The 66,011-nt window shown below is 41.6% G+C and overlaps 1 pseudogene; it reads right to left on the reverse strand.

Annotated features, from left to right (window-relative positions):
* Positions 1 to 646: 646 nt before the first annotated feature.
* On the reverse strand, positions 647 to 39,626 carry LOC120058694 (annotated as a pseudogene).
* Between the last annotated feature and the right edge of the window lie 26,385 nt (positions 39,627 to 66,011).

Genomic DNA, 66,011 nt, shown 5'->3' on the forward strand with positions numbered 1-66,011 from the left:
GCTGATTGTCTGACAGCCGTGGAATATCAGGCCGTATTCCACGGGTATGACAAATCATTTATTTTACAGCTTCAATTACGTTGGTAATCAGTTTATAATAGCAATAAGGAACCTCGGGGGTTTGTGGTATATGGCCAATATACCACGGCTAAGGGCTGTATATCCAGGCACTTGCTAAGAACAGTTCTTAGCATGGTATATTGGCCGTATACCACACCTCCTCGTGCTTTATTGCTTAATTATAATGTTCTATAATAAGGTTGCATGATCACCTTCCGGTGTAAAAACCATGGAAATTAAAAACAAAAAAAATGTTTAAAGTGCAAACAGGCATTGATCTGAAGCCGGAAAATGAAGGATATTCACATGAGAGTCTCAAATAAACCCCTAAACAACCATGCACGGGTGTTCAAAATCTTGTTTTATTCAAATTCAGCAGTCCACATGAGTTTGTCAATTCACATACCGTTCATAAAATGGGTACAGTTTCCATAAAAGCTATGATCATTTTTCATATTTATTATTGCATAAAATCATCAGTTTTCAAAGACATAACTGTACTTGTAATAATTTGTATTTTCTACTTATTTCTTATAATTATTAAGAATTTCCAATAAAGCTTCAATGGCTCAGTGCAGGCGTAGAATCAACATATCCGGAAACACTTCTGTTCCTCGGGCACTGGCCATCTTTGTAACAGTACTCGGCACACATGTAGGTCCCCTTGGGCAGGACACAGCGACCGGGCTTCACTATGGTAACAGAGAAAAAGCGGTCAGTTATACAGTAGAAACATACGTGTAATAGGAATTTCCAGGTTAACAATTGAGAAAAGCGGTCGCAGGTAAAGTCAATTAAATCTATCCATAATACATTGATACATGCAAAATGTATATGTACAATGTATGTGCATGTATATGTAGCAGAAAAGCTGTAAAACCCCCCCCAAAAGATATTTGACCTCCAAAGAGGTGGAGGACACAGTTTATTACAATTTGCAACAGGGAGACACTTCCAGCACAGAGGCAGAGAAAATGTCTAACTGGCATCTTGGAGCCATGCCCTTTACATTCTAATCAGACAGCACCAAATGTTCTGTAAACACCAGCTCTAGAGGCTTGTAGGAAGTCAAAACAAACAGGCTGTCAGCTGCTACAGAATCACACAGTGTTCACAGAATGTCATCAATACAATATAACAGTGAATAATCAGTGTGTCCTCGGCCCTTGTACCTCAAGTCCGGCGTTAATCTCTATCAACAGATGTGAGAACAATCCATAACATTCAGCATCAAGTCCAGTGACCATCAACTCACACCTTGAGTGTCACAAGTAGAACACTGGAAATCATCCGTACACTGATTCTTTCCATTGAGGTCTTAATATTACAATGAGTTGGAATTCTGTTGGTGGCCCTTGACAAATTGTCAGCTTAATTAATGTTCTGTGTACAGTAATAAAGTATGTTGCTACTCCTCTGAAGTCTCAGCCTGATATTCCCAAATTCCCCTTCCCTTAGATATGCATTTGTATCACCTTATCAACAACAACGTGTTATACACTGACTGTACAAAACATTATGAACACCTGCTCGTTTTATGACATAGAATGAGCCTATATAATCCAAGATGGCGTAGCAGTCAGACGTCTTTGTCTTGTCTTGTCTCGTCCAGTGTATATATCATTTTCTTCGTATATATTTTGTATATATTTTTTATCTCAATTTCAATATACTCTTCTCACCCAATGTAGTATGGATCTGCTATTTTTTATACTTTAGAACCGGAACCCTCATCAGGAGCTAGCCAGCTAACTAGCTACTAGCTAGTAGTCAGTTAGCCACTGCTAGCGGTCATCACCATTAACTAGGGCATCAGCCAGCCTCAGCCTGTTCAATTCCTGCCAGTCTGCACAGCGTGATATCAACCCAGAGCATATCGGACAGTTTTTTCTCCGGATTCCTACCGCAAGTTCTGAACCTTTACATCGGATCATCGCAGCTAGCTAGCTGCTACCCGAGTGGCTACTCCTGGCTAACATCTCTGTCACGAAGCAAGCACCAGTTAGCCTGGAGCTAGCCTCGAGCTAGGCCCATCTCCCTGCTAGCCGAAGAGATCCCTCAGACAATTCCTGGGTTTCAAAACCTCTTTTGCCAATTGGCCTGGATTCCTTGCTGCTGACACGGAGCCCCACCAATCCATCACGACTGGTCTGCCGACGTAGCCGTTCGAGGAGGTTTCAACAGGCTCTCCCTTTGCGATGTCCCCCTGAGGCTCATCTGCTAGCCTGCCAGCCCCGGCCTGCTAGCTGTCTGAATCGCTGTGTCTCCAGCTTGCCTAGCTACTCACTGGACCCTATGATCACTCGGCTACACATGCCTCTCCCTAATGTCAACATGCCTTGTCTATTGCTGTTTTGGTTGGTGATTATTGTCTTATTTCACTGTAGAGTCTCCAGCCCTGCTCAATATGCCTTAGCTAGCCCTTTTGTTCCACCCCCCACTCATGCGGTGACTTCACCTGGCTTAAATGGTGCCTCTAGAGACAAAACCTCTCTCATCGTCACTCAATGCTAGGTTTTACCTCCACTGTACTCACATCCTGCCATACCCTTGTCTGTACATTATGCCTTGAATATATTCTTCCTTGCCCAGAAATCTGCTCCTTTTACTCTCTGTTCCGAACGCACTAGACGACCAGTTTTTATAGCCTTTAGCCGTACCCTTATCATACTCCTCCTCTGTTCCTCTGGTGATGTAGAGGTTAACCCAGGCCCTGCAGCCCCCAGCATCACTCCCATTCCCCAGGCGCTCTCATTTGTTGACTTCTGTAACTGTAAAAGCCTTGGTTTCAGGCATGTTAACATTAGAAGCCTCCTCCCTAAGTTTGTTTTATTCACTGCTTTAGCACACTCTGTCAACCCAGATGTCCTAGCCATGTCTGAATCCTGGCTTAGGAAGGCCACCAAAAATCCTGACATTTCCATCCCTAACTATCACATTTTCCGACAAGATAGAACTGCCAAAGGGGGAGGAGTTGCAATCTACTGCAGAGATAGCCTGCAGAGTTCTGTCATACTATCTAGGTCTGTGCCCAAACAATTCGAGCTTCTACTTAAAAATCAACCTTTTCAAAAACAAGTCTCTCACCGTTGCCGCTTGCTATAGACCCCCCTCAGCCCCCAGCTGTGCCCTGGACACCATACGTGAATTGATCGCCCCCCATCTATCTTCAGAGTTCGTACTGTTAGGTGACCTAAACTGGGACATGCTTAAAACTTCTTCTGGCTGCAGGGGCAGTATTGAGTAGCTCTGATAAAAGGTGCCCATTTCAAACGGCCTCGTACTCAATTCTTGCTCGTACAATATGCATATTATTATTACTATTGGATAGAAAACACTCTCTAGTTTCTAAAACCGTTTGAATTATATCTGTGAGTAAAACAGAACTCATTTGGCACAAACTTCCTGACCAGGAAGTGGAAAGTCTGAAAACTATGCTCTGTTCTAGGTCCTGCCTATAAATGTGCATGATACGTATTAGTATACATGCACGTCATACACCTTCCCCTAGATGTCAAGAGGCAGTGAGAGAAGAAATGGAGTGTTTATCTTGGTCTGAGGTGGAATAAATCCTCTTGGAATGACGTGTCACCCATTTCCTGTTTTCTGGAAAGCGCGAGGATGGATCTGGAATTGCCTTCTGAAAAGCTGTCGTTATAGGCGACTACTATCTCCGGCTTTGATTTTATTTGATACATGTGACAATATCATCGTAAAGTATGTTTTTTCAATATAGTTTTATTAGATTATTGAAATTTATTCGGGACGTTAGGCGTGTTGCGTTGTGTGCCTTTGTTCAGGAAGGAGAGCTTCGCGCCACTTGGCTAGTGCGCTTGCTAATTCAAGAGGGAAAAAGGACGTTCTAAATCCAAACAACGATTGTTCTTGACAAAGGACCTCTTGTACAACATTCTGATGGAAGCTCATCAAAAGTAGGACCCATTTTATGATGCTATTTCATATATCTGTCGAACTGTGTACTATTAGTTTTGCGCCCAGGTTTTGGGCACTCGCTCGCCATAACGTAAGCCTTATGTCGTAATGAAGTTATTTTTAGAATTCTAACACTGCGATTGCATTAAGAACTAGTGTATCTATCATTTCCTATACAACATGTATTTTTTAGTAATGTTTATGAATAGTTATTTGGTCAGAATATGTGAGAGTCAGAAAAATATCCGGATGTTCTGGGAAAAAGATGCTACCTTAGCACAATGTGTAACCACTGATTTCAGCTCTAAATATGCACATTTTCGAACAAAACATAGATTTATTGTATAACATGTTATAAGACTGTCATCTGATGAAGTTGTTTCTTGGTTAGTTTGGTTGGTTCTTGGTTAGTTAGGTTGGCTTTGTGCATGCTACCTGTGCTGTGAAAAATGTCTGTCCTTTTTTGTATTTGGTGGTGAGCTAACATAAATATACGTGGTGTTTTCGCTGTAAAACATTTTAAAAATCGGACATGTTGGCTGGATTCACAAAATGTTTATCTTTCAAATGCTGTATTGGACTTGTTAATGTGTGAAAGTTAAATATTTTAAAAATATATATTTTGAATTTCGCGCTCTGCACTTGAGCTGGCTGTTGTCATAAGTGTACCGACGTCGGGCTTGCAGCCAGAAGAAGTTAACACCCCGGCCATCCTACAATCTAAGCTAGATGCCCTCAATCTCACACAAATTATCAAGGAACCTACCAGGTACAACCCTAAATCCGTAACCATGGGCACCCTCTTAGATATCATCCTGACCGACTTGCACTCTAAATACACCTTTGCTGTCTTCAACCAGGATCTCAGTGATCACTGCCTCATTGTCTGCGTGCGTAATGGGTCTGCGGTCAAACGACCAACCCTCATCACTGTCAAACGCTCCCTAAAACACTTCAGCGAGCAGGCCTTTCTAATCGACCTGGCTCGGGTATCCTGGAAGGATATTGACCTCATCCCATCAGTAGAGGATGCCTGGTTGCTCTTCAAAAGTTCTTTCCTCACCATCTTAAATAAGCATGCCCCATTCCACAAATGTGGAACTAAGAACAGATATAGGCCTTGGTTCACCCCAGACTTGACTGCCCTTGACCAGCACAAAAACATCCTGTGGCGTTCTGCATTAGCATCGAATAGCCTTCGCGATATGCAACTTTTCAGGGAAGTCAGGAACCAATATACTCAGTCAGTTAGGAAAGCTAAGGCTAGCTTTTTCAAACAGAAATTTGTTTCCTGTAGCACTAAAGCCAAAAAGTTTTGGGACACTGTAAAGTCCATGGAGAATAAGAGCGCCTCCTCCCAGCTGCCTCTGCACTGAGGATAGTAAACACTGTCACCACTGATAAATCTACGATAATCGATAATTTCAATAAGCATTTTTCTATGGCTGGCCAAGCTTTCCACCTGGCTACCCCTACCCCGGCCAACATCTCAGCACCCCCTGCAGCAACTTGCCCAAGCCCCCCTCGTCTCTCCTTCACCCAAATCCAGACCGCTGATGTTCTGAAAGAGCTGCAAAATTTGGATCCTACAAATCAGCTGGGCTAGACTTTCTGGACCCTCTTTTTCTAAAATGATCCGCCGGAATTGTTGCAACCCCTATTACTAGCCTATTCAACCTCTCTTTCGTATTGTCTGAGATCCCCAAAGATTGGAAAGCTGCCGCGGTCATCCCCCTCTTCAAAGGGGGAGACACTCTAGACCCGAACTGTTATAGACCTATATCCATCCTGCCCTGCCTTTCTAAAATCTTCGAAAGCCAAGTTAACAAACAGATCACCGACCATTTCGAATCCCACCACACCTTCTCCACTATGCAATCTGGTTTCCGAGCTGGTCATGGGTGCACCTCAGCCACGCTCAAGGTCCTAAACGATATCATAACCGCCATTGATAAAAGACAGTACTGTGCAGCCGTCTTCATTGACCTGGCCAAGGCTTTCGACTCTGTCAATCACCGAATTCTCATCTGCAGACTCAATAGCCTTGGATTCTCAAATGACTGCCTCGCCTGGTTCACCAACTACTTCTCAGATAGAGTTCAGTGTGTCAAATCGGAGGGCCTGTTGTCCAGACCTCTGGCATCCACCTCTACGCAGACGACACCATTCTGTATACATCTGGACCTACTTTGGACACTGTGCTAACAAACCTCCAAACGAGCTTCAACGCCATACAACACTCCTTCCATGGCCTCCAACTGCTTTTAAATGCTAGTAAAACTAACTGCATGCTCTTCAACCGATTTCTGCCAGCACCCTCCACTAGCATCACTACTCTGGACGGTTCTGACCTAGAATATGTGCACAACTACAAATACTTAGGTGTCTGGTTAGACTGTAAACTCTCCTTCCAGACTCACATCAAGCATCTCCAATCCCAAATTAAATCTAGAATCGGCTTACTATTTCGCAACAAAGCCTCCTTCACTCATGCTGCCAAACATACCCTCGTAAAACTGACTATCCTACCCGTCCCTGACTTCGGCGATGTCATTTACAAAATAGCCTCCAACACTCTACTCAGCAAACTGGATGTAGTCTATCACAGTGCCATCCATTTTGTCACCAAAGCCCCATATACTACCCACCACTGCGACCTGTATGCTCTCATTGGCTGGCCCTCACTACATATTCGTCGCCAAACCCACTGGCTCCAGGTCATCTATAAGTCTTTGCTAGGTAAAGCCCCGCCTTATCTCAGCTCACTGGTCACCATAGCAACACCCACCCGTAGCACACGCTCCAGCAGGTATATTTCACTGGTTATCCCCAAAGCCAACACTTTCTTTGGCCGCCTTTCCTTCCACTTCTCTGCTGCCAATGACTGGAACGAATTGCAAAAATCTCCGAAGCTGGAGTCTTATTTCTCCCTCTCTAACTTTAAGCATCAGCTGTCAGAGCAGCTTACCGATCACTGTACCTGTACACAGCCAATCTGTAAATAGCAAACCCAACTACCTCATCCCCATATTATTACTTACCCACTTGCTCTTTTGCACCCCAGAATCTGTACTTGCACATCATCATCTGCACATTTATCATCTGCACATTTATCACTCCAGTGTTAATGCTAAATTGGAATTATTTCTCCTCTATGGCCTATTTATTGCCTACCTCCCTACTCTTCTACATTTGCACGCACTGTACATAGATTTTTTATTATTGACTGTACGTTTGTTTATGTGTAACTGTGTTGTTGTTTTTGTCACACTGCTCTGCTTTATCTTGACTAGGTCGCAGTTTTAAATGAAAACTTGTTCTCAACTGGCCTACCTGGATAAATAAAGGTGATTTTTTGATTTATTAACATAGACTGACCAGGTGAATCCAGCTGAAAGCTATAATCCCTTCTTGATGTAACTTGTTAAATCAACTTCAGTGTAGATGAAGGGGAGTGAAGATGAAGTGGAGGAGACAGGTTAAAGAAGGATTTTTAAGCTTTGAGAAAATAGACACATGGATTGGGTATGTGTGCCGTTCAGAGGGTGAACGTGCAAGACAAAAGATTTAACTGCCTTTGAACGGGCTATTGTAGTAGGTGCCAAGCACACCGGATTGACTGTGTCAAGAACTGCAAAGCTGTTGGGTTTCTCATGCTCAACATTTTCCTGTGTGTATCAAGAATGGTCTACCACCCAAAGGACATCCAGCCAACATGACACAACTGTGAGGAGCATTGGAGTCAACATTGGCCAGCATCCCTGTGGAACGCTTTCAACACCTTGTAGAGTCCATTCGCTGACGAATTAAGGCTTTTCTGAGGACAAAAGGGGGTGCACCTCAAAAATAGGAAGGTTTTCCTAAAGTTTGGTATACTCAGAGTGTATAGATGTTGCAGAACATTGGTATATACTCTAAAGGCCTGCATGGATCTTGGAAATCTTCTTAATTGAGTGTCTCAGCTCTAAAGAGAGTGTATGTGAAAAATATATATCTATGTGTATGAAATGTACATGACAAGCCCCAGCTTTCTTGTTTCCAGAGTAATGCAGCAATAATGAATGCAATGGATGTGTGTATATGTCACCCAGGGACCATATCCTACCTGTGTCGGTGCAATGCAGTCATGCCCACATCCATTGTGGCAGCATTTTTCATCATTGGGGCAGTCACTGTCATTGGAACAGAACTCCGCACACGTCCCCACGCCCCATCGTCTACGAGGGCACACTCCAGGCTTTGCTTTGGGACAACACAATTTAACCAGACATGTCAGGGAACCCAACTTACCACAAAGAGACATGAACATTTACACAATTGGACTGAACCATTTTCTGAAAATCTGTCATATTTGTGTGGAGATGTTTATAATAAACAGGAATTTGAATTTGTGAAAAGATTGCAGACAATACCCCTGATATTTTTGTGTCTAATTAGTTTGAGACATTTGGCCACCATCATCAATGTTTCCCCCATAACACCCATGAAAACGCATGGCAGCCTTCTGAACACTGTTAATAAACCAGTCAGGTTCTTACTGAAGTCAGGTGGGACACACAAGGCGTAAGAGTGAAAGACGCAGCATTTGTCATCTTTAGGACAGTCCTCATCGCGGACACATCCCTTGTGTGGCGGCAGGACTTTCAGAAGCAGCGGGCACTGACCTGCCTTCGGGAGGATCGGCACTGAGAGAGCAGGAGGAATAGGAAACAATTGGACCAAACCATTTTCTGAAAATCTGTCATATTTGTGAGGAGATGGTTACGATAAATAGGCATTTACATTTGTAGGAAGTCAAAACAGAAAGGAGGTGACATTGTCAGCTGCTATAGAATCACACAGTGTTCCACAATGTCATCAATACAATACAACAATGCAATGAATAATCAGTGTGTCCTCGGTCCTTCTACTGGGACCTCCAGTCTGGCGTCAATCACTATCAACAGATATGAGAACAATCCATAACATTCAACATCAAGTCTAGTGACCATCAACCCACACCTTGAATGTCACAACGAGAACAATGGAAATCATGTGTATTACAGAAACTCTATGCTAAACATTGTGTTGATTACTCTAAATTAAATATGAGCTTTACTGGTCTTAAATGAACCCATTACAAAATGTTTATGATGGCAAATTGTCAGGCTGCACTGACTCTTTCCATTGAAGTCTTACTATTACAATGACTTGGAATCTTTCTAATTCTATGGCTGGAATTCGCAGGGTCATATATCAACAAGCTCTCATTCTCCCTTCAGAATTAGACGGTTTTGTACTTTTCTGCAAATGTCAAATGTTAAAGTGTTTTTGACATCCTGGGTTGCTCCGCCTGCTCAGCATACTGTAGTTCCAATTCTCCAAATGTCAAATTTCTGAGTTGCCCCAAATGCCAAATGTTGAAGTTAAGAGTAAAGGTTTAGGATAGAATAAAAAATATATATATTAAAAAAGCCATCTACAACTGGATTGAACATGAGACCTTTGGCTCTGGAATCATGGGATGACACCTATCCACCACCTCTACCCAGAACTCCATAGCAACACCCAAGCCTACTCGATGGTAATAGCACTCACCGTTACCCCTAGCGGCTGGTTTTTGAAGGCACTTCCTGACGTAGTCAGGACATGGTCAGATGTCCTATTTGGAAGTCAATTTTGAGCTATATGGCTGCATATATATATACACTGCTCCAAAAAATTAAGGGAACACTTAAACAACACAATGTAACTCCAAGTCAATCACACTTCTGTGAAATCAAACTGTCCACTTAGGAAGAAACACTGATTGACAATAAATTTCACATGCTGTTGTGCAAATGGAATAGACAAAAGGTGGAAATTATAGGCAATTAGCAAGACACCCCCAATAAAGGAGTGGTTCTGCAGGTGGTGACCACAGACCACTTCTCAGTTCCTATGCTTCCTGGCTGATGTTTTGGTCACTTTTGAATGCTGGCGGTGCTTTCACTCTAGTGGTAGCATAAGACGGAGTCTACAACCCACACAAGTGGCTCAGGTAGTGCAGCTCATCCAGGATGGCACATCAATGCGAGCTGTGGCAAGAAGGTTTGCTGTGTCTGTCAGCGTAGTGTCCAGAGCATGGAGGCGCTACCAGGAGACAGGCCAGTACATCAGGAGACGTGGAGGAGGCCGTAGGAGGGCAACAACCCAGCAGCAGGACCGCTACCTCCGCCTTTGTGCAAGGAGGAGCACTGCCAGAGCCCTGCAAAATGACCTCCAGCAGGCCACAAATGTGCATGTGTCAGCATATGGTCTCACAAGGGGTCTGAGGATCTCATCTCGGTACCTAATGGCAGTCAGGCTACCTCTGGCGAGCACATGGAGGGCTGTGCGGCCCCACAAAGAAATGCCACCCCACACCATGACTGACCCAGAGACTGGTCTGTGGTCACCACCTGCAGAACCACTCCTTTATTGGGGGTGTCTTGCTAATTGCTTATAATTTCCACCTTTTGTCTATTCCATTTGCACAAAAGCATGTGAAAATTATTGTCAATTAGTGTTGCTTCCTAAGTGGACAGTTTGATTTCACAGAAGTGTGATTGACTTGGAGTTACATTGTGTTGTTTAAGTGTTCCCTTTATTTTTTTGAGCAGTGTATATATATATATATAACTCTAAAGGCCTACATGGCTCTCAGAAATCTTCTTAATTTATTGTCTTAGCTCTAAAGAGAGTGTATGTGAAATATATTGATCTATGTGTATGAAATGTACATTACAAGATCCAGCTTTCTTGTTTCCAGAGTAATGCAGCAATAATGAATGCAATAGATGGGTGTATCTTTCACTCTGGGACCATATCCTACCTGTGTAAGGTGCAATGCAGTCATGCCCACATCCATTGTGGCAGCATTTTTCATCATTGGGGCAGTCACTGTCATTGGAACATAACTCCGCACACGTCCCCACGCCCCATCGTCTACGAGGGCACACTCCAGGCTTTGCTTTGGGACAACACAATTTGAGCAGACATGTCAGGGAACCCAACTTACCATAAAGAGACATGAACATGGACACAATTGGACTGAACCATTTTCTGAAAATCTGTTATATTTGTGTGGAGATGTTTACGATAAATAGGAATTTGTAGGAAGTCAAAACAGAAAGGTGGTGACATTGTCAGCTGCTATATTATCACACAGTGTTCCACAATGTCATCAACACAATACAACAGTGAATAATCAGTGTGTCCTCGGTCCTTCTGCTGGGACCTGCAGTCTGGCGTCAATCACTGTCAACAGATATGAGAACAATCCATAACATTCATCATCAAGTCTAGTGACCATCAACCCACACCTTGAATGTCACAAGTATAACAATGGAAATCATGTGTATTACAGAAACTCTATGCTAAACATTGTGTTTGATCACTCTAAATTAAATATGAGCTTTACTGGTCTAAAATGTTCCCATTACAAAATGTTTATGGTGGCAAATTGTCAGCCTGCACTGACTCTTTCCATTGAAGTCTTACTATTACAATGACTTGGAATCTTTCTAATTCTATGGCTGGAATTCGCAGGGTCATATATCAACAAGCTCTCATTCTCCCTTCAGAATTAGACGGTTTTGTACTTTTCTGCAAATGTCAAATGTTAAAGTGTTTTTGACACCCTGGGTTGCTCCTCCTGCTCAGCATACTGTAGTTCCAATTCTCCAAATGCCAAATATTGAAGTTAAGAGTTAAGGTTTAGGATAGAATAAAAAAATATATATTAAAAAAGCTATCTACAACTGGATTGAACATGAGACCTTTGGCTCTGGAGTCATGGGATGACACCTATCCATCACCTCTACCCAGAACTCCATAGCAACACCCAAGCCTACTTGATGGTAATAGCACTCACCGTTACCCCTAGTGGCTGGTTTTTGAAGGCACTTCCTGACGTAGTCAGGACATGGTCAGATGTCCCATTTGGAAGTCAATTTTGAGCTATATGGCTGCATATATATATATATGTATATAACTCTAAAGGCCTACATGGCTCTCAGAAATCTTCTTAATTTATTGTCTCAGCTCTAAAGAGAGTGTATGTGAAATATATTGATCTATGTGTGTGAACTGTACATTACAAGATCCAGCTTTCTTGTTTCCAGAGTAATGCAGCAATAATGAATGCAATAGATGGGTGTATCTTTCACTCTGGGACCATATCCTACCTGTGTACGGTGCAATGCAGTCATGCCCACATCCATTGTGGCAGCATTTTTCATCATTGGGGCAGTCACTGTCATTGGAACATAACTCTGCACACGTCCCTACGCCCCATCGTCTACGAGGGCACACTCCAGGCTTTGCTTTGGGACAACACAATTTGAGCAGACATGTCAGGGAACCTGACTTACCACAAAGAGACATGAACATGGACAAAATGGACTGAACCATTTTCTGAAAATCGGTGATATTTGTGTAGAGATCGTTACGGTAAATAGGCATTTGAAGCTCTGGGACGATTGTAGACTATACCCCAAGTAACTTAGTGTCAACTAATCGTTTTGGAGACATTTGGCCCCATCATCAATTTTTCCCCCATAACACCCATGAAAATGATTGACAGCCTTCTGAACACTCACAATCTATTGGTTCAAATAAGTAAGGTGAAAACATTGTATGTTAACTAAAAAGGGCTGTGCAACTGGTTAAACACAGACACACAAACAGTGCTTTAAATGCCAAATAATAGTTTATAGTTGAATGAACATACAGTGTATATATACAGTGGCAAGAAAAAGTATGTTGAACCCTTTGGAATTACATGGATTTCTGCATAAATTGGTCATAAAATTTGATCTAATCTTCATATAAGTCACAACAATAGACTAACGTAGTGTGCTTAAACTAATAACAGCAATTATTGTAATTTTCCTGTATACATTGAATACATAATTTAAACATTCACAGTGTAGGTTGGAAAAAGTATCTATATATGTAGGCCTGCATGGCTCTTGGAAATGTTCTTATTTGGGTGTCTCAGCTCTAAAGAGAGTGTATGTGAAATATATTGATCTATGCGTATGAACTGTACATTACAAGCTCCAGCTTTCTTTTTTCCCAGAGTAATGCAGCAATAATGAATGCAATAGATGTGTGTATCTGTCACTCTGGGACCATATCCTACCTGTGTTAGGTGCAATGCAGTCATGCCCACATCCATTGTGGCAGCATTTTTCATCATTGGGGCAGTCACTGTCATTGGAACAGAACTCTGCACACGTCCCCACGCCCCATCGTCTACGAGGGCACACTCCAGGCTTTGCTTTGGGACACCAAATTTAACCAGACATGTCAGGGAACCCAACTTATCACAAAGAGACATGAACATTTACACAATTGGACTGAACCATTTTCTGAAAATCTGTCATATTTGTGTGGAGATGTTTATAATAAACAGGAATTTGAATTTGTGAAAAGATTGCAGACAATACCCCTGATATTTTTGTGTCTAATTAGTTTTGGAGACATTTGGCCACCATCATCAATGTTTCCCCCATAACACCCATGAAAACGCATGGCAGCCTTCTGAACACTGTTAATAAACCAGTCAGGTTCTTACTGAAGTCAGGTGGGACACACAAGGCGTAAGAGTGAAAGACGCAGCATTTGTCATCTTTAGGACAGTCCTCATCGCGGACACATCCCTTGTGTGGCGGAACGACTTTCAGAAGCAGCGGGCACTGACCTGCCTTCGGGAGGATCGGCACTGTGAGAGAGCGGGAGGAATAGGAAACAATTGGACAAAACCATTTTCTGAAAATCTGTCATATTTGTGGAGAGATGGTTACGATAAATAGGCATTTACATTTGTAGGAAGTCAAAACAGAAAGGTGGTGACATTGTCAGCTGCTATAGAATCACACAGTGTTCCACAATGTCATCAATACAATACAACAGTGAATAATCAGTGTGTCCTCGGTCCTTCTACTGGGACCTCCAGTCTGGCGTCAATCACTATCAACAGATATGAGAACAATCCATATCATTCATCATCAAGTCCAGTGACCATCAACCCACACCTTGAATGTCACAAGTAGAACAATGGAAATCATGTGTATTACAGAAACTCTATGCTTGTAACGGGTGTCTAGATCTTCCTCCTCCTCGGACGAGGAGAGGAGAGAAGGATCGGAGGACCAAAATGCAGCGGGTTGTGAATACATAATGATTTATTTACAGACGAAGATGAAACACGAAGAACACTTGAAATGATTACAAAATAACAAAACGAAAACGTAGACAGACCTGAACTCTGAGAACTTACATGAAACACGAAGAACGCACGAACAGGTACAGACTACAACAAAACGAACGAACGAACGAACAAACCGAAACAGTCCCGTGTGGTGGGCAGACACAGACACGGAAGACAATCACCCACAAACAAACAGTGTGAACAGCCAACCTATATATGATTCTCAATCAGAGGAAAAGTCAAACACCTGTCTCTGATTGAGAACCATATAAGCCTAATTACCAACCACCTAAACATAGAAACACAAAACATAGAATGCCCACCCCAACTCACGCCCTGACCAACTAAACACATACAAAAATAACATAAAACAGGTCAGGAACGTGACAATGCTAAACATTGTGTTGATCACTCTAAACTAAATCTGAGCTTTACCGGTTTAAAATGTACCCATTACAAAATGTTTATGGTGGCAAATTGTCAGCCTGCACTGACTCTTTCCATTGAAGTCTTACTATTACAATGACTTGGAATCTTTCTAATTCTATGGCTGGAATTCTCAGGGTCATATATCAACAAGCTCTCAGTCTCCCTTCAGAAATAGACAGTTTTGTACTTTTTTGCAAATGTCAAATGTTAAAGTGTTTTTGACATCCTGGGTTGCTCCTCCTGCTCAGCATACTGTAGTTCCAATTCTCCAAATGTCACATTTCTGAGTTGCCCCAAATGCCAAATGTTGAAGTTAAGAGTTAAGGTTTAGAATAGAATAAAAAACTATATATTAAAAAAGCTATCTACAACTGGATTGAACATGAGACCTTTGGCTCTGGAGTCATGGGATGACACCTATCCATCACCTCTACCCAGAACTCCATAGCAACACCCAAGCCTACTTGATGGTAATAGCACTCACCGTTACCCCTAGTGGCTGGTTTTTGAAGGCACTTCCTGACGTAGTCAGGACATGGTCAGATGTCCTATTTGGAAGTCAAGTTTGAGCTATATGGCTGCATATATATATATGTATATAACTCTAAAGGCCTACATGGCTCTCAGAAATCTTCTTAATTTATTGTCTCAGCTCTAAAGAGAGTGTATGTGAAATATATTGATCTATGTGTATGAACTGTACATTACAAGATCCAGCTTTCTTGTTTCCAGAGTAATGCAGCAATAATGAATGCAATAGATGGGTGTATCTTTCACTCTGGGACCATATCCTACCTGTGTAAGGTGCAATGCAGTCATGCCCACATCCATTGTGGCAGCATTTTTCATCATTGGGGCAGTCACTGTCATTGGAACATAACTCTGCACACGTCCCTACGCCCCATCGTCTACGAGGGCACACTCCAGGCTTTGCTTTGGGACAACACAATTTGAGCAGACATGTCAGGGAACCCAACTTACCACAAAGACACATGAACATAGATACAATTAGACTGAACCATTTTCTGAAAATCTGTCATATTTGTGTGGAGATGGTTACGATAAATGTTAGCTGCTACAGAATCACACAGTGGTCACAGAATGTCATCAGTACACTACAACAGTGAATAATCAGTGTGTCCTCGATCCTGGTACTTGGACATCCAGTCTGGCGTCAATCACTATCAACAGATATGACAATCCGTAACATTCAGCATCAAGTCTAGTGACCATCAACCCACACCTTGAGTGTCACAACTAGAATACTGGAAATATTGTGTATTACATAGACTGTATACGCTAAATGTTTTGTTTGTCACTATAAATATGATCTTTAGCGATCTTACATTTCCCCATTACAAATAGGTTTATGGTAGCAGCTTGTCAGCCTACACTGACTCTTCCATTTGAAGTCTTACTATTACAATGACTATGAAAGATTCTACAGCTGGAATACTCTGGGTCATATATATATATATATATATATATATATATATATATATATATATATATATATATATATATAGACTCTATATGCCTGCATGGCTCTTGGAAATCTTCATAATTTAGTGTCTTAGCACTTAACCGAGCTCCAGCATTCTTGTTTCCAGAGTAATGCAGCAATAATGAATGCAATAGATGTGTGTATCTGTCACTCAGGGAACATATCCTACCTGTGTAAGGTGCAATGCAGACATGCCCACATCCGTTGTGACAGCATTTTTCATCATTGGGGCAGTCACTGTCATTGGAACAGAACTCTGCACATATCCCTGAGCCCCATCGTCTACGAGGGCACACTCCAGGCTTTGCTTTGTGAACACAATTTGAGCAGATATGTTAGGGGACCCAACTTGCCACAATGAGACATGAACATAGACACAATTGGACTGAATCATTTTCTGAAAATCTGTCATATTTGTGTTGAGATGTATTCGACAAATATGCATTTGCATCTCTGGAAAGTTTGTAGGCCATACTCCAAGTAATTTTGTGTCTAATTAATAGTTTTGGAGACATTTGTCCCCAATCATCAATGTTTCCCCCATAACACCCATGAAAATGCATGGCAGCCTTCTGAATACTCACAATCTATTGGTTAAAATATGTAGGTTGAAAACATTGTATGTTAACTAAAACGGGCTGTGCAACTGGTTACACACAGACACACAAACAGTGCTTTTAAGATGCCCAAGTAATAATTTATAGTTGAATGAACATATGAGACAAGTTGACAATCACATCATTATATGTTGACTGAGTTGTTGCATACGTTTTCTCAAGTTGGAGCTAAGTTTGGGCCAACTAAAAATGTTAAGTTCAGGTAACACTTTTATCTAGCAGGCTTCTTCAAAAAACTCAGCAAATTGTCACAGTTTGTTTCATGACAAATAATGCAAAGTAGGCTAATTAGAACAACTCACCTGTAGATGTGCCTCCCGTTTCTGCAGCAGAGACTATTTTCAAATCTACAAATGCCAACAGAAAAAGAACCAAAGCACAACGCGCTGACAAATTCATGTCCATGCTGACTTCAAGACTGTTAGAGCAAATGCAGTCCACATCAATTTCATAGCAGAGGAGGAGACCATATTATGTATTAACCTTAGATGACTAAGAGGGGGCGCTGCTTTGAAGCCACCGCACAGCCATTTTGGAACTCCTCCTTCATTGTAAAAAAAAAAAGCTATAGAAATGCATCTATTTGAATGCATCTACATTTGTTTTTTGACAAATATATTCTATTACAGACACCTTAATGCATACATGAAAATGATATTAATTGAACTGAATATGAACATTTTATATTTTGAGAGTGTTAATGTTAATGCCCCCACCACAACAAATAAATACATGAAATTGTGTCCTTGAAACATTTTATTGAAATATTGTAGAACTCCATTCATTCCTATGGAGGACTGCTCTTTCTGGGGTGTGCCAATGTGGCGGCCTGTGGCTTCAAAGCCTCTCATTGGCCATTACACAGCATCAGCAATCCAGGGTTTATACACATCATTGGGGAGAGACCATAGAAAAGATGAATGCACAAGGAACAATGCACCTGCAGGGTCCCTATGCCCATCAATTTACATTCCGAGTTCGGATCCGAACACTTGCTTAGGTCACATGTAATGACAATAATTAAAAAGGATATATGGAACTTGTGCCTCTGGGGGTGCTCTTGATCCAAAAGTGGTCCCCCAAATGGACAGTAATATTGTTCAGAAATTAAACCAAAATTTGATGTAAACAATTAACAACTAAACGTCCATAGTGTGTCTTCAACTGAGTGTGTAGTTCAATGACTGAATGCATTTCTGTTAAACTGCAGGTGAAAATCCACAATGTATAATGATTCATAACGAAATGTTTCAAAGTACAGTATGTGGAGAACTATAACACTGTTGATGGGTTGATTTTTGGGCAACGGTTGGGCTCTGTTTACATGGTATATGATTTTTACTTGTAATTCATCTTAAGAAATAGGCCTATACATGTCCCAAAATAACTTTTTAAATTTCTATCAAAGCTTTTCTCTCTCATCTGTCAAGTTCATGATGGGCAGACCTATACGCGTTTATCATTTTACTACACTGATATCTTGTGGCTTAGAGCGGACAACTATTTGGCGGACTAAATAAATGCTCAACATTGGATTTTCTTACATTATTCTCTCACAATAACATTGTAGGACTATACACATCACATTCTATATGACTGACTGTTAACCTGTCTCCTACCCTTCATCTACACTGATTGAAGTGGTTTTAACAGGTGAAATTAATAAGGGATCGCAGCTTTCACCTGGTCAGTCTATATCAGTCTATGTTCATAATGTTTTGTACAGTCAGTCTATAACACGTTGTGGTTGACAAAGTGATTAGCCATTTGATTCGCTGTTCAGGAGTCTTATGGCTTTGGGTAGAAGCTATTTAGGAGCCTCTTGGACCTAGACTTGGCGCTCCGGTACTGCTTGCCGTGCGGTAGCAGAGAGAACAGTCTATGACTAGGGTGGCTGGAGTCTTTGACAATTTTTAGGGCCTTCCTCTGACACCACCTGGTATAGAGGTCCTGGATGGCAGGAAGCTTGGTCCCGGTGATGTACTGGGCCGTACGCACTACCCTCTGTAGTGCCTTGCGGTCGGAGGCCAAGCAGTTGCCATACCAGGCAGTGAACGAACCTGTCAGGATGCTCTCGATGGTGCAGCTGTAAAACCTTTTGAGGATCTGAGGACCCATGCCAAATCTTTTCAGTCTACTGAGGGGGAATAGGTTTTGTCGTGCCCTCTCCACAACTGTCTTGGTGTGCTTGGACCATGTTAGTTTGTTGATGATGTGGACGCCAAGGAACTTGAATCCTGCTCCACTACAGCCCCGTCAATGAGAATGGGGGCGTGCTCGGTCCTCCTTTTCCTGCAGTCCACAATCATCTCCTTTGTCTTGATCACGTTGAGGGGGAGTTGTTGTCCTTGCACCACACGGTCAGGTCTCTGACCTCCTCCCTATAGGCTGTCTCATCGTTGTCGGTGATCAGGCCTACCACTGGTGTGTCATCAGCAAACTTAATGATGGTGTTGGAGTAGTGCCTGGCCGTGCAGTCATGAGTGAACAGGGAGTACAGGAAGGGGCTGAGCACGCACCCCTACCCTTACCACCTGGGGGCGGCCCATCATGAAATCCAGGATTCAGTTCCAGAGGGAGGTGTTTAGTCCCAGGGTCCTTAGCTTAGTGATGAGCTTTGAGGGCACTATGGTGTTGAACACTGAGCTGTAGTCAATGAATAGCAGTCTCACATAGGTGTTCCTTTTTTCCAGGTGTGACAGGGCAGTGGGGAGTGCAATAGAGATTGCATCGTCTGTGGATCTTTTGGTGTGGTATGCTAATTGGAGTGGGTCTAGGGTTTCTGGGATAATGGTGTTGATGTGAGCCATGACCAGCCTTTCAAAGCATTTCATGGCTACAGACGTGAGTGCTATGGGTCGGTAGTCATTTAGGCAGGCTATCTTAGTTTTTCTTGGGCACAGGGACTATGGTAGTCTGCTTGAAACATGTTGGTATTACAGACTCAGACAGGGAGAGGATGAAAATGTCAGTGAAGACACTTGCCAGTTGGTCAGCGCATGCTCGGAGTACACGTCCTGGTAATCCGTCTGGCCCTGCAGCCTTGTGAGTGTTGACCTGTTTGAAGGTCTTACTCACATCGGCTGCGGAGAGTGTGATCACACAGTCGTCCGGAACAGCTGATGCTCTCATGCATGTTTCAGTGTTACTTGACTCGAAGCGAGCATAGAAGTTATTTAGCTCGTCTGGTAGGCTCGTGTCACTGAGCAGCTCGCGGCTGTGCTTCTCTTTGTAGTCTGTAATAGTTTGCAGGCCCTGCCACATCCGACGAGCGTCGGAGCCGGTGTAGTACGATTTAATGTTAGTCCTGTGTTGGCACTTTGCCTGTTTGATGGTTCGTCGGAGGGCATAGCGGGATTTCTTATAAGATCTCTGGCGCTCTAGGTCGACAGGTTCCCGCACCTAGGTTACCGGTCCGCTCCTGATCCCCGGGATCGTCATCTTGGTCTGCATCCTGCGGCTGAAGCCGTGCGTCAGGGAGGGGGTACTGTCACGTGTGCTCCCTCTCCGGCCTCTAGGTCACCAGACTGCTCGTTATGGCGCAGCCCTGTCACCATCGTTGCGGTCATCAGCGTGTTATGACACTCACCTGGACTCCATCACCTCCTTGATTACCTGCCCTATATATGTCACTCGTTTTGGTTCCTTCCCCAGGCGTCATTGTTTCTGTTTCAGTTTGGTCTGTGCGTTGTTTGTGTTTCTTGTTTTCTATTATGTTTCGTTTATTGGTTAAATCCCTCACTCTTTGAACTTGCTTCCCAACTCTCAGCGCACATTGTTACACTAATATTCATAAGACCATTACATAAGATATGTAATATAGGTCTTTATAAACTACTTTACTAATCACCAGTTAAGTCTTTTTGCGTGGCCTCATCTAAAGTGTGGGCAACTTCTACTTAAATACTAAATACTTTCTAAACAATAAGCACACAATATTCCAAAACGGTCACGCTGTTGTGATACTGTGATGTGTAACTTCAGACAAACTCTATGTTGAGTAACATAATGTTTTTAAGTCCACAAATGCTTTTCTTAATTACATAAATGCTTCAAAATTCCCAAAAAGTGACATTAGCTGATGAAGATGATCTCATAGAACAAAACGTATAAGATCTCCTAAACCTGTCTTCACCACAAAACGTATTTTCAGCGTTTATCCAAAAACCCTACAAAAACTCCATACATTTTCCCATAGGCTTTGTTCAAAGAACCATGGCGGAGTTAGTCCCTACAAAGAGACATCATTACTGTTGCTCTCTATACATGTTAGCAATTGGGAGTCTTCAACCCTTGCAAAAGTAACCTCACAGCCCAATCCCCCCACCCCCCTTTCGCTAATTTCACCACCAGCAAAGCATTAAAAAAGAATCTCACCCATCTACACACAATATCTCATAATGACAGTGAAAATATGATTTTAGAAATATTTGCTAATTTATTGAAAGTGAAATACAGAAATATCTAATTTACATGCAGTACCAGTCAAAGGTTTGAACACACCTAGTCATTCCAGTTTTTTTTTTTTTTTTTTTTTTTTTACTATTTTCTACATTGTGTAATAATAGTGAAGACATCAAAACTATGAAATAACACATATGGAATCATGTAGTAACCAAAAAAGTGTTAAACAAATAAAAATATATTTTAAATTCTTCTTAGTAGCCACACTTTGCCTTGATGACAGCTTTGCACACTCTTGGCATTCTCTCAACCAGCTTCACCTGGAATGCTTTTCCAGCAGTCTTGAAGGAGTTCCCCACATATGCTGAGCACTTGTTGGCCCTTCCTCCCCAATTAAGGTGCCACCAACCTCCTGTGCTAGACAGCCATTTTCAAAAGGGGTCTCTTTGCTGTTATACAGATTAAAACCATCCATTTCTGGTGGATTGACAATGGAACTCTGTTTAAGTATATTTTTTAAATGAAGCCAAACACAGTAGGCTACTGTTTAAATGTTATCCTCCAGAAGAGGCAGAACATAGGCTATATTACAGCAAATAATATGTCTAATCTCGAAAGTACTGATAGAGGAAAAAACATTTTCTTGTAGAGAATGTATAAGGAAGGTATCATGTTAATGAATGACATTGTAAACAACAAAGGTAAAATTATGTCACACAAGCAATTAATCACGGTGTAAGGAAATGTATGCTCAATACAAAATTATGACCAGTTCATCGCAGCTCTGCCACAAAAATGGAAGAGGCAATTACTTAAAAGAGAAAGGAATTAATTAATCGTAAATGGCTTAAAATGACCAATATAAATCGTAACATGTATCAGTTTCCCTTATGGTCAAGAGGGTTGACAACTATACCGCATTAAATTCAAGATAGTTGGGAACAGATTTTCGATATCCCAATACCATGGCATCAGATTTATGAAGTAATATACAAAGTAACAATTGAAGCATCAAACCTTTCTTTTCAATTTAAGCTATTATATCAAATTCCCGCTACAAAAAGAATGCTCAGTATATGGGGCATTGAACAGAATCAATAGAGTATCTATTTTGGTACTGTCCCTCGGTGGCTTGTTTTTGGAGTCAGGTTCAGTAATGGTTGTTACCATGGGTACCACTTGGTGCACATTTGGGGATTTTGCCCAAGCACTACACAGCTGATTCAAATAACCAACTCATCATCAAGCTTTGATTATTTTCATCAGCTGTGTAGTGCTAGAGCAAAAACTGAAACGTGCACCCAGGATGGGCCCCAGGACCGAGTTTGGGAAACCCTGCCCTATTGTACTGCCCAGGGACACAGTGATTTAATGCAAAGTGATGGATTGTGGGCATGCGCCTGCCACGGAGGAACATCCAAATCTTCCACTGTTTGATGTCAGAGTAGCTCACCATTGTCCCAGGGAGCATTCGGACTACCTCCAAGTCATATCGCATCTCACGCACCAGAGTTGTCCCCTTTGTGTGTCCCAAGTTGTTTCCACCGAGATGAATGACTGTATTCACGGTCACACCTCGTCTCAGCGAGAGAGAATATTTCAGTACCCTTCCACTGAGAACTGCTTTGCTAAATTTCGGGATTGTGTAGTCATCTATCTAGCCAGCTACATTGTGTAATCGCATAGTAAATATTTGCTTCAGTCTTTGTTTCCTTGCTCTCGCCAATTTTTTATGAGCAATGATCAGTAGGATTATGTGCAGGGATCTTATCAATGAATAAAACGTACAACATTGTGAAGATTCACAAGGAGAGCATGTGTTAAACAGTATTATAAAGTGGGTGGTTCGTGCCCCGAATGCTGATTGGCTGACAGCCATGGAATATCAGGCCGTATTCCATGGGTATGACAAATCATTTATTTTACAGCTTCAATTACGTTGGTAATCAGTTTATAATAGCAATAAGGAACCTCGGGGGTTTGTGGTATATGGCCAATATACCACGACTAAGGGCTGTATATCCAGGCACTTGCTAAGAACAGTTCTTAGCATGGTATATTGGCCGTATACCACACCTCCTCGTGCTTTATTGCTTAATTATAATGTTCTATAATAAGGTTGCATGATCACCTTCCGGTGTAAAAACCATGGAAATTAAAAACATTTTTTTTTTTTTAAGTGCAAACAGGCATTGATCTGAAGCCGGAAAATGAAGGATATTCACATGAGAGTCTCAAATAAACCCCTAAACAACCATGCACGGGTGTTCAAAATCTTGTTTTATTCAAATTCAGCAGTCCACATGAGTTTGTCAATTCACATACCGTTCATAAAATGGGTACAGTTTCCATAAAAGCTATGATCATTTTTCATATTTATTATTGCATAAAATCATCAGTTTTCAAAGACATAACTGTACTTGTAATAATTTGTATTTTCTACTTATTTCTTATAATTATTAAGAATTTCCAATAAAGCTTCAATGGCTCAGTGCAGGCGTAGAATCAACATATCCGGAAACACTTCTGTTCCTCGGGGCACTGGCCATCTTTGTAACAGTACTCGGCACACATGTAGGTCCCCTTGGGCAGGACACAGCGACCGGGCTTCACTATGGTAACAGAGAAAAAGCGGTCAGTTATACAGTAGAAACATACGTGTAATAGGAATTTCCAGGTTAACAATTGAGAAAAGCGGTCGCAGGTAAAGTCAATTAAATCTATCCATAATACATTGATACATGCAAAATGTATATGTACAATGTATGTGCATGTATATGTAGCAGAAAAGCTGTAAAACCCCCCCCAAAAGATATTTGACCTCCAAAGAGGTGGAGGACACAGTTTATAACAATTTGCAACAGGGAGACACTTCCAGCACAGAGGCAGAGAAAATGTCTAACTGGCATCTTGGAGACATGCCCTTTACATTCTAATCAGACAGCACCAAATGTTCTGTAAACACCAGCTCTAGAGGCTTGTAGGAAGTCAAAACAAACAGGCTGTCAGCTGCTACAGAATCACACAGTGTTCACAGAATGTCATCAATACAATATAACAGTGAATAATCAGTGTGTCCTCGGCCCTTGTACCTCAAGTCCGGCGTTAATCTCTATCAACAGATGTGAGAACAATCCATAACATTCAGCATCAAGTCTGGTGACCATCAACCCACACTTTGAGTGTCACAAGTAGAACACTGGAAATCATCCGTACACTGATTCTTTCCATTGAGGTCTTAATATTACAATGAGTTGGAATTCTGTTGGTGGCCCTTGACAAATTGGCAGCTTAATTAATGTTCTGTGTACAGTAATAAAGTATGTTGCTACTCCTCTGAAGTCTCAGCCTGATATTCCCAAATTCCCCTTCCCTTAGATATGCATTTGTATCACCTTATCAACAACAACGTGTTATACACTGACTGTACAAAACATTATGAACACCTGCTCGTTTCATGACATAGAATGAGCATATATAATCCAAGATGGCGTAGCAGTCAGACGTCTTTGTCTTGTCTTGTCTCGTCCAGTGTATATATCATTTTCTTCGTATATATTTTGTATATATTTTTTATCTCAATTTCAATATACTCTTCTCACCCAATGTAGTATGGATCTGCTATTTTTTATACTTTAGAACCGGAACCCTCATCAGGAGCTAGCCAGCTAACTAGCTACTAGCTAGTAGTCAGTTAGCCACTGCTAGCGGTCATCACCATTAACTAGGGCATCAGCCAGCCTCAGCCTGTTCAATTCCTGCCAGTCTGCACAGCGTGATATCAACCCAGAGCATATCGGACTGTTTTTTCTCCGGATTCCTACCGCAAGTTCTGAACCTTTACACCGGATCATCGCAGCTAGCTAGCTGCTACCCGAGTGGCTACTCCTGGCTAACATCTCTGTCACGAAGCAAGCACCAGTTAGCCTGGAGCTAGCCTCGAGCTAGGCCCATCTCCCTGCTAGCCGAAGAGATCCCTCAGACAATTCCTGGGTTTCAAAACCTCTTTTGCCAATTGGCCTGGATTCCTTGCTGCTGACACGGAGCCCCACCAATCCATCACGACTGGTCTGCCGACGTAGCCGTTCGAGGGGGTTTCAACAGGCTCTCCCTTTGCGATGTCCCCCTGAGGCTCATCTGCTAGCCTGCCAGCCCCGGCCTGCTAGCTGTCTGAATCGCTGTGTCTCCAGCTTGCCTAGCTACTCACTGGACCCTATGATCACTCGGCTACACATGCCTCTCCCTAATGTCAACATGCCTTGTCTATTGCTGTTTTGGTTGGTGATTATTGTCTTATTTCACTGTAGAGTCTCCAGCCCTGCTCAATATGCCTTAGCTAGCCCTTTTGTTCCACCCCCCCACTCATGCGGTGACTTCACCTGGCTTAAATGGTGCCTCTAGAGACAAAACCTCTCTCATCGTCACTCAATGCTAGGTTTTACCTCCACTGTACTCACATCCTGCCATACCCTTGTCTGTACATTATGCCTTGAATATACTCTTCCTTGCCCAGAAATCTGCTCCTTTTACTCTCTGTTCCGAACGCACTAGACGACCAGTTTTTATAGCCTTTAGCCGTACCCTTATCATACTCCTCCTCTGTTCCTCTGGTGATGTAGAGGTTAACCCAGGCCCTGCAGCCCCCAGCATCACTCCCATTCCCCAGGCGCTCTCATTTGTTGACTTCTGTAACTGTAAAAGCCTTGGTTTCAGGCATGTTAACATTAGAAGCCTCCTCCCTAAGTTTGTTTTATTCACTGCTTTAGCACACTCTGTCAACCCAGATGTCCTAGCCATGTCTGAATCCTGGCTTAGGAAGGCCACCAAAAATCCTGACATTTCCATCCCTAACTATCACATTTTCCGACAAGATAGAACTGCCAAAGGGGGAGGAGTTGCAATCTACTGCAGAGATAGCCTGCAGAGTTCTGTCATACTATCTAGGTCTGTGCCCAAACAATTCGAGCTTCTACTTAAAAATCAACCTTTTCAAAAACAAGTCTCTCACCGTTGCCGCTTGCTATAGACCCCCCTCAGCCCCCAGCTGTGCCCTGGACACCATACGTGAATTGATCGCTCCCCATCTATCTTCAGAGTTCGTACTGTTAGGTGACCTAAACTGGGACATGCTTAAAACTTCTTCTGGCTGCAGGGGCAGTATTGAGTAGCTCTGATAAAAGGTGCCCATTTCAAACGGCCTCGTACTCAATTCTTGCTCGTACAATATGCATATTATTATTACTATTGGATAGAAAACACTCTCTAGTTTCTAAAACCGTTTGAATTATATCTGTGAGTAAAACAGAACTCATTTGGCACAAACTTCCTGACCAGGAAGTGGAAAGTCTGAAAACTATGCTCTGTTCTAGGTCCTGCCTATAAATGGGCATGATACGTATTAGTATACATGCACGTCATACACCTTCCCCTAGATGTCAAGAGGCAGTGAGAGAAGAAATGGAGTGTTTATCTTGGTCTGAGGTGGAATAAATCCTCTTGGAATGACGTGTCACCCATTTCCTGTTTTCTGGAAAGCGCGAGGATGGACCTGGAATTGCCTTCTGAAAAGCTGTCGTTATAGGCGACTACTATCTCCGGCTTTGATTTTATTTGATACATGTGACAATATCATCGTAAAGTATGTTTTTTCAATATAGTTTTATTAGATTATTGAAATTTATTCGGGACGTTAGGCGTGTTGCGTTGTGTGCCTTTGTTCAGGAAGGAGAGCTTCGCGCCACTTGGCTAGTGCGCTTGCTAATTCAAGAGGGAAAAAGGACGTTCTAAATCCAAACAACGATTGTTCTTGACAAAGGACCTCTTGTACAACATTCTGATGGAAGCTCATCAAAAGTAGGACCCATTTTATGATGCTATTTCATATATCTGTCGAACTGTGTACTATTAGTTTTGCGCCCAGGTTTTGGGCACTCGCTCGCCATAACGTAAGCCTTATGTCGTAATGAAGTTATTTTTAGAATTCTAACACTGCGATTGCATTAAGAACTAGTGTATCTATCATTTCCTATACAACATGTATTTTTTAGTAATGTTTATGAATAGTTATTTGGTCAGAATATGTGAGAGTCAGAAAAATATCCGGATGTTCTGGGAAAAAGATGCTACCTTAGCACAATGTGTAACCACTGATTTCAGCTCTAAATATGCACATTTTCGAACAAAACATAGATTTATTGTATAACATGTTATAAGACTGTCATCTGATGAAGTTGTTTCTTGGTTAGTTTGGTTGGTTCTTGGTTAGTTAGGTTGGCTTTGTGCATGCTACCTGTGCTGTGAAAAATGTCTGTCCTTTTTTGTATTTGGTGGTGAGCTAACATAAATATACGTGGTGTTTTCGCTGTAAAACATTTTAAAAATCGGACATGTTGGCTGGATTCACAAGATGTTTATCTTTAAATGATGTATTGGACTTGTTAATGTGTGAAAGTTAAATATTTTAAAAATATATATTTTGAATTTCGCGCCCTGCACTTGAGCTGGCTGTTGTCATAAGTGTACCGACGTCGGGCTTGCAGCCAGAAGAAGTTAACACCCCGGCCATCCTACAATCTAAGCTAGATGCCCTCAATCTCACACAAATTATCAAGGAACCTACCAGGTACAACCCTAAATCCGTAACCATGGGCACCCTCTTAGATATCATCCTGACCGACTTGCACTCTAAATACACATTTGCTGTCTTCAACCAGGATCTCAGCGATCACTGCCTCATTGTCTGCGTGCGTAATGGGTCTGCGGTCAAACGACCAACCCTCATCACTGTCAAACGCTCCCTAAAACACTTCAGCGAGCAGGCCTTTCTAATCGACCTGGCTCGGGTATCCTGGAAGGATATTGACCTCATCCCATCAGTAGAGGATGCCTGGTTGCTCTTCAAAAGTTCTTTCCTCACCATCTTAAATAAGCATGCCCCATTCCACAAATGTGGAACTAAGAACAGATATAGGCCTTGGTTCACCCCAGACTTGACTGCCCTTGACCAGCACAAAAACATCCTGTGGCGTTCTGCATTAGCATCGAATAGCCTTCGCGATATGCAACTTTTCAGGGAAGTCAGGAACCAATATACTCAGTCAGTTAGGAAAGCTAAGGCTAGCTTTTTCAAACAGAAATTTGTTTCCTGTAGCACTAAAGCCAAAAAGTTTTGGGACACTGTAAAGTCCATGGAGAATAAGAGCGCCTCCTCCCAGCTGCCTCTGCACTGAGGATAGTAAACACTGTCACCACCGATAAATCTACGATAATCGATAATTTCAATAAGCATTTTTCTATGGCTGGCCAAGCTTTCCACCTGGCTACCCCTACCCCGGCCAACATCTCAGCACCCCCTGCAGCAACTTGCCCAAGCCCCCCTCGTCTCTCCTTCACCCAAATCCAGACCACTGATGTTCTGAAAGAGCTGCAAAATTTGGATCCTACAAATCAGCTGGGCTAGACTTTCTGGACCCTCTCTTTCTAAAATGATCCGCCGGAATTGTTGCAACCCCTATTACTAGCCTATTCAACCTCTCTTTCGTATTGTCTGAGATCCCCAAAGATTGGAAAGCTGCCGCGGTCATCCCCCTCTTCAAAGGGGGAGACACTCTAGACCCGAACTGTTATAGACCTATATCCATCCTGCCCTGCCTTTCTAAAATCTTCGAAAGCCAAGTTAACAAACAGATCACCGACCATTTCGAATCCCACCACACCTTCTCCACTATGCAATCTGGTTTCCGAGCTGGTCATGGGTGCACCTCAGCCACGCTCAAGGTCCTAAACGATATCATAACCGCCATTGATAAAAGACAGTACTGTGCAGCCGTCTTCATTGACCTGGCCAAGGCTTTCGACTCTGTCAATCACCGAATTCTCATCTGCAGACTCAATAGCCTTGGATTCTCAAATGACTGCCTCGCCTGGTTCACCAACTACTTCTCAGATAGAGTTCAGTGTGTCAAATCGGAGGGCCTGTTGTCCAGACCTCTGGCATCCACCTCTACGCAGACGACACCATTCTGTATACATCTGGACCTACTTTGGACACTGTGCTAACAAACCTCCAAACGAGCTTCAACGCCATACAACACTCCTTCCATGGCCTCCAACTGCTTTTAAATGCTAGTAAAACTAACTGCATGCTCTTCAACCGATTTCTGCCAGCACCCTCCACTAGCATCACTACTCTGGACGGTTCTGACCTAGAATATGTGCACAACTACAAATACTTAGGTGTCTGGTTAGACTGTAAACTCTCCTTCCAGACTCACATCAAGCATCTCCAATCCCAAATTAAATCTAGAATCGGCTTACTATTTCGCAACAAAGCCTCCTTCACTCATGCTGCCAAACATACCCTCGTAAAACTGACTATCCTACCCGTCCCTGACTTCGGCGATGTCATTTACAAAATAGCCTCCAACACTCTACTCAGCAAACTGGATGTAGTCTATCACAGTGCCATCCATTTTGTCACCAAAGCCCCATATACTACCCACCACTGCGACCTGTATGCTCTCATTGGCTGGCCCTCACTACATATTCGTCGCCAAACCCACTGGCTCCAGGTCATCTATAAGTCTTTGCTAGGTAAAGCCCCGCCTTATCTCAGCTCACTGGTCACCATAGCAACACCCACCCGTAGCACACGCTCCAGCAGGTATATTTCACTGGTTATCCCCAAAGCCAACACTTTCTTTGGCCGCCTTTCCTTCCACTTCTCTGCTGCCAATGACTGGAACGAATTGCAAAAATCTCCGAAGCTGGAGTCTTATTTCTCCCTCTCTAACTTTAAGCATCAGCTGTCAGAGCAGCTTACCGATCACTGTACCTGTACACAGCCAATCTGTAAATAGCAAACCCAACTACCTCATCCCCATATTATTACTTACCCACTTGCTCTTTTGCACCCCAGAATCTGTACTTGCACATCATCATCTGCACATTTATCATCTGCACATTTATCACTCCAGTGTTAATGCTAAATTGGAATTATTTCTCCTCTATGGCCTATTTATTGCCTACCTCCCTACTCTTCTACATTTGCACGCACTGTACATAGATTTTTTATTATTGACTGTACGTTTGTTTATGTGTAACTGTGTTGTTGTTTTTGTCACACTGCTCTGCTTTATCTTGACTAGGTCGCAGTTTTAAATGAAAACTTGTTCTCAACTGGCCTACCTGGATAAATAAAGGTGATTTTTTGATTTATTAACATAGACTGACCAGGTGAATCCAGCTGAAAGCTATAATCCCTTCTTGATGTAACTTGTTAAATCAACTTCAGTGTAGATGAAGGGGAGTGAAGATGAAGTGGAGGAGACAGGTTAAAGAAGGATTTTTAAGCTTTGAGAAAATAGACACATGGATTGGGTATGTGTGCCGTTCAGAGGGTGAACGTGCAAGACAAAAGATTTAACTGCCTTTGAACGGGCTATTGTAGTAGGTGCCAAGCACACCGGATTGACTGTGTCAAGAACTGCAAAGCTGTTGGGTTTCTCATGCTCAACATTTTCCTGTGTGTATCAAGAATGGTCTACCACCCAAAGGACATCCAGCCAACATGACACAACTGTGAGGAGCATTGGAGTCAACATTGGCCAGCATCCCTGTGGAACGCTTTCAACACCTTGTAGAGTCCATTCGCTGACGAATTAAGGCTTTTCTGAGGACAAAAGGGGGTGCAACTCAAAAATAGGAAGGTTTTCCTAAAGTTTGGTATACTCAGAGTGTATAGATGTTGCAGAACATTGGTATATACTCTAAAGGCCTGCATGGATCTTGGAAATCTTCTTAATTGAGTGTCTCAGCTCTAAAGAGAGTGTATGTGAAAAATATATATCTATGTGTATGAAATGTACATGACAAGCCCCAGCTTTCTTGTTTCCAGAGTAATGCAGCAATAATGAATGCAATGGATGTGTGTATCTGTCACCCAGGGATCATATCCTACCTGTGTCGGTGCAATGCAGTCATGCCCACATCCATTGTGGCAGCATTTTTCATCATTGGGGCAGTCACTGTCATTGGAACAGAACTCCGCACACGTCCCCACGCCCCATCGTCTACGAGGGCACACTCCAGGCTTTGCTTTGGGACAACACAATTTAACCAGACATGTCAGGGAACCCAACTTACCACAAAGAGACATGAACATTTACACAATTGGACTGAACCATTTTCTGAAAATCTGTCATATTTGTGTGGAGATGTTTATAATAAACAGGAATTTGAATTTGTGAAAAGATTGCAGACAATACCCCTGATATTTTTGTGTCTAATTAGTTTTGGAGACATTTGGCCACCATCATCAATGTTTCCCCCATAACACCCATGAAAACGCATGGCAGCCTTCTGAACACTGTTAATAAACCAGTCAGGTTCTTACTGAAGTCAGGTGGGACACACAAGGCGTAAGAGTGAAAGACGCAGCATTTGTCATCTTTAGGACAGTCCTCATCGCGGACACATCCCTTGTGTGGCGGCAGGACTTTCAGAAGCAGCGGGCACTGACCTGCCTTCGGGAGGATCGGCACTGAGAGAGCAGGAGGAATAGGAAACAATTGGACCAAACCATTTTCTGAAAATCTGTCATATTTGTGAGGAGATGGTTACGATAAATAGGCATTTACATTTGTAGGAAGTCAAAACAGAAAGGAGGTGACATTGTCAGCTGCTATAGAATCACACAGTGTTCCACAATGTCATCAATACAATACAACAATGCAATGAATAATCAGTGTGTCCTCGGTCCTTCTACTGGGACCTCCAGTCTGGCGTCAATCACTATCAACAGATATGAGAACAATCCATAACATTCAACATCAAGTCTAGTGACCATCAACCCACACCTTGAATGTCACAACGAGAACAATGGAAATCATGTGTATTACAGAAACTCTATGCTAAACATTGTGTTGATTACTCTAAATTAAATATGAGCTTTACTGGTCTTAAATGAACCCATTACAAAATGTTTATGATGGCAAATTGTCAGGCTGCACTGACTCTTTCCATTGAAGTCTTACTATTACAATGACTTGGAATCTTTCTAATTCTATGGCTGAAATTCTCAGGGTCATATATCAACAAGCTCTCATTCTCCCTTCAGAATTAGACGGTTTTGTACTTTTCTGCAAATGTCAAATGTTAAAGTGTTTTTGACATCCTGGGTTGCTCCGCCTGCTCAGCATACTGTAGTTCCAATTCTCCAAATGTCAAATTTCTGAGTTGCCCCAAATGCCAAATGTTGAAGTTAAGAGTAAAGGTTTAGGATAGAATAAAAAATATATATATTAAAAAAGCTATCTACAACTGGATTGAACATGAGACCTTTGGCTCTGGAATCTTGGGATGACACCTATCCACCACCTCTACCCAGAACTCCATAGCAACACCCAAGCCTACTCGATGGTAATAGCACTCACCGTTACCCCTAGCGGCTGGTTTTTGAAGGCACTTCCTGACGTAGTCAGGACATGGTCAGATGTCCTATTTGGAAGTCAATTTTGAGCTATATGGCTGCATATATATATACACTGCTCCAAAAAATTAAGGGAACACTTAAACAACACAATGTAACTCCAAGTCAATCACACTTCTGTGAAATCAAACTGTCCACTTAGGAAGAAACACTGATTGACAATAAATTTCACATGCTGTTGTGCAAATGGAATAGACAAAAGGTGGAAATTATAGGCAATTAGCAAGACACCCCCAATAAAGGAGTGGTTCTGCAGGTGGTGACCACAGACCACTTCTCAGTTCCTATGCTTCCTGGCTGATGTTTTGGTCACTTTTGAATGCTGGCGGTGCTTTCACTCTAGTGGTAGCATAAGACGGAGTCTACAACCCACACAAGTGGCTCAGGTAGTGCAGCTCATCCAGGATGGCACATCAATGCGAGCTGTGGCAAGAAGGTTTGCTGTGTCTGTCAGCGTAGTGTCCAGAGCATGGAGGCGCTACCAGGAGACAGGCCAGTACATCAGGAGACGTGGAGGAGGCCGTAGGAGGGCAACAACCCAGCAGCAGGACCGCTACCTCCGCCTTTGTGCAAGGAGGAGCACTGCCAGAGCCCTGCAAAATGACCTCCAGCAGGCCACAAATGTGCATGTGTCAGCATATGGTCTCACAAGGGGTCTGAGGATCTCATCTCGGTACCTAATGGCAGTCAGGCTACCTCTGGCGAGCACATGGAGGGCTGTGCGGCCCCACAAAGAAATGCCACCCCACACCATGACTGACCCAGAGACTGGTCTGTGGTCACCACCTGCAGAACCACTCCTTTATTGGGGGTGTCTTGCTAATTGCTTATAATTTCCACCTTTTGTCTATTCCATTTGCACAAAAGCATGTGAAAATTATTGTCAATTAGTGTTGCTTCCTAAGTGGACAGTTTGATTTCACAGAAGTGTGATTGACTTGGAGTTACATTGTGTTGTTTAAGTGTTCCCTTTATTTTTTTGAGCAGTGTATATATATATATATATAACTCTAAAGGCCTACATGGCTCTCAGAAATCTTCTTAATTTATTGTCTTAGCTCTAAAGAGAGTGTATGTGAAATATATTGATCTATGTGTATGAAATGTACATTACAAGATCCAGCTTTCTTGTTTCCAGAGTAATGCAGCAATAATGAATGCAATAGATGGGTGTATCTTTCACTCTGGGACCATATCCTACCTGTGTAAGGTGCAATGCAGTCATGCCCACATCCATTGTGGCAGCATTTTTCATCATTGGGGCAGTCACTGTCATTGGAACATAACTCAGCACACGTCCCCACGCCCCATCGTCTACGAGGGCACACTCCAGGCTTTGCTTTGGGACAACACAATTTGAGCAGACATGTCAGGGAACCCAACTTACCATAAAGAGACATGAACATGGACACAATTGGACTGAACCATTTTCTGAAAATCTGTTATATTTGTGTGGAGATGTTTACGATAAATAGGAATTTGTAGAAAGTCAAAACAGAAAGGTGGTGACATTGTCAGCTGCTATATTATCACACAGTGTTCCACAATGTCATCAACACAATACAACAGTGAATAATCAGTGTGTCCTCGGTCCTTCTGCTGGGACCTGCAGTCTGGCGTCAATCACTGTCAACAGATATGAGAACAATCCATAACATTCATCATCAAGTCTAGTGACCATCAACCCACACCTTGAATGTCACAAGTATAACAATGGAAATCATGTGTATTACAGAAACTCTATGCTAAACATTGTGTTTGATCACTCTAAATTAAATATGAGCTTTACTGGTCTAAAATGTTCCCATTACAAAATGTTTATGGTGGCAAATTGTCAGCCTGCACTGACTCTTTCCATTGAAGTCTTACTATTACAATGACTTGGAATCTTTCTAATTCTATGGCTGGAATTCGCAGGGTCATATATCAACAAGCTCTCATTCTCCCTTCAGAATTAGACGGTTTTGTACTTTTCTGCAAATGTCAAATGTTAAAGTGTTTTTGACACCCTGGGTTGCTCCTCCTGCTCAGCATACTGTAGTTCCAATTCTCCAAATGCCAAATATTGAAGTTAAGAGTTAAGGTTTAGGATAGAATAAAAAAATATATATTAAAAAAGCTATCTACAACTGGATTGAACATGAGACCTTTGGCTCTGGAGTCATGGGATGACACCTATCCATCACCTCTACCCAGAACTCCATAGCAAAACCCAAGCCTACTCGATGGTAATAGCACTCACCGTTACCCCTAGTGGCTGGTTTTTGAAGGCACTTCCTGACGTAGTCAGGACATGGTCAGATGTCCCATTTGGAAGTCAATTTTGAGCTATATGGCTGCATATATATATATATATATATGTATATAACTCTAAAGGCCTACATGGCTCTCAGAAATCTTCTTAATTTATTGTCTCAGCTCTAAAGAGAGTGTATGTGAAATATATTGATCTATGTGTGTGAACTGTACATTACAAGATCCAGCTTTCTTGTTTCCAGAGTAATGCAGCAATAATGAATGCAATAGATGGGTGTATCTTTCACTCTGGGACCATATCCTACCTGTGTAAGGTGCAATGCAGTCATGCCCACATCCATTGTGGCAGCATTTTTCATCATTGGGGCAGTCACTGTCATTGGAACATAACTCTGCACACGTCCCTACGCCCCATCGTCTACGAGGGCACACTCCAGGCTTTGCTTTGGGACAACACAATTTGAGCAGACATGTCAGGGAACCTGACTTACCACAAAGAGACATGAACATGGACAAAATGGACTGAACCATTTTCTGAAAATCTGTGATATTTGTGTAGAGATCGTTACGGTAAATAGGCATTTGAAGCTCTGGGACGATTGTAGACTATACCCCAAGTAACTTAGTGTCAACTAATCGTTTTGGAGACATTTGGCCCCATCATCAATTTTTCCCCCATAACACCCATGAAAATGATTGACAGCCTTCTGAACACTCACAATCTATTGGTTCAAATAAGTAAGGTGAAAACATTGTATGTTAACTAAAAAGGGCTGTGCAACTGGTTAAACACAGACACACAAACAGTGCTTTAAATGCCAAATAATAGTTTATAGTTGAATGAACATACAGTGTATATATACAGTGGCAAGAAAAAGTATGTTGAACCCTTTGGAATTACATGGATTTCTGCATAAATTGGTCATAAAATTTGATCTAATCTTCATATAAGTCACAACAATAGACTAACGTAGTGTGCTTAAACTAATAACAGCAATTATTGTAATTTTCCTGTATACATTGAATACATAATTTAAACATTCACAGTGTAGGTTGGAAAAAGTATCTATATATGTAGGCCTGCATGGCTCTTGGAAATGTTCTTATTTGGGTGTCTCAGCTCTAAAGAGAGTGTATGTGAAATATATTGATCTATGTGTATGAACTGTACATTACAAGCTCCAGCTTTCTTTTTTCCCAGAGTAATGCAGCAATAATGAATGCAATAGATGTGTGTATCTGTCACTCTGGGACCATATCCTACCTGTGTTAGGTGCAATGCAGTCATGCCCACATCCATTGTGGCAGCATTTTTCATCATTGGGGCAGTCACTGTCATTGGAACAGAACTCTGCACACGTCCCCACGCCCCATCGTCTACGAGGGCACACTCCAGGCTTTGCTTTGGGACACCAAATTTAACCAGACATGTCAGGGAACCCAACTTATCACAAAGAGACATGAACATGGACAGAATGGACTGAACCATTTTCTGAAAATCTGTCATATTTGTGTGGAGATGGTTATGATAAACAGGAATTTGTATCTGTGAAAAGATTGCAGAGTATACCCCTAATATTTTTGTGTCTAATTAGTTTTGGAGACATTTGGCCACCATCATCAATGTTTCCCCCATAACACCCATGAAAACGCATGGCAGCCTTCTGAACACTGTTAATAAACCAGTCAGGTTCTTACTGAAGTCAGGTGGGACACACAAGGCGTAAGAGTGAAAGACGCAGCATTTGTCATCTTTAGGACAGTCCTCATCGCGGACACATCCCTTGTGTGGCGGCAGGACTTTCAGAAGCAGCGGGCACTGACCTGCCTTCGGGAGGATCGGCACTGAGAGAGCAGGAGGAATAGGAAACAATTGGACCAAACCATTTTCTGAAAATCTGTCATATTTGTGAGGAGATGGTTACGATAAATAGGCATTTACATTTGTAGGAAGTCAAAACCGAAAGGAGGTGACATTGTCAGCTGCTATAGAATCACACAGTGTTCCACAATGTCATCAATACAATACAACAATGCAATGAATAATCAGTGTGTCCTCGGTCCTTCTACTGGGACCTCCAGTCTGGCGTCAATCACTATCAACAGATATGAGAACAATCCATAACATTCAACATCAAGTCTAGTGACCATCAACCCACACCTTGAATGTCACAACGAGAACAATGGAAATCATGTGTATTACAGAAACTCTATGCTAAATATTGTGTTGATCACTCTAAATTAAATATGAGCTTTACTGGTCTTAAATGAACCCATTACAAAATGTTTATGATGGCAAATTGTCAGGCTGCACTGACTCTTTCCATTGAAGTCTTACTATTACAATGACTTGGAATCTTTCTAATTCTATGGCTGAAATTCTCAGGGTCATATATCAACAAGCTCTCATTCTCCCTTCAGAATTAGACGGTTTTGTACTTTTCTGCAAATGTCAAATGTTAAAGTGTTTTTGACACCCTGGGTTGCTCCTCCTGCTCAGCATACTGTAGTTCCAATTCTCCAAATGCCAAATATTGAAGTTAAGAGTTAAGGTTTAGGATAGAATAAAAAAATATATATTAAAAAAGCTATCTACAACTGGATTGAACATGAGACCTTTGGCTCTGGAGTCATGGGATGACACCTATCCATCACCTCTACCCAGAACTCCATAGCAACACCCAAGCCTACTTGATGGTAATAGCACTCACCGTTACCCCTAGTGGCTGGTTTTTGAAGGCACTTCCTGACGTAGTCAGGACATGGTCAGATGTCCTATTTGGAAGTCAAGTTTGAGCTATATGGCTGCATATATATATATATGTATATAACTCTAAAGGCCTACATGGCTCTCAGAAATCTTCTTAATTTATTGTCTCAGCTCTAAAGAGAGTGTATGTGAAATATATTGATCTATGTGTATGAACTGTACATTACAAGATCCAGCTTTCTTGTTTCCAGAGTAATGCAGCAATAATGAATGCAATAGATGGGTGTATCTTTCACTCTGGGACCATATCCTACCTGTGTAAGGTGCAATGCAGTCATGCCCACATCCATTGTGGCAGCATTTTTCATCATTGGGGCAGTCACTGTCATTGGAACATAACTCCGCACACGTCCCCACGCCCCATCGTCTACGAGGGCACACTCCAGGCTTTGCTTTGGGACAACACAATTTGAGCAGACATGTCAGGGAACCCAACTTACCACAAAGACACATGAACATAGATACAATTAGACTGAACCATTTTCTGAAAATCTGTCATATTTGTGTGGAGATGGTTACGATAAATGTTAGCTGCTACAGAATCACACAGTGGTCACAGAATGTCATCAGTACACTACAACAGTGAATAATCAGTGTGTCCTCGATCCTGGTACTTGGACATCCAGTCTGGCGTCAATCACTATCAACAGATATGACAATCCATAACATTCAGCATCAAGTCTAGTGACCATCAACCCACACCTTGAGTGTCACAACTAGAATACTGGAAATATTGTGTATTACATAGACTGTATACGCTAAATGTTTTGTTGGTCACTCTAAATATGATCTTTAGCGATCTTACATTTCCCCATTACAAATAGGTTTATGGTAGCAGCTTGTCAGCCTACACTGACTCTTCCATTTGAAGTCTTACTATTACAATGACTATGTATCTTTCTAATTCTACAGCTGGAATACTCTGGGTCATATATATATATATATATAGACTCTATATGCCTGCATGGCTCTTGGAAATCTTCATAATTTAGTGTCTTAGCTCTTAACCGAGCTCCAGCTTTCTTGATTCCAGAGTAATGCAGCAATAATGAATGCAATGGATGTGTGTATTTGTCACTCAGGGAACATATCCTACCTGTGTAAGGTGCAATGCAGACATGCCCACATCCGTTGTGACAGCATTTTTCATCATTGGGGCAGTCACTGTCATTGGAACAGAACTCTGCACATATCCCTGAGCCCCATCGTCTACGAGGGCACACTCCAGGCTTTGCTTTGTGAACACAATTTGATCAGATATGTCAGGGGACCCAACTTGCCACAATGAGACATGAACATAGACACAATTGGACTGAATCATTTTCTGAAAATCTGTCATATTTGTGTTGATATGTATTCGACAAATATGCATTTGCATCTCTGGAAAGTTTGTAGGCCATACTCCAAGTAATTTTGTGTCTAATTAATAGTTTTGGAGACATTTGTCCCCGATCATCAATGTTTCCCCTATAACACCCATGACAATGCATGGCAGCCTTCTGAATACTCACAATCTATTGGTTAAAATATGTAGGTTGAAAACATTGTATGTTAACTAAAACGGGCTGTGCAACTGGTTACACACAGACACACAAACAGTGCTTTTAAGATGCCCAAGTAATAATTTATAGTTGAATGAACATATGAGACAAGTTGACAAACACATCATTATATGTTGACTGAGTTGTTGCATACGTTTTCTCAAGTTGGAGCTAAGTTTGGGCCAACTAAAAATGTTAAGTTCAGGTAACACTTTTATCTAGCAGGCTTCTTCAAAAAACTCAGCAAATTGTCACAGTTTGTTTCATGACAAATAATGCAAAGTAGGCTAATTAGAACAACTCACCTGTAGATGTGCCTCCCGTTTCTGCAGCAGAGACTATTTTCAAATCTACAAATGCCAACAGAGAAAGAACCAAAGCACAACGCGCTGACAAATTCATGTCCATGCTGACTTCAAGACTGTTAGAGCAAATGCAGTCCACATCAATTTCATAGAAGAGGAGGAGACCATAATATGTATTAACCTTAGATGACTAAGAGGGGGCACTGCTTTGAAGCCACCGCACAGCCATTTTGGAACTCCTCCTTCATTGTAAAAAAAAAAAGCTATAGAAATGCATCTATTAATGTCTACATTTGTTTTTTGACAAATATATTATATTACAGACACCTTAATGCATACATGAAAATGATATTAATTGAACTGAACATGAACATTTTATATTTTGAGAGTGTTCATGTTAATGCCCCCACCACAACAAAGAATTACTTAAATACATGAAATTGTGTCCTTGAAACATTTTATTGAAATTGTCACGTCCTGACCTTAGAGATTCTATTTATGTCTCTGTTTTGGTTGGTCAGGGCGTGAGTTTGGGTGGGCAATCTATGTCTGGTGTTCTATGTTGTCCTTGTGTTGTATTTCTGTGTGTTTGGCCTGATATGGTTCTCAATCAGAGGCAGCTGTCTATCATTGTCTCTGATTGAGAATCATATTTAGGTAGCCTGTTCCCACCTGTGTTTGTGGGTGGTTGTTTCCTGTGTTAGTGTTTGCACCATACGGGACTGTTTCGGTTGTTTGTTTGTTTGTACTTTTGTTATTTTGTTCAGTGTTCTGTTGAGTTATTAAATTTCTCATTATGGACACTTACCACGCTGCACATTGGTCCGATCCTTGCTACTCCTCCTCAGACGAAGAGGAAATCCGTTACAGAAATATTGTAGAATTCCATTCATTCCTATGGAGGACTGCTCTTTCTGGGGTGTGCCAATGTGGCGGCCTGTGGCTTCAAAGCCTCTCATTGGCCATTACAAAGCACCAGCAATCCAGGGTTTTTCACATCATTGGGGAGAGACCATAGAAAAGATGAATGCACAAGGAACAATGGGTCCCTATACCCATCAATTTACATTCCGAGTTCGGATCCGAACACTTGCTTAGGTCACATGTAATGACAATAATTAAAAAGGATATATGGAACTTGTGCCTCTGGGGGTGCTCTTGATCCAAAAGTGGTCCCCCAAATGGACAGTGATATTGTTCAGAAAATAGGACAGAAATTCATCATTGCACAGAAAGGTGCACACCACCCCAAACCCATGAGCAAAAGCAAATATGTGTATTGTTAGCCTAAAATGAAAGAGAAATGTATTAATTGAACTATACAGCCAACATTCAAGCCAACATTTGATGTAAACAATTAACAACTAAACGTCCATAGTGTGTCTTCAACTGAGTGTGTAGTTCAATGACTGAATGCATTTCTGTTAAACTGCAGGTGAAAATCCACAATGTATAATGATTCATAACGAAATGTTTCAAAGTACAGTATGTGGAGAACTATAACACTGTTGATGGGTTGATTTTTGGGCAACGGTTGGGCTCTGTTTACATGGTATATGATTTTTACTTGTAATTCATCTTAAGAAATAGGCCTATACATGTCCCAAAATAACTTTTTTAATTGCTATCAAAGCTTTTCTCTCTCATCTGTCGTGCTCATGAATGGCAGACCTATACACGTTTATAATTTTACTACACTGTCATCTTGTGGCTTAGAGCGGACAACTATTTGGCGGACTAAATAAATGCTCAACATTGGATTTTCTTACATTATTCTCTCACAATAACATTGTAGGACTATACACATCACATTCTATATGACTGACTGAGACAACTCCACTTAGGTTAAACATATAGGCTGCATAAACAAAAGCTAAAGAGAGGATAGCCTATTGCTTACTAAGAATATACAGTATAAACTGAGTGTACAAAACATTAAGAGCATCTTCCTAATATTGAGTTATTTTGCCCTCAATCCGTCGGGGCATGGGCATTCCAAGGTGTTGAAAGCGTTCCACAGGGATGCTGGCCCATGTTGACTCAAATGCTTCCCACAGTTGTGTCCTTTGGGTGGTGGACCATTCTTGATACAAATGGGAAACTGTTGAGCCTGAAAAACCCAGCAGCGTTGCCGTTCTTGACACAAATCGGTGCGCCTGGCACCTACCATATCCCGTTCAAAGACACTTAAATCTTCTGTCTTTGCCATTCACCCTCTGAATGGCACACATACACAATCCATGTCTCAATTGTCTCAAGGCTAAAAGATCCTTCTTTAACCTGTCTCCTCCCCTTCATCTACACTGATTGAAGTGGATTTAACAAGTTACATCAACATGGGATCATAGCTTTCACCTGGATTCACCTGGTCAGTCTCTGTCATGGAATGATCAGGTGTTCATAATGTTTTGTTCAGTCAGTGTATAACACGTTGTTGTTGATAAAGTGATATAAATGCATATTTCAGGGAAATATGGGAATATCAGGCAGAGAATTCAGAGGAGTAGCAACATACGTTTCTTACGATACAGCAATTCACAGAACATTAAGCTGACAATTTGTCAAGGGCCACCAACAATTTAATAATGTTTACAAACTGTTTTACCCAGTTCATATGTACAGTGTCTACTGTATTCTAGTCAAGGCTCATCCTATATAACTACTGATGTACATGCCTTTTCTATTGATATACTTTCCATAATGTTTATACACACCATAATATACTGTATATATATGGTAACACTTCCATTTAAGGGGTCCTTATTACAGTGTAATTACATGTGTCCTTTCACTAACAAGTATTGTAGTTAACTGTAACAACTCATAGGTACAGTATAATAACAACATGTAGCTGGTAGTAATTGCGGTCTGTAATTACAGAAGTCTAACAACGAATGCTTGTTACCATGCTTGTTACAAGTTGGCAGGTTTCCACTAAATTGACCAACTTAGTGATTTGCTTCTTCTCAGCTGCATCCGATTCATTAACAACTGTGACAAAAGTTGGGATCTCTTGTTGATGCGTTGGGTGTCTAAGATTATAGCCTTTACTCAATAGGCTCTAATTACTTAACCATGAATGTGCTCTGTTCAAAATATATCTCCAGTCAACGTTGTTGCTAGCACTAGTACACCACGGAGCACATGTAATATCTGCATAAGTAATTAGTAGGTTATACACAGGATTTATCTAGTTAAAATGAACTTTATCTTGAGGGGTACTGACTTGTGATTATAGTGTACCTGCAAAGTACGTTACCCATCCTGACAATCTAATTGTCAGCTTCTGAAAGCGCCATCCAAGTGAGAAATAAATACACTGGCTGTCACGTTCTGACCTTAGTTCCTTTTTTATGTCTTTATTTTAGTTGGTCAGGGCGTGAGTTGGGGTGGGCATTCTATGTTGTTTTTCTATGTTTTGTTCTGTTGTTATATTTCTATGTGTTTGGCCTAGTATGGTTCTCAATCAGAGGCAGGTGTCAGTCGTTGTCTCTGATTGGGAGCCATATTTAGGTAGCCTGTTTTCTATTGTGTTTTGTGGGTGGTTGTTTCCTGTGTTAGTGTTTGCACCATACGGGACTGTTTCGGTTGTTTGTTCGTGTTTTGTTATTTTTGTTCTGTGTTCATTTTTGATTTATTAAAAATCTATTATGGACACTTACCACGCTGCACATTGGTCCGATATTTCCTACTCCTCCTCAGGCGAAGAGGACAAAAGCCGTTACACTGGCACACCACAGAGTACATGTAACATCTGCATAAATACAATGTTACTAGGTGTTACACAGAATTGAGCAATTTCTATATAATTATTTACAGTGTAGGCCTACTACTCATTACCAAGTGAAAATACCTGCAAACAATAAATGAGCTTCTACTTTAGTCAATGTTATTGGAAACATGTAACAATACCTTACATTTCTTACAAAGTAATACGCATTTCTATTGTTATATTAATAACTTGATTAATTACATTAAACAAAGATATAACATAAAAATAACTATTCTAGTGGTGACACAAATCTGTAGGCTATATAATGGTGAGTGGCCTTGATATATAATTTACATGTAACAATGGAAATCAACAACTCTGTCTCTGTCTTCATATGCTTCTTTCTTGTAAGCATTTCCCTTCCTGGACCCTGAGACCATGAGGAAATATGTGTTAGAGAAGAAGAATGTATGACAATTTAACATTAGACACTATGTTACCCTATACTAGTTATCATCATCATGCTTTCTAGCTAGTTCTTGTGTTATCCAGCTATACAAGTGCGTGTTACAGTAATGCCAAAGATTTGTATAACTAACCCAAGATAGACCACTCCCTGTTGTTTCCAATGGGAAGCTAGTGAGTCGAGTGGGCAGAACAAGCAAGGAGGTGGGCAGAGCCAAGCATTATATTTTTGGCACGTTCTAGCATGTATTTGCATATTTCCATTAGGGAATGCTAGTGTTTGAAGTGCGTGTGTGCAATAACTAAATTCGCCCTTGCTCTTCCTTTTTTGAAACTTTGGCAGAGTCCACTCTGTTCATAAAATATTCTAGTTTTGGGAACAGAAAACTGTATTGAGATAAAATGTCTCATCTATGACAAAATCATCAAAATGGGCTGGAACAATGCATTATGGCTTTTATCTTGCATTTCAAAGATGATGGTTAAAAAAAGGTTGTTTGTGTTATCTTTTACCTGTGTTTAATGTGTTATTTTCTCCTACATTCCTTTCACATTTCCACAAACTTCAAAGTGTTTAGTTTTCAAATGGTACCAAGAAAATGCATATCCTTGCTTCAGGGCCTGAGCTACAGGCAGTTAGATTTGGGTGTGTCATTTTAGGCGATTTAAAAAAAAAAAGGGGCCGATCCTTTTAAGCCTTAAATTCCTGGGATAAAAAAATGATTGCACCACTGCATCACATCCAAAAGTGAAAATGTTCTTCAACAGTGCAAGGTTACATGATGGAATAAGAGTTTGACTTATGACCATTTAAGTGCATTTATAAACCATTATTCTACCAAGCTTACAATTTGGCAAACACAATTGACTCTCACAATCTGAACCATAACTGTTCATCAATGTGTCCAAAATTATTTAATTGATAGTTAAAGTTACTTTTCTTAACAATTTAACGTTACTACGGTATTTAGTAAACTGTACCCACCAAATCCGGCGGTTTACTCTCGGTGCCTTCAGTGACCATAAACAATGTCCACTGAATTACCCAGGTCAAAGCGTCAGTGCCGAAAAGAAAATTGGAGAATGGCTTTAAATTCCATGTGGTCCTATTTAACTGATTACGAAGGTATGTATACTTAACATTATTAACCAACTAGCTAGCTAGCCAAGCTAGCTCAGTACTTGCCAGCAGCGACAGTGTTAGCTAGCTCGCTAAACTACTATTTGTATTTGTATTTATTAAGAAGCTACTCTTCCTGGGGTCCAGCAACATAAGGAAGTTATATACAGTATAATACTTTTTTTTACATGACATTACATTTCATAACACATTTCAGTAAACAAAACAACCACAGTTAACTTACTACCTGGTGATCTAAGCAGAGTTGTGTCAACGAGGAGATAGGTTCTCAGTTGGCTAACACATATCACAGGGTTTGTGCATGCTGAAATATGGTATGTTTCCGATGCTATCAGCAGTAGTGTAAACTAAGGTACTTAAAACCTCTACCGCTTCTCTCTCCCGGATCCGGGATCCTCCTCATCAAAAAAGCTGACTAGCATAGCCTAGCCTAACGCAACAGGGATATCATATAATATAATTTCATGAAATCACAAGTCCAATACAACAAATGAAAGATCAACATCTTGTGAATCCAGCCATCATTTCCGATTTTTAAAATGTTTTACAGTGAAAACACAATAAATATTTATATTAGCTCACCACAATAGCCAAACACACAACGCCATGTTTTCACCATGTTTCCACCATGTTTCCACCGCAAAGGTAGCTTTCACAAAACCCACAAATAGAGATAAAATTAATCACTAACCTTTGAACAACTTCATCAGATGACAGTCTTATAACATCATGTTATACAATACATTTATGTTTTGTTCGAAAATGTGCATATTTGAGGTACAAATCCTGGTTTTACATTGTGAATATGTAGCCATGATGCACCAAATTGTCCGGAGATATTTTGGACAGTCACGTAATCTAACCAAAGAACTCATCATAAACTTTACTAAAAAATACATGTTGTACAGCAAATGAAAGATACACTGGTTCTTAATGCAACCGCTGTGTTAGACATACAGCATGCAATATTGTGAGACAGCGCTCACCAATTCTCCACCTTGTTGGAGCCAACACAAACCACAAAAAACGAAATAACATCATAAATATTCTCTTACTTTTGATGATCTTCCATCAGAATGATGTGCAAGGAGTCCTAGTTCCATAATAAATCGTTGTTTTGTTTTAGAATGTCCATTTCTTCTGTCGAATTAGCAACTTTGGCTAGCCATGTGGAGAGCACATGTCCAAGAAATCTTTGCGCCTGGAACGAAAAATTCCAAAATTCCCAATAAACGTCGAATAAACTGGTCAAACTCGGTTGAAAATCCTACTTTATGATGTTTTTCTCATATGTATCCAATAAAATCAGAGCCGGAGCATTTCGTCGTGTATACCTAACGCTTTTCAGAAGACAATGTGAGGTCCCCTGGTGCGCAGTTGAATACTGACAAAAGAGCGGACCTGTCACTCCAAAAGCTCTCATTCGGTCTCACATCAAGCTAGACACCCCATTCAACATTCTACTGCCTGTTGACATCTAGTGGAAGGCGTATGAAGTGCATACAGATCCATAAATATAAGCCAGTTGAATAGGCAGGCCCTGACACAGAGCCCCATTTTCAGAATTTTCACTTCCTATTTGGAAGTTTGCTGCCAAAAGAGTTTTGTTTTACTCACAGATATAATTCAAACAGTTTTAGAAACTTCAGAGTGTTTTCTATCCAATAGTAATAATAATATGCATATTGTATGATCTAGAACAGAGTACGAGGCCGTTTAATTTGGGCACGATTTTCCCAAAGTGAAAACAGATCATTAGGATCTTAAGCACAACAAATGTGTAACATATAGTACGAATTGGATTCGTAACATATCATACAAACTGCACACACATTATACATTTTTTTTCAGGACGTAACATATCATACGAAATCGATGATGTAGTACACAATTTGATGACGTAGTACGCAAAAAACGGGCATCACTTTTGGCTAATGAGCACCGCTTTCAAAACTACTGGCTGAATTTATACAAAAGTTTGAGAGTGCATCTTTAAGTAAAATCTTTAAAATACTACGCAAGTAGTTTTTGGGGTTATCTTTTACTTTTCCTCCACTACAGTTCTGAATTTTTTTTTTTACTTTTTAGTCAATACATTTTCCCTGACACCCAAAAGTACTCATTACATTTCAAATGCTTACAGTAGCAAGGCAGTAAAATGGTCCAGTTCACACACTTATCAAGAGAAGATCCCTGGTCATCCCCACTGACCTGGTGGACTCACTAAACACAAATTCTTTGTTTGTAAATAATATATAATATTTTTTAACACTTTAATTGTGGTGAGGGCCAGAATGTCAGGATGGGTAATGTACTGTATAAGTACACATTAGTTACAAGTTCATTTTAACTAGCTAAATCCTGTGTAACAACTAGTAATTACATTGTACTTAGACTAGCATTACATGTGCTTTGAAATAATGTCTTAATCCTCATCTGGAATCTGTTTTCGTAAACTCAACCAAGTTAACCCAGATGGTACACTTTATTTTGGGGGCAATTGCTAGTAGCAACAACGTTGACTGGAGATATATTTTGAAAAGTCATGGTTAAGTGTATAGAGCCTATTGAGTATAGGCCATAATCTCAGACACCCAGCTCGTCCATAAAGGATCCTAACCTTTGTCACAGTTGTTAATGTATCGGATGCAGCTGAGAAGAAGCAAAACACTAAGTCGGTGAATTCAGTGGAAACCTGCCCATTTGTAACAAGTATAGTAACAAGCATTCGTTGTTACACTTCTGTAATTACAGACCGCAATTACTACACGGTATATGTTGTTATTACATTGTAACTATGAGTCGTGACAGTAAACTACAATACTTGTTACAATGTAAGTACACATGTAATTACAATGTAATAATTACCGTTTAAAAGAAAGTGTTACCCATATATATTTAGTGGAGAATGCATTAATGGTAAACGCTGCATATGTCGGCTCAATTGGAAATACCCTTTACATTTCAAGCGTGCTACAAAGCTAAACTTCAGCGATATGGATTGAATCAATCCCTTGGTCTTCAAAATCTTGTTTTATTCTGTAATGGCAGTCTAAGTCGTCCTCCTCATCGGACGAGGAGAGGCGAGAAGGATCGGAGGACCAATGTACAGCGTGGTAAGTTTCCATGATTTAATAACAAGAAAATTAGACAAAATACAAAACAACAAACGTACTAACCGTCACAGTCCCGTGTGGCACAAACACTGACACAGAAAACAACCACCCACAAATCCCCAACACAAAACAAGCCACCTATATATGATTCTCAATCAGGGACAACGATTGACAGCTGCCTCTGATTGAGAACCATATTAGGCTGAACACAGAAACAGACAAACTAGACACACAACATAGAATGCCCACCCAGCTCACGTCCTGACCAACACTAAAACAAGCACAACACATAAGAACTCTGGTCAGGACGTTACATATTCCAATTCAGCAGTCCACAGACGTTTGTCATTTATTTGACATACCATGACATTTGTCCAGTTTCCATAAAGCTCTCATTTAAAAAGAAGACAAATAATAATTATACGGCAGAATTTTGCATGTCATAGACATAATTGTACAAGCAATAATTTAGATGTGCTTATAAATCAATAAGAATTTCCAATAAAGTTCCACAAATCAATCTTGTAGCCTATTAAAGCATTTTGTCATCGGCCCCAAAAAATTCGGAAGGCACTCCAGATGATTTGTCTGTTCCTTAGAGAAGAAATGAAGATGAATCCAACATCTTTGCCCCTGTTTCCCACCAAATATGAGATAGAGGCTTACGAGCACGTCTCTCAAAGATGAGAGCCAGGCTAGTGTACGTACCAAATGGTACCCTATTCCCTATATTGTGCACTTATTTTGACCAGGCCATGGTCAACGGAAGTGCACTATATAGGGAATATGGAACCATTTAGGACGAAGATAGGACTCTCCGCTCTGAGATTGCCCTGTCTCTCTGATTCAGACCCTTGATCTTGATTTAAAGTGGTGTCTGCCTGTCACACCAGAAGCAGAGAAACCCTATGTTAGCACAACATTGTTCTATTACAGCAAAAGCTGCCACTAGAGATATTAAGTACACAATGACACATTACATCTGGTCAATTATTAGCCAAGTCATGAAAATTACAGTGAAAATGTGCAAGGTATTTTTTATTGCTAATTGTAAGCTAATTGCAAGGAAATTGTATGTGTGTGGTTCTGTTCTGGAGAGTAGGGCTACATGTATTGACACTTGATTTCAATGGCATGAATATGAACAATAACTAGAGCCAGTACAGTCAGTCAATGCTGATTCTTTTCATGGCTTGTATCAACAATGGCATCTCCATTTTCATAAACATGCATGAGTGCACTTGATAACTGGCTCTAACTCAATTAATCTTTCTGTGATTCCTTGCGTCCTTTCCTCGCCTCCTCTCCTCAACTCTTTCTCAACCATATTGGAGGAGAACGTCTAAGGTCCCTCCCCTTGGACCTTCTTCTCCAATGCGTTTTAAGAAAGAAGCAAGGAGAGAAGATGCAAGGAATCGAAGAACCTTGAGAAAGAGCCAATGTTTTGATTCCACTGCAGTACCACAGTTTTCCTGTAGATGGTTGTCTTTGCTTGAAGATGGAGCCACAGCGCTGATTGCTTTTTACCTCTTCCACAGGTTTTACTGTAGCAAATAAAGGCTTATTCTGAAATCTTACAGCTTTAGTCAGTGTAGGAAAAAAACATATTAGAAATGCCTAAAATATCATTAACATGCAATATGTCAACCCATAAGGCTGTATAAGCCTGCCAGTGGCTGCAATCTGTCTGTCTCAATGAAAGCAGCTCTCTGTGTTCATTTTGATTGACAGCTATCCCCAGATCCCTCACATAGTGTTATTATACAGGGTGCAGTGAGGAGTAATTTATCTCCAAGAAAGGAAAGGCCATGCAATTTACAAGGCCAAGAAAGTGCAGGACTGCATTTATAGAGTGCACAGTCAGTAACCAATGGAAATGTGGCTGTAGTCTGTTCAAGACTAGCTCTTGTAGTGCCTTATGTAAGAGCATCATCTTCTCAGTCACATACCACAGCACATATTTTATTTTGCATGTAGACTACAGTGTCTGCCATACACATTGGCTTTCGGTATATGCTAAGAAAGTCTGCCTACTTCCTGGTTCAAGTCCTGCACTGTTTTTGAATGGACTTCAAGCTAATATCAAATTCATGAAAATGTGGTAATTTAAGATATGCAAAATTGTATATTCTTATTTGTGGATTAATTCATTTAAACCTGATGCCTTCCATGAAGGTTTTCAATTGCATTTATTTCTTTCATCAAAAATCTTAGTTTTGAGTGAAGGTCAGTTAATCCACAAATACGAATATCATTTTACGTAGGCTATATCTTAAATGACCTATTAGAAAACAGTACGGGACTTGAACCAGGAAGTAGGCCAGGACTTTCATACGGTATTGCCAATTTCCTCCATCTTGTTTGTCTGATTGGTATTCATCAGCGCATGCAACGAAAACGTTTTAAACGTTTTGCAACGGAAAACATATATTTCCGTTTCTCTTTGGACAAGTCCAAGTAGTCCCTCTCTGTTTAAGTCTGTTTTCTTCTGTTTGGTGTCTAATGAATACAACCCAGGGCACCACTTTTACATTATATTTCAGACTCTCCCGATGCACAATTGTCTTCCCCTCATTGATATTTGCAACTCGTGTGAGTTGCCTTTACCCCGACACCTAGCTAGCCTCCCCCACCAAACCACACCACACCACCACCACCACCTCTTTTCTCTGTCCTTGGGAATTCAATCATGGGATAGCAGAATGCCTTCTGCAACGCATGCATGTAACACAGCTTCGCTGCATGTCCTTGACATAATATCATTTTCACTTGTCATTTTGGATGTTGAATATACTGTATGTGAGTGGGGAAATTATAGGACTGTAAGTATGGCATTTTTATGTGTACTTTAAGGTCTTTATATAGCCTAAATAATGGGGGCAATCTGTGGGATCAACAATGGGATAGACATTTCAAAATTTCAGACTGGTTTTAAACAAAAATAAAAAGGATTTTCATGCAGTTCCACATGTGTACTTACAGGAAAAAAAAGTGAATATATGCAAATTGACCCATAACTCCTCCTATACAACAACATAGGACTAGGACTATTCATCCTTTAAGCAGGGTTCATACAGACATTGGCAAATCAAATGCAAGCACTTAAATGTAATTTTGGAGGACCTCAATTGTACATATAAGGCCTAATATAGAACCCCCCCCACCACCAAAAAAAAGCATGGCAAAAGTTTCAGAAAGGAAGGCCATTACCACTTTAAGAATAATGCATTTTTAGGCCTTGCCAATGCATTGAAATTCAAATGATTATTACATTCTAAAATATGTGAGAATAATGTGGACATTGTCTGACTAAATAGATTGGATGCATGGCGATTTTTCTGTAGCCTATGTGGCTGAAACAGTCATAAAGCCATGAATAACGGTATCATTAATCTCACCATAATAATCACACATGGTTTTACCACAACAGAGTAGCGCAACACCCTTCTATTGAAGCTGCGGGAAACAAACAAAAATAGCCACATTTCTCAAAAACTGATAAAAAAAGAAATCCCAGATAATTACAAGGGAGCAGGAGAGCTTATCAATTGGCTACAAATTGAGGAAATGTCAGATTTTCAAGGTATGCCTATTCCAGTACTTGAATTTCTGAGTTCCAAATTCAAGTAGGCTACTTAAGCCCTTTCTATTGTTTAAAATTTCAGGTGTAACATGGAAAGTAAAACGTATTTGTCATGTTATTTCATTATCAGTTCTTATCATGAATAAGCCCAGTAGGCTATGTAATTTGTTGTCATTATATCCAGAATAATTGTCACGATCATCGTCTGGAGAAGGAGAGGAGGACCAAGGTGCAGCATCGTAAGTGTTCATTATTTTAATTAAAATATGAAACACTTGACAAAACAACAAAAACGATAAACGAACAGTCCTGTAAGGTGAACACACAAAACAGAAAACAACCACCCACAAACACAGGTGGGAACAGGCTACCTAAGTATGATTATCAGTCAGAGACAACGATAGCCAGCTGCCTCTGATTGAGAACCATACCAGGCCAAACACATAGAAATACAAAACAAGGACAACATAGAACACCAGACATAGATTGCCCACCCAAACTCACGCCCTGACCAACCAAAATAGAGACATAAAAAGGATCTCTACGGTCAGGGCGTGACAATAATTAGCAAGAATAACATTGTGAGTCTATACAATTGTGCACAGTAGACTCGGTGTCCCTGCTCTACAACACATTATCAACATAAATTTGCAAGGGATATTAGATCCAACTTGGATTCAGGCACAACTGTCTTCACCAGTTTAAAAATGTCTTCTTGGATCAGATGATGATGTGTGAAAATATCACAGTGTAACTAATCAGCTGGGAACCAAATGCACATCCAACAAGTATTATGCATAATTATTGAAGAACCACGTTAATGACAGTATCGATTTAGGTTTTAAGTATCAAGGTACGGTGACTCTTTGGTGGGAAGCATTCAATTTTGCAACAATTGCATACATGATTTTGGATTTGTGCGCCATGAAAACAGTTTTTACCACCTAACATAAGGAGACAAGAAATGTTACATAGTTACACTGCATTTCTGGCGCACAAATCTACACAAAACATTGTCCAACAGCTAGATCCAGGATTCTTCAGGGTTCAATTTCAATGTCTAATTTAACTGATTAATACTTAATATATGATATACCGGCAACTTACACTGCCATAAATGCCAGGATAGAAAAGTAATGTTTTATGTCACTTGATTTTGGACAAATCCGTCAAGACACCAAACATGATAAAGTTAAACATATGGTTTAAATCAACTAGTGAATTTTATTGAATATAGCTATGATCCCCACTTACAGTATAATGTAATGACATTAAAAAAAATTGCAGATTATTATATATGACTTATAAACAGCTGTAACAAGTTGTCCAGCATGGGAAATCCTCTCTGACACCCTAGTTTATAGAAAGACCCAGTAGTGAATTGTAAAAAATGAAAAGGGAAAGGTGAAGCAATTAATAACAAGTATGGATTGAAATGTCAATTTATGTGAATGATATCAATGCAACTACTGTATATGGTTGAAGACGAGTATGGTACCATTCAGTAAACTCAACTTAGACCAATACTCCACTCACTGCATGTAATATTCTTCTTGTAATAACCAACCATTGTTGTTGAATGCTTTGTGGATCCATTGTCTTTCGACAGACCCAAAACAAGTCTAATTTGACCTCTGACTCTTGAGAATGCACCTGCCCCCCCTGACCACACACACACACACACACACACACACACACACACACACACACACACACACACACACACACACACACACACACACACACACACACACACACACACACACACACACACACACACACACACACACACACACACACACACTACAATATTCTGTTATGTACATTATAGCACTGTACATGCCCTGGATTTGACCCCCATGCTAAATCCAATTGCCATATTATCTGCACTCTAATGTTCTTCTCATTCCAGTCATCTTGCAGAGAGGGAATCAGATTTGGAGCCTAGATTGCCCTGAGGCCCTGAGGCATCTTCAAACAACTGTTAGGCACTTGAAGGGTAAAGGGCTTGCCATATCAATCTCCAGGAATTGGGAATTCAGGGATACAGGGCATGCAGGAGGTGTAAGGGATTGGCTGTGATTGGCTGTGATTGGCTGTGGAGGAAACATGGTTCCCATTGCTGTGAGGTGAGAAATTGAGCTTATTGAGGGATAAAAGCAGCCTTATACCGTGTTTGTTTGTTATTACTCTGTTCCTGTTATATGGCTAGTAAGGCCCTTTGTCGGTGAAAAAAAACTTGAATAGTGCATTTCAATTGTCGTACAAACACTAAGAATCAGAATCACCTTTATTCGCATGTACAGGAATTTGACTCTGTGAAATGGTGCTGCCACAATAAACAGAATATAAAGACAATAAACAGGATATACGCACCACATATATAGATACAGAATTTACACAATCCACATACCATATTTTCCAGAGATTCTGGAGCAGAGGGGCCACAGCCCCTAGGAGAACAGCTTTGGGCAAAGGAGAACGGTTCCCCGACGTAGAAGTGTCATACCAGCCTGTGCCGTCGCTTCCCCGCCCACCTCCTCAGACTCCGTGGAGGCCCCAGCTGATCCCCCCACGGCTCCCCCTGGCACCGACAGAGATGAAGAGAACCCCAGGGAGGAGAACACCCCTGGAAAAATGTTTTCAGAGTTTCCCTTTGCGGAGGAGGGAAAGGGAACCTCCCCGGGACAGTTTGGCACTGCCCAACTCACCGTACCCCAAACTGGAACAGGCGAGGACGAGTGTGGGAGCTGTCGGTGGAAAACCAATAGAGGGGGTGAGTGATCGTTCCTTTCCACATTTTGCGGTAAAAAATAATCAATTTTATCGGGTTGTGAAAGTGGGAGACGAAATGGTGGAACAACTCCTAGTGCCCAAATGTTACATCTCCACACTCACATTTGCTTGGAGCACACCTAGGAGTGGGGAAAACCTATGATCGGATCCTGGCTCGGTTCTACTGTTAATGTTAATCAGTAACTTTTGGATTACCCCAAACTCAGTAACGTAATCTGATTACTTTCCCCTTAAGAGGTATTAGAAGAAGACAAAAAATGAATATTACCAATTGAACAACATCTATTGCTGGATAAATCAATGTTAGAGTTTACATAGCTGGCCATAAATAGATGTTGCATTTTAGTTTATGGGTTGGTTATATAGGCTTCTTCTAACCCATTGCTTTTAACTACAGATAACAATATGTATGTCAGATTTCCAATCGTTCCAATTAATTTAATACCTCTTGATCTTCAAGAATACTTGGAAATATGGAAATATAGATTAGTCAAATTGTTTTACCTGAGCATAATCCAAACCTAAGGATTTATTAGCCTACTCTGTTGTTTATGATTTTGTTGTCATGGAGAACTGATTGGGCTCATTGCTTTGAATTGAAAAACAAAAGCTGCTCTCATGGAATGGCATGCTTTGAGCACTACCAAAAAGTGCTATTTGCATGGGGAAAAGGTTTGAGGAGCATGTGTCCATTAGGCCTATGGACTTAATCAGCACGAGTTAGATGTACAATAAAAGCTCCACTTGTGTTCTTCTTAAATTCAACAAGTTTTTGACAGTATTGAGCACAATACCACGGAGGAGTTTAGAAGGGAGGCACTGCCTCAAACTCTTATTCCACAGGCTGGGATCAGCAGTATGTAGCTGTTGCAAGAGCACAATTTGTAAGGCGCACAGTGGTGTACCCCAAGGTCTGTGTTTGTATGCTATCTGGTGGGGACTGCGGGCTGTGGTGGTGTGTGGTACGAAGTGGGGGTTCTAGCTTGTATGGTTCCCTGGGTGAACCCCCACTTCAGCGCCCCCCTTCGACCCAAAAAATATAAAGAACCATTCTGCACTAACTGTAATATCTATTCAGACATTTGGAACAACATTTTTAAAAAATCATAACATTTAAACTATACAAATATAACAATATATACGAAAATAAAAAATAAAGTAACTTAGACAAATAGAAACAAATTTGTGTTGATTTGGCACTCAAGCATCAATACATTACCCATCCCCCCCAACACGGTCAACCAAGAGTCAAGACTAAACCGATTCACCTTGGTAATGTGCAGACTGGTTTTAAATTATTCTTAATGATTTCGCACAAACAGAAAAAAATGCAACAATATGTCTGTGAAACTACATATTCACAGTATTATGAATGAATTGTGGTTAATTTGGTAGCATTTCGTAGTGTGACTGATTTTACTAATTGCATTATTACTGTACAAAGTTAGAGGTGCACAATTTGATAGACTGTGCCACCCTCGGCAAGATGCCGCCCTGGGCGGCTGCCCGTGTTGCCTATACCTAAATCTGGCACTGGTAGTACGCCAGTGAAGGCCCTAATAGCTAAATGAAATAGCAGCAGTGCGATTCACATCAATGCGCTATGTAGATATCAATAGTAAGTTATTTGTATCGCATGTAGGCTACACCACTGCTGTCGTCCTTAGCTCTAAGCATTTATTCATGTTGGATAATCTTTGGATGCTGACAGCAGTTGCACCATTGGAAGATATACTTGGACTGTAGCCTACAAAAGCCTATTCCTGCTCTTTTCCCGTGATACATCAAATGCATTTGGTGTGTCATCATAGTGGTCTCTGACTTGTTGTCAAACTCACTCAGGCAGAACAAACTTAAACTTTTGTCAATGCTGGTTTGAATGTCATTGAGAGAACTGAAAGGTGTCCATTTTTTTTTCTCTCGCAAACATCCATTCTGAATTTAAAAGTAATCCTAGAAGTAATCAACCAGTTTTTCAAAAGCATCTGTAATTTGATTACAACATTTTAGCTGGTAATGTAACAGATTAGTTACTGTAGGCTTACAGTTTTTTGTACTACAATATACAACTACAATAACTTCAACCACTACTACTAATGATAATAAATATTCAAAAGTAATACTGATAATAACGGTGATGATAACAATGCTTTTTAGAAATCCTTCACATAATCTTCTATATAGGCGAGGATCCCAAGATCCCTTGGGAAATCTCGAATGTATTCAGCCCAAGCCTTGGAAGTAAAATGAAAACAAATGTGGTGTAATAAAGCCAAGAAGATGAAGAGATTCTGTGATGATGCTCTCCACCACCCCTTTAAATCAAAATAAAAGTGGAGCAGGCCTCCTCCGCCTCCCCCATGCATACAGATATAAGACAATCTTATCTCCACCCACACCACCACCAGTGGGAATATTCTTTGATGATAGGGTGATAGCGAGAAAGAGGGCAGGGAGGGAGAGATTCTCTATTGGGCTAGCTTTTAGTAGACATGGAGAGAAAAAAGGAGCGGCCTATTGTGTGTATGTTTCAGTCGGTTGTGTCACTGCATGAAGTTGGTACATAAACTCAGCAAAAAAAGAAACGTCCCTTTTTCAGGACCCTGTCTTTCAAAGATAATTCGTAAAAAGCCAAATAACTTCACAGATCTTCACTGTAAAGGGTTTAAACACAGTTTCCCATGCTTGTTCAATGAACCATAAACAATTAATGAACATGCACCTGTGGAACGGTCGTTAAGACACTAACAGCTTACAGACGGTAGGCAATTAAGGTCACAGTTATGAAAACTTAGGACACTAAAGAAGCCTTTCTACTGACTCTGAAAAACACCAAAAGAAAGATGCCCAGGGTCCCTGCTCATCTGCGTGAGCGTGCCTTAGGCATGCTGCAAGGAGGCATGAGGACTGCAGATGTGGCCAGGGCAATAAATTGCAATGTTCGTACTGTGAGACTAAGACAGCGCTACAGGGAGACAGGACGGACAGCTGATCATCCTCGCAGTGGCAGACCACGTGTAACAACACCTGCACAGGATCGGTACATCCGAACATCACACCTGCGGGACAGGTACAGGATGGCAACAACTGCCCGAGTTACACCAGGAACGCACAATCCCTCTGTCAGTGCTCAGACTGTCCACAATAGGCTGAGAGAGGCTGGACTGAGGGCTTGTAGGCCTGTTGTAAGGCAGGTCCTCACCAGACATCACCGGCAACAACGTCGCCTATGGGCACAAACCCACCGTCGCTGGACCAGACAGGACTGGCGAAAAGTGCTCTTCACTGACGAGTCGCGGTTTTGTCTCACCGGGGGTGATGGTCGGATTCGCGGTTATCGTCGAAGGAATGAGCGTTACACCGAGGCCTGTACTCTGGAGCGGGATTGATTTGGAGGTGGAGGGTCCGTCATGGTCTGGGGCGGTGTGTCACAGCATCATTGGACTGAGCTTGTTGTCATTGCAGGCAATCTCAACGCTGTGCGTTAAGGGAAGACATCCTCCTCTCTCAGGTGATGCCCTTCCTGCAGGCTCATCCTGACATGACCCTCCAGCATGACAATGCCACCAGCCATACTGCTCGTTCTGTGCGTGATTTCCTGCAAGACAGGAATGTCAGTGGCCATGGCCAGCGAAGAGCCCGAATCTCAATACCATTGAGCACGTCTGGGACCTGTTGGATTGGAGGGTGAGGGCTAGGGCCATTCCCCCCAGAAATGTCTGGGAACTTGCAGGTGCCTTGGTGGAAGAGTCAGGTAACATCTCACAGCAAGAACTGGCAAATCTGGTGCAGTCCATGCGGAGATGCACTGCAGTACTTAATGCAGCTGGTGGCCACACCAGATACTGACTGTTACTTTTGATTTTGACCCCCCCCCCTTTGTTCAGGGACACATTATTCCATTTCTGTTAATCACATGTCTGTGGAACTTGTTTAGTTTATGTCTGTTGTTGAATCTTATGTTCATACAAATATTTACACATTAAGTTTGCTGAAAATAAAGCAGTTGACAGTGAGGATGTGAGTTTACAATAGTTCCCTCTGTAGATTCTGTGTTCACCCTGCCCTGAAAGCTTCATAGGACCTCAATATCTAAATACTGCCATGTGAGATGAATCCAATAAAGAAAAGGTGGCATTGTAGATTACATCTAGAGAAAAAGAGAACACCATTCATTGGGGACACCATAGCAGTGTCGTTTTGCTACAGAAAACAGAAAGGTTCAGCTAGTCCCTCCATTTCAGTCTGGCTGTACAACCAATATCTATTACGTAAAGAGAAGTTGACTATAACCTCCACAGTCCAAGGGCTGCTGTTGTAATTGTGACAGAGACAAGCGCTCCAAAGCAGAGTTAGAAATGCCAGTGGTTGAGCTCAAGAGGAAAATGTCTGAAAACGTTAAACTTTTTCATATTTAATTTAAAAAACAGCAACGTCCATCACACTGGTATGCCATCTACAGTCTTGTGACAGATGAGAATCAGTATATAAATAGTCACCACTAAACAATCTATTCTCTATAGTAGTTTACTGTAGTAACACCTGGCGGTTGTTCAGAAACCCATTCAACGTAATTTAAAGCAACAGATCGACACAAGAGCTCCCTGACAAGGAGCCTACTTATTACACCGCTAAAGAATAAGCAGTATAGGCACAAATGATTTATACCAAAGTCTAGGGAGAGGGCTGTTTATTTTTCTCCCACTTCATATCCTTCTCATTTTACGAGGCAACAGCATACATAAAAGCTAGTCGAAACTAAATAATAAAGTACTTAAAAAAAGCTAGTTGGAGACAGATGAGGCTATTTTTTGGGGATAGTACATACAGTAGTATGTCAAAAACAGGTTTCTAGATCCCAGGCCACCACACAGACAAGGTTGTAAAGGTTTAAAAATCTTTATTCAGAAATGATTGGGTTTGTCATATTCAAAGAACACCATTTACACGCAAACTTGGTCCCAGAGAATAATGTTCATGCTGTTGGAGGGACGTTAAAATGCCCGCCGCCACCCGTTGGTTGCTCGTCCAGCATTTGCAATTAGTAGTCCGTTTCCAGTTGTTCCTCAGCGTCCATTGTCATTAAGTGTCTGTGGCACCCAGTCCGTGGTCCGGTCCCATGCAGGCGACAAAGGGGGAGAGGAAAACATACATGAGCAGGGAGCCATTCTGAACAAACATATTCGACCATATTCACACGTTTGGTCCAACTCTGGCTGCAAGGTAATCAGCGGCTGGGTGTGACGAGGTCTTGACGCCGGTAGTGGCGACAGCAATCGTTTTCCTCCAGCGCCAGAAGTCTTCTTCTGTGGGGTTTTACAGTGGACTACATCCTATTATGATGCATGCCGTCACCTACTGGATGGTGTGAAAAAGCTTTCCAGTGAAAAAAATGAAAAAAGTAGATATTCCCCAAAACAACAAAATAGTCTATAATCCATGTCTGATCCCTACACAGGGTCAGGAGCCTCTGCCGCCAATAAACCTTGCAAATCTTCTGCCGTGAATTCCTGAAGGCCCAGATACTTTTCTGCCACAGCGTCCAATTTCTTTGACTTCCTTTCTTGCAGTTAAGCACATTTGCAATGAACATCACAAAATCCACTTTCTTTACATACAGCATATCTGGTTCTCTTGGTTGAGAAATATTCACTACAGGCGGTAGTGCATTCATAACCATCTCTTCAACAGTAGTGTCACCTCTCTTAATTATTTTGATTGCCTCCACATAAGAGACCCAAAGGACTGCCCTAACTTCAGCCACCTCCACACTTACAGGGCACTCCAAGAACTACGGGTCATGAGCCACACCACAATTGCAACACAGCCGTTCTCTCATTCCAACCCTCCATATTTACACACACATTCCACCTGTCTGCGCACACTTGAAACATGGCCAAATCATCATGACATCATGAGAAAAAATCTAAAGAAATCAGCCAAGACCTCAGAAAAAACATTGTAGACCTCCACAAGTCTGGTTCATCCTTGGGAGCAATTTCCACAAGCCTGAAGGTACCACGTTCATCTGTACAAACAATAGTACGCAAGTATAAACACCATGCAACCACGCAGCAGTCATACCGCTCAGGAAGGAGATGCTTTCTGTCTCCTAGAGATGAACGTACTTTGGTGTGAAAAGTGCAAATCAATCCTAGAACAACAGCAAAGGACCTTGTGAAGATGCTTGAGGAAACAGGTACAAAAGTATCTATTTCCAAAGTAAAATGAGTCCTATATCGACATAACCTGAAAGGCTCCTCAGCAAGGAAGAAGCCACTGCTCCAAAACAACATGTGCAACTGCACATGGGGACAAAGATCGTACTTTTTGGAGAAATGTCCTCTGGTCTGATGAAACAAAAATAGAACTGTTTGGCCATAATGACCATCGTTATGTTTGGAGGAAAAAGGGGGATCTTGCAAGCCAAAGAACACCATCCCAACCGTGAAGCACAGGGGTGGCATTATCATGTTGTGGGGGTACTTTGCTGCAGGAGGGACTGGTGCACGTCACAAAATAGATGGCATCATGAGGCAGGAAAAATGTGGATATATTGAAGCAACATCAAGACATCAGTCAGGAAGTTAAAGCTTGGTCACAAATGGGTCTTCCGAATCGACAATGACCCCAAGCATACGTCCAAAGTTGTGGCAAAATGGCTTAAGGACAAAGGCAAGGTATTGGAGTGGCCATCACAAAGCGCTGACCTCAATCCTATAGAAAATTTGTGGGCAGATCTGAAAAAGCGTGTGTGAGCAAGGAGGCCTACAAACCTGATTCAGTTACACCAGCTCTGTCAGGAGGAATGGGCCAAAATTCACCGAACTTATTGTGGAACGCTTGCGGAAGGCTACCCAAAACGTTTGACCCAAGTTAAACAATTCAAAGGCAATGCTACCAAATACTAATTAATATGTAAACGTCTGACCCACTGGGAATGTGATGAAAGAAATAAAAGCTGAAATAAATCATTCTCTGTACTATGACATTTCACATTCTTAAAATAAAGTGGTGATCCTAACTGACCTAAGACAGGGAATTTTTACTAGGATTAAATGTCAGAAATTGTGAATAACTGAGTTTAAATGTATTTGGCTAAGGTGTATGTAAACTTCTGACTTCAACTGCACATGCATAGGGAGGTGCTCACTATCAATTAAACAATAAGAAACGTTCTTCCTTTTTGCCACATACCATGCAGACACTAACCACACCTGGGATTCTCATTGCCAGGTTTTCCTTAACTTCTTCCGACACCCCAGAGATTACTCCCTTAACAGGTGCTCTACTCTGGAGCCCAAGGCACAATACTTCGGATGACAATTCTTGTGATGTCCACTGCCCTCTTACTCTGTTCCTCAGACACACAATTAATCAGGACAAGCCACACCTGGTCACTGATTGATTTCACTTTTCCCAGCAAACAGTTCACCCTCTCAAAAACTAGAACAGATCTCCCAGATAAAGATCCTTATCCAAACAAGGACCCCAACAAGATAAAAACAAATCCTTGTATGACATACACTTATCATCCCTTTCAATTTTCAACACTCTTCCTTTTCAGTCAATTCTTCACCACTACTTCCACCAATCGCCTCGCCTCGCCTCGCCTCGCCTCTCCTCTCCTCTCCTCTCCTCTCCTCTCCTCTCCTCTCCTCTCCTCTCCTCTCCTCTTCCTCTTCCTCTTCCTCTTCCTCTTCCTCTTCCTCTTCCTCTTCCTCTTCCTCTTCCTCTTCCTCTTCCTCTTCCTCTTCCTCTCCTCTCCTCTCCTCTCCTCTCCTCTCCTCTCCTCTCCTCTCCTCTCCTCTCCTCTCCTCTCCTCTCCTCTCCTCTCCTCTCCTCACAGTCCCGAAGTGAGTTGGGAGCTCCATTATAACCAGCATGGAGCTCGTTAACTGAATCAGGCCCAGGTGTGGCAGACCTGGGCCAACTCCCATTTCCAAGGAGACCAGAAAAGTGGGAGGAATCCACAATCAATCAATTAGGAAACACAGCAAATCATAATCATGCAAAATTAGAATAAGGCACACAAAATATATAGAATCAAATCAATTGTATTTGTCACACGTGCCAAATACAACAGGTGTAGATCTTACAGTGAAATACTTACTTACAAGCCCCTAACCAACAATGCAGTTTTAAGAAAAATATTTTTTTAAATAAGAAATACAATTATTTAACCCTCTGTTTTCCCCATGTTTTTTGTGCGTGTTTGTTTATTGTAAGTTCGGTCCGATGTTTGTGGGCTTGGTGTTACTTCATGTATTTTGATATTTTGAGTAAAGTTCCTTTTGTTACTGATCTCTGCTGTCCTGCGCCTGACTCCTCTGCACCAGCTACACCCAGACCCCGTTTCGTTGCAATAATGATGTTGTTCAAGCACAAAATGGAAACCTGTCTTCTGAAAAATGGATGCCATACTCTTCCTTCTCCTCATCTTCCTCCTCACACATCAACATCATAATCTATCCATATTATTCCCTGCCTGCAACTATAATCTACTCCTTAGTCATCACTTTTGGTTAATTCTGTCTTCATCCTCAAGTATGAAATCATTTTTCTCTTATGCCAAAGACTTAAGGAAGTTTAAATAATCCTCATCCTCTGAGTGGTTCTTCATTCAAAATTCACTATCCACATTACATTTAATGAAAGTCACAGACCTGGTGCCTCATTTATTAACCATGCGTACATTTCTCACTAAATTCTGACGTGCGTGGAGATTCTAGGTTTTCTGTGCGCAACAAATTATTGGAATTTATACAAATGTGGCACACAACATAATATGCACGTTTTCATTGATAAATCAGAGACAGACTATATTTTCCTGGAAAATGCCCTCCGTTCACCTTTCATGGTAACGAAAACACCCTCATTTGCTGTATGATTTGGAGATGGCGCCCTCATTTGCGATATGATTTGACAGACATGGCAGCTCTGCTTCTAGCTCCTAAGAAACTTTGCAGTATTTTGTTATTTTGTGTGTTATTTCTTACAGTATTTTGTGTTAATACAAACATCCGGAAATAACTTTTGGATATCAGAGTGACGGTAACTCACCAGTATTATGACCAAGAATGCGACTTTCCCGAATTGGATCCTTTGTTCGCATCCCCCAGGACAATTGAACTTATCCCAGAGGCTAATCCATGACGCCGCCGACGGAGAAGAGGTATTCGGAGTGGACTTCTATTCCGACTCAGGAGGCGGGCACACCATCCACCACTTCCGGGTATATATTAGTATATTTTCAGTCTCTGGCCAATAAAGTAGACAAGCTCAGGGTGAGGATCTCCTTCCAGAGCGACATCCAGGACTGTAACATTCTCTGTTTCACAGAATCGTGGCTCTCTCCGGATATACTGTCCCCATCCATACAGCCAGCTGGGTTCTCAGTACATCACACAGACAGAATTAAAGAACTCTCCGGGAAGAAGAAGGGCGGAGGTGTATGTGCCTTTAGACGCTAGTTAAGGATCATATCACCTCTACCTTACCTGACACCCTAGACCCACTTCAATTTGCTTACCGCCCCAATCGATCCACAAACGATGCAATCACCATTGCACTGCACACTGCCCTATCCCATGTGGACAAGAGGAATACCTATGTAAGAATGCTGTTCATTGACTATAGATCCGCCTTCAACACCATATTGCCCTCCAAGCTCATCATCAAGCTCGGGGCCCTGGGTCTGAACCCTACCCTGCGGAACTGGGTCCTGGTCTTCCTGTGGTGCCGCCCCCCGGTGGTGAAGGTAGGAAACAACACCTCCACTTCACCAATCCTCAACACAGAGGCCCCACAAGGATGCGTGCCAGCCCCCTCTTGTACTCCTTGTTCACCCATGACTGCGTGGCCACACACGCCTGTAACTCAATCATCAAGTTTGCAGACGACACAACCATAGTAGGCCTGATAACCAACAATGACGAGACAGCCTACAGGGAGGAGGTGAGGGCCCTGGCGGAGTGGTGCCAGGAAAATAACCTCTCCCTCAACAAAACAAAGGAGCTGATCATGGACTTCAGGAAAAAGCAGAGAGAGCACTCCCCTATCCACATTGACGGGACCGCAATGGAGAAGGTGGAAAGTTTCAAGTTCCTCGGCGTACACATCACTGATGATCTGCAAGGGTCCGCCCACACAGACAGTTTGGTGAAGAAGGCTGAAGAAATTTGGCTTGGCCCCTAAGACCCTCATAAACTTTTATAGATGCACAGTTGAGAGCATCCTGTCTGGCTGTATCACTGCCTGGTACGGCAACTGCACCGCCCCGCAATCTTAGAGCTCTCCAGAGGGTGGTGCGGTCTGCCCAGCGCATCACTGGGGGAACAGTGCCTGGCATCCAGGACACCTACAGCACCCGATGTCACAAGAAGGCCAAAAAGATCATCCAGGACATAAACCACCCGAGCCACGGCCTGTTCACTCCGTTATCATCCAGAAGGCGAGGTCAGTATAGGTGCATCAAAGCTGGGATGAGAGACTGAAAAACAGCTTCTATCTCAAGGTCATCAGACTGTTAAATAGCCATCATTAGCAGGCTACTACCCGGTTACTCAACCCTTCCGCCTTAGACGCTGCTGCCCTATATACACAAACATGGAATCAATGGTCACTTTAATATGGAACACAAGTCACTTTAATAATGTTTACATACTGCTTTTTTCTGTATATATCAATGATGTCGCTCTTGCTGCGGGTGATTCCCTGATCCACCTCTACGCAGTCGACACCATTCTGTATACTTCTGGCCTTTCCTTGGACACTGTGCTAACTAACCTCCAAACGAGCTTCAATGCCATACAACACTCCTTCCGTGGCCTCCAACTGCTCTTAAACGCTAGTAAAACCAAATGCATGCTTTTCAACCGTTCGCTGCCCGCATCCGCTCGCCCGACTAGCATCACCACCCTGGACGGTTCCGACCTAGAATATGTGGACAACTATAAATACTTAGGTGTCTGGCTAGACTGTAAACTCCCCTTCCAGACTCATATTAAACATCTCCAATCCAAAATCAAATCTAGAATCGGCTTTCTATTTCGCAACAAAGCCTCCTTCACTCACGCCGCCAAACTTACCCTAGTAAAACTGACTATCCTACCGATCCTCGACTTCGGCGATGTCATCTACAAAATAGCTTCCAACACTCTACTCAGCAAACTGGATGCAGTCTATCACAGTGCCATCCGTTTTGTTACCAAAGCACCTTATACGACCCACCACTGCGACCTGTATGCTCTAGTCGGCTGGCCTTCGCTACATATTCGTCGACCCACTGGCTCCAGGTCATCTATAAGTCTATGCTAGGTAAAGCTCCGCCTTATCTCAGTTCACTGGTCACGATAATAACACCCACCCGTAGCACACGTTCCAGCAGGTATATCTCACTGATCATCCCCAAAGCCAGTACCTCATTTGGCCGCCTTTCCTTCTAGTTCTCTGCTGCCAGTGACTGGAACAATTTGCAAAAGTCGCTGAAGTTGGAGACTTGTATTTCCCTCACCAACTTTAAACATCAACTATCTGAGCAGCTAACCAATCGCTGCAGCTGTACATAGTCCATCTGTAAATAGCCCACCCAATCTACCTACCTCATCCCCATACTGTTTTTATTTTATTTACTTTTCTGCTCTTTTGCACACCAGTATCTCTACTTGCACATC

The sequence above is a fragment of the Salvelinus namaycush genome, chromosome 14, assembly GCF_016432855.1.
Source record: "Salvelinus namaycush isolate Seneca chromosome 14, SaNama_1.0, whole genome shotgun sequence".
Lineage (NCBI taxonomy): Eukaryota > Metazoa > Chordata > Actinopteri > Salmoniformes > Salmonidae > Salvelinus > Salvelinus namaycush.